Source organism: Zingiber officinale, chromosome 1B, assembly GCF_018446385.1.
Source record: "Zingiber officinale cultivar Zhangliang chromosome 1B, Zo_v1.1, whole genome shotgun sequence".
Taxonomy (NCBI): Eukaryota; Viridiplantae; Streptophyta; class Magnoliopsida; order Zingiberales; family Zingiberaceae; genus Zingiber; species Zingiber officinale.
In genome coordinates this window covers 4,859,947-4,930,860 of record NC_055986.1, presented here as the reverse complement: position 1 = coordinate 4,930,860, position 70,914 = coordinate 4,859,947, and the positions used below count along the sequence as shown (strand labels likewise).

The following is a 70,914-nucleotide window of genomic DNA, read 5'->3' as shown; positions in this document are numbered from 1 at the left end:
CTCCTGAAAAATGTAAAACACTTTAAGATAAACATCTAATAATATCCTAATAGAATAAATATATTTGACTTAATTAATTTCTAATAAACTATAAAAAAATCAAGTTATAGTGGAACATACCTCAAAAAAATCTAATCATCAGTAAGGTCTGATAGGTCTCGGGTCTCCTTTGACTGGGGCGGCTGTGATGGGTCCAATCTAGCAATAATTGTTTGCATCTGGGTCAATGCCTTCTCCTGAGCAGCCTACCTCTCCTCCCACCTCTGATCCATCGTAGTCATTTGAGACTTCAATTCTTGGTTTTCTTTTCTTAATGACTCCACCTCAGAAGAAGAAGAAGAGGAACTCGCACGACCCTTAGGAGTCCTCAAGCGATTAAATACCACCTTGGTATGGGATCCAAGGTCGTAGAGGGAGGAGTTCTTTGTCTTTCCACCCACAATATCATAATAAATTTCATTTATTTGCTGGGTGGATAGATCCTGTGACTCCCCTCCCTCTACCGGTGGCTGAGATGCCTGAGCAACCCTACTTGTCATTTACTCCTGTGTAGAAAAAATATACAATTTATATCTTATACACAATTATTAAAGCTAATTAATCATTATTAAAGATTAAATATAAATTGCATGTTAATAATTCAAACCCCAATGTTCTTGGATCGAAGATCAACATATGTGTCATCCTTTCTCTGGTGAGTCTTGAGAAAGATCTCCAGGCAAGTGAGTTGTCTTTCTAAAGAACGCTCCTACATGCACAAATAAGTTTGGCTAAAATTATACAAGTTTATTAATAAATAAAAATTTGATTTATATAACTTTAAATTAAAATCAACAGATCCATAGCGTGCTCAACAATGGATCGAGATCCTGATGTATGTCGAGCAGATCCGGTACTCGGGCCACCTGGCTCTGTATTCCTATTCACTCGAGCTTTTAGAGTCTTTGTCTGTCATCTATCTGCAGACCAAGTCGTCGTCCATGCACCCCAGATCTCGTCGGATACATAAGTTGGTCGTGTGCCATCCTTTCTCACATAGTATAATAGGTCTTTGTACAACTTGGCACAATAAATATTCCAAGTTGCTACAAATTCTGCCTCGTGCCCATCCTCCCACGTATATTTTTTCTATAATTAAAAATTAAAATTTTAGTATATTAAAGGATAAATATATTGTAGATATTCAATTTACTTACCACAAACTCTTGATAATAAAAATCTTTAGTTTCAGTATCTACATGTCTCCATGTAGTACCAGATATGCAGACTCTTTCCTTAAATTTCTGTGTAATATATGTCGATACTCGATGGCCGTCAGGAGTAAACCTACATATAAACAAAGAAAGAAGAAAGTTAAAGACAATAAGAATGAATAAGCAACCCGTTACACACCGATTTAGGTGGTTCGGAGATTAGGGCTCCTACTCAACGGTTGTCCGTAAGGTGGACAATTCCTATCTGTCGGTGGATTAGCCCTCGACAAACTCCGGCTATCTCAAATCTCCTTGTGGGTGGAGAAACCTCACCACTATTGGGGTTGTAAGGTTACAAACATAGTCCCACATTAAAAACACATGGAAAAAATCATGGGTTTATAAGAGAAAAGATATCTCCATTGATATTAGGCCTTTTGAGTAGAGCCCAAGAGCAAAACCATGAGGGCTTAGATCAAAAGTGAACAATATCATACCATTGTGGAGATATCTAAATTTTTTTTAATCCTACAATTGGTATCAGAGCCCGGACTGCCAGAAGGTTTAACCGCCGACTGTGCACAAGAGCTATGGTCTGATTGAGCCATGTGGGTATAATATTGACCTCAAACAAAAAAAGTGGGGGCTCCTATGTTCGGATCAAGAGGACCAGACACCAGACAAGAAGTCCTAGTTATGGCTAGGCAAGGAACTCCTAATAGGTCGGGTGGACCGAGGGGTGGGAAGACCTAGTGGGTCGAGGATCAGACGTGGAAAGCCTGTGGTCCTTTATTTGAGGGGGGATTGTTGGGGTTGCAATGTTGTAAACATAGTCCCACATTGAAAACACATGAAAAAGATCATGGTTTATAAGACAAAAGATATCTCCATTGGCATGAGGTCTTTTAAGTAGAGCCCAAGAGCAAAATCATGAGGGCTTAGGCCCAAAGTGGACAATATCATACCATTGTAGAGATATCTAAATTATTTTCGATCCTACAATCATAACTCTTACCAAGACCTCTTGGAACACAATGAGCACTTGAGACTTTGATGACTACTAACTAGGTTTTAACTAAGTCTAATTTCGTCACCTTGTCACTGATACAGTAATTGCTATAGTACCGTTGACTGCTACAGTAACCCCTAGAATTTTGCCCTATGTACAATCTCTCATGCACTCATACCCTTCACGACTCACTTGATCCTTTCTTGCAGCTTTGACCTCTTACCTTCAAGCCTTCTTCCTTTGGCTCTCGTCCCTCGAATGCATTCAAGCCCGCGGCTTGTCCCAATGTCATCCTTCGCGTATGTCTCAAAGTGTGTTTCCCTCGGTTCTTGTCCTTACTACCTTGTCCACGGTCCCACGGATGCTCCATCCTTCACCGGATCTGAAGTCATCAAGTTGAGTTATATGTGTATTCTACAAACCTGTACACTCACATACATATATCAAATAATAAGGATAAACCTAACTTAAATCCTTTGCCCAAACATCAAAACACATGGTCACACTGGACTATTGGGATTGTTCCAATAATCTCTTCCTTTTTAATATTTAGCAATATGTTTAAGTTAGGGAAAACAAATAGTAAATAACAATGCTAATAACAAATGGACTTACGTTGTCAAGGCTACACACTTGGACTTACACCGCTAAATGAACATACATTACCAAGGCTGCACACTTGAACTTACACCGCCAAATGTCAATATGCAATATGCATTGGAACCTATCACAAGGCTCCCCTTACGCTTAAGCTCCCCATTGAGCTAGGAATTTCATGCAAAGGTATTTAAGGTTTTCCCAACTAAACTTTACTTCTCCCCCTTTGCCTAACATTAAAAAACTTCCAACGATATCCTAATTGTCGAAAACTTGATTATCAAACTGCCCCTAAACTCATGTATTTATTCCCCATGGATCTCATACACCTATACGAGTTGACCTGGTCAAAATCAACACTGAAAAATAGTTTCAGGCTAGTATCAGTAAACTGCTATAAGCCCGAGTCAACTACCCTCATCAAAACGAGCTTACAAGGACATTCTGTACTCAAAAACACTGTTATCAGTTGACTGGTACCTTCATAAATGCACCAGAAATTTCACAGACCTCTAAAAATTTTCAAATTTTATGGAGAAGTCTATTTTATCAATGTCTACTTGGGATAATTATATAAAAATATATTTATCACAAATCCAAAAATTGACATAAAATCTAAAACTAGCTAAATGGTTCAATTGAACCTTGACCTAAAGTCCTAGCTAGTTTTGACTTCCTCTAATTTGCCCATACTAAACCTTAATGCTTCCCAAGCATTAGTTTATATGACATCTATACATCAAAAACTAATTATCATACAATATGACCCCAATGTCATATTTACAAGCTCGAACACAACTTAATTGTATCAAATCTCTAGGTTTGACACTCAAGTCCGTCTCCAAAATCCCTTGGCACATTCCATGACCCATCTAGAATCTCAAATAATACACACTTGCAATCCATTAGCCATGGATCCCAAATTGACTCTTTGAGCTCCCCTAGAGTTTTTAATCTTAGCCACTTCCGTAGGTAACTCATCTACTGTGGCTAAACCACAATGATGCTCCTTAGAAGATTTCCTTATTTTCTTGACCTTGGACACATCATCCTTGTCATAGTCATATACAACCCTAGCATATTTCTTCTTGACCTTGGATGACTCTCCCTTGCCATGATCATTTGCCACCCTAGCATATGATCTCTTTTTAGCCTTAAAGGGACTAGATCAGTATCCCAAACTTGATCTATTATTGTTGGATCCTTGACTACCCAACACCATACTTAATCCCTTAGATTCAATATTGAATCTCTTAAGGAATTTTTCTAACTTATCAAGTTTTTCCCTTAAAGCTTGATTCTCCTTTTCTAGGTTCCTAAACCTAGAGTCAACATGTCCACCGTGGACATTCCTAGACCTACCCATTCTTCTAGGCATATGTCTCCCCTTCTTGGGATTTTTGCCTAGGTTCTCCATCACCTTCTTCTCCTTAAGTAATGAGAATTTAACATGTCTTGGTTTATCATGAATTGGTCTCTTAGGGTTATGATCTATATTTACCCTATTTATATAATGATATTTAAAATCAAATTTTTAATTGTTACATAATGATTATCATTATGTTTTCTAGCATGCATGGGAACATAAGAATTTGAATTACATTTCAAGTTGGGGTATACCTCCCTTACCCGTGAAGCTCCACCTCGAATTGAGCTTTTCTTCTTCCTTTCCCATTTCTTTAAATGCTCCAACTTCTTGATTTCCCTCTTCTTAGGACATTTGGTGTGGTAGTGTCCCTTCTCTCCACATGTGAAGCATACAATGTGTATCTTCTTCTTTTGGGCTTCTTCATTCCTACAATCCTTATTAGTATTTAAAATAATTTGAATGGGTCTAAGAGTTACCTCTTTCTTATCCAATGGACACCTACTCTTGTAGTGCCCTTCTCATTGCACCCGAAGTAAGTGATGTGGTCCTTTGACTTCACTTTGATGGAGATACTCACTAGGTTGACCACTTCCAAGACCTCTTCTTCATCCGTATTGGCTTCTTCTTCAACCTTTGAGGATATTGATGATGTTTCATCATCTACACTTGCGGATGACATTTCTTCATCCTTCTCTTCCTTGGATGTTGAACAAGAGTCAACTTCCGGTTGCTCCTCCTCTACTTGAGCAATTTCATTATCCGATTCTTTGGATTTTTCTTCTTCTCGTGTAGGCATAAGTTCTTTCCCTAGAACCATCTTTATCTTGCTCCACAAATCATGGGCGTTCTCATATTCACCTATATGACTCATCACATCATTAGACAAAATATCAATTAAAATCGATATTACCTTATCATTTGCCTTTAAACATGATCGTTGCTCTTTCGTCCAATGTCATGATCGGAGTCTTTTTCCTTTCTTATCTTTTGGAACTTCAAATGGTTCCTCGATGACCATTATAGTGTCCCAATTTGTCTCGAAGAAGTTCTTCATTTTCACCATCCAAAAGGTTATATGCCATAAGCCTCCTCCTTCATACTTCGACGGATCTATCAAGTCAGTCATCTTTTGCTTCCTTGACGGTTAGTCCAACGGAGAATGTCCTCGCTCTGATACCAATTGTTGAGGATCTTGTGGTTAGCTAGAAGGGGGTTGGATAGATGATGCTCCCAAGTCGATTGCTTCTTTCTACAATGTTAGTGCGCAAGCGAAAATACAAACAAAACAAGTAGAAAGTTAAAGACAATAAGAAAGAATAAGCAAACTGTTACACGTCGATTTACGTGGTTCAGATATTAGGGCTCCTACTCAACGGTTATCCGTAAGGTGGACGATCCCTATCCGTCAATGGATTAGCCCCAGGCAAACTCCAGCTATCCCAAATCTCCTTGTGGGTGGAGAAACCTCACCACAACTCTTACCAAAACCTCTTGGAACATAATGAGCACTTAAGACTTTGGTGACTACTAATTAGGCTTTAACCAAGTCTAATTTGTCACCTTGGTCAGCCATCCCAAGCTCCATCTTATAGAGCCAGGGGAGAAATAGCCTTGCTGTTTACCATTACCAGTCGATTGGTCCTTACACTAGTCGACTGGTGCCAGTCCAACGATACTCCACAGAATCCGCGATTCTGCCAACGACTCTTTACCAGTCGACTGCTACAGTTCGCTAGTCGACTACTACAATATACCTGTCAACTGATAGAGTAATTGCTACAGTACTGTTGACTGATACAGTGCCCATTGATTGTTATAGTAACCTCCCGAAATTTTACCCTAGGTACAATCTCTCATGCACTCATACCCTTCATGACTCACTTGACCCTTCCTTGCATCTTTGACCTCTTGCCTTCAAGCCTTCTTCCTTTGTCTCTCATCCCTCGGATGCATTCAAGCCCGTGACTTATCCCAATGTCATCTTTCACATATGCCTCGAAGTGTGCTTCCCTCAACTCTTGTCCTTGATATCTTGTCCACGGTCCCTCAGAAGCTCCATCCTTCACCGGACTCGAAGCCATCAAACTGAGTCATATGTGTATCCTGCAAAGCTACACACTCACATACACATATCAAATAACAATGGTAAACCTAACTTAAACCCTTTGCCCAAACATCAAAATGCATGGTCACATCGGACCATTGGGATTGCTCCAATAGGTCCTTCCTGGTCTACAAATATTCTTCTTTTTCTTCTCCTTGTTGATCTTTGAGAGCTACAAAATTATATTTGATTATTAACAAAATTTTAAAATCAATTTTGAAAAATACCTCCATTCACTTTTTCTACATTGCGAACTCCCTATCGAATTTAGGCGGGTAGATGCTTAGTCCGACCATTGTCTCGTTGCTTCAGTTGGCGATTAGTCCTTCTAAGGCGGTTGAGCTCTGATACCAATTATATATCCCGGTAGGTCGGCTAGAGAGGAGTGAATAACTCTTTAAGTAAGTTAGAAAAAATCTCTTGATTTTACTTAGCATGGATGCACAATCAGATTAAGTAAATATACACAATTAACATTAAAGAAAATAACTTTCAAAAGAATAGGTAAAAAGGTCAGAGTTTATTTGGTTACAACTTAAATGATTGTTAATCTAAAATATTGAAAAGCTCACTAAAAACTCTTTCGTTAAAGGCGGAGAAGTCTTTTACATATGTTGACGGCTCAGGAAAGACTAGAAAAGTTAATACAAAAGTTGTTGTAAAATGAAGTGAATCAGGACTCTATTTATAGTCTGTTAGTAAATACATCCATTGGCTGACGTGACATCTCCAGGAGCTTGGAATAGCTCTGAGCACCTCTAGCGGTGCAACTTATCTCCTGCGCACAACCCCGGCCCTGAGGCAGGGCCATCCTGGGCGATTGCCCAGGGCCCCAACCTTAGGGGGGCCCATAAATATTAAATATTTATATAATATATATATATATATATATATAAATTATTTTAAAAATTAAGTTTTATAACTTTTTTGCACCTTGTCTTTCGCCGCCTGCACAAGCTCAAGGCTTGTTCTTGGAGGGGCCCACGACTTTTAACTTTTAAATGATTATATATATATATATATATATATATATATATATATATATATATATATATATATAGGTTTGATATTGTGCGCGACGTGCACAGTACGCGACTGTGCGCGTCGCGCACAATATCAACGTTTTTTTGTTTTTTTATTTTTTTTTTAAAATTGTAAATTAAAAAATTTCTTTACGATTTTATTTATAGGTTCAGGCTTTGGGTATAGTGTTAAAGCTATTTTTTTTTTAAGATTTTACCTATAGGGTTTAGGCTTTCCAATTAGGTTATATTGTTTGGTTTAAAAAAAAAATTAAAATAAAATTAATTTAAGTATTTTATTGAGTATTGTAGTGTGTTTAGGGGATATATTTATATATTAAATTTTAAATAAGGAAATATTGAATTTTTTAAATTCAAAAATTTTTTAAAAAATTAAAAAAAAACAAAAAATGCTGATATTGTGCGCGACGCTAATATATAAATTATTTTAAGAATTATGTTTTGTAAACTGTTCTCTGATTTTTGTTTGTTCTTTTTTCTACTGGCGACTCCACGAGACCGTGATGTCATCACAGCGAGGCTGGGACTTTGCCACTTCTCTACACAGCTGCACCAGCACCTTCGACACGTTGCTCTTGGAGGTTTTGAGCTTACGGTGCGGAGGTTTACGAGTTGCGACGGTTGCGGACTGTCATCTAATGATCTACTCATCTTTTAGATCATTTTTTTCATCCAGGTATAATTATTTTAATTGATTTAAATTATAGTTTTATTCAGTTTATTTAAATTATAGTTTTACGATTATTGTAATGAAAACATTTGGTGAAATGATAATATTTGATTTTTTGTTTGATTCGAAAACATTAAAATTATTAGATAATAATGAGTTGAGAAAATATTGTATTAACATCCACTTTTACGCATGAAAATTCATTAGATGCTGAGTTAGATGATTTGTTTACGGAATTAAAAATATTACAAGTAACTTTATCAAATGAGATAATGTCAGTAATTGATATTTTTAATTTTATGAAAAATATAGATTGCTATCCAAATATTGCAATTGCTTATAAAATATTGTTAATTATATCTGTTACCGTAGGATCAACTGAAAGGAGTTTCTTAAAATTAAAATTGTTAAAAATATACATGAGATCAATAATGTCACAAGAGAGATTGCATGAATTAACAATTTTATCTATTGAAAAAGAGATTTTAGAAAATCTTGAAATTAATAATATTTTAGATGATTTTGCATCTAGATAAACTAGAAGAAGTCATTATAAATAATTTTTACTTTATGGAAAAAAATTAAGGGTCTATTTTGATTGTTTCGCCCCGGGCCTCCTGATTGTTAGGACCGGGGCTGCCTGCGCAATGGCTATGTAATGGTGCAGGAATAAAATTTTATCCCCTCCTAAGTGTCTAGACTAGTCCGGACACCCGGACCATTGCTAACGTGGACCTAAATTTGATCCACGCTGAAACGGCCCGAAAGGGCTCTTGGCTGGTGCCAAGGCAGTCCGGGTGCCTAGACTAGGTCCAGGCGCTCGGAGGAGTCAGCTTCGTGCTGACTCGTCTAGATTCTTCTCCGATCGCTTAGGTGATTTTCTAAGCATCCAGAGTTAAGCTCATCCGAACTCAACTTCAGCCTTCTCCTATAGTAGACTTCTGCTCCGGCTGCTTGTCCCTCGAAAGCGCCGCGCGTGTCCTTCTCGCTCTATCGATGTACTCTTCCGTAGCTTCTCTTCCTTCGGATGTACCGAGTCTGTCAACTCACTTTTTGTGTCATCCTTTTCGTCCGTTGTATTTTTCACTTGACTTTTTGTATTCCTAAACTCATGCACACTTAGACCAAGAATTAAATTCAATATTATCTAAATTAATTCGATTGATCAGATTACTTACACATACGAAAAGAATGACGAATAGTGCTACACATTCATTGACTCAAAAAGTTTTTGATGCTTCCTCAAAGTTGGAATGACCGAATGGATCTTATCGTAGCTAGATTTTGCAAATTGTAGTTAATGATATGCTACTCTTTCATAACGAAGGAAGTACGTGGTTTTGTAAAAACAAGAACCTGTTTTTTATAAAAAATTATCAAATAAGTCTAGTACTACCATAATAGATTGTATCTATTATAACAGCCTATTAATTATGAAGATAACAAATCTAAATAATACTATATTTTCAAATTATAAAATTAATCGAGGGGATTGATAGGCCCCACCTATAGCTGTGATAATAAGATTATGATCTTATGTTAATTTTGATCAACTTAATACTATTTGAATATCATCCATTATATAACAATTAGCAAGTAGTTAATATAATATGTAAGTACATAAGTCAATTTATGTCACACTCTAAATTTTAAAATTCAATTTAAAAATATTTTTTTATCTATTAAATAATTTAATTTTAATTTAAATAGTTCATATTTGATAGGATATTGTCCTTTATTTGCTGACTTGTACAAATGAGGGTTGAGATGTCCATTTTTCCCGGAAAATTTTGTACGATAGCTATAATTAGTTAGGTGCGCCCAATCCATCGCACCCAGTGCATTTCCAATCATGAAGTGGGTGATAAAAACGGGTAATCAGTCAAACGGCAGAGGCATGATTGCTTGCTTCGCGTGACTCAACAACTGATTCCCAGCTTGGATACCAGTCAAATCATGACTCTAATCGCGACTGCAGACACGACAAGATCGGCGACGTCCATCGCGCCTCGTGGTAGTCTCGGCTCGCGATCGCAGGCACGAATGTAGAAACGAAAGCGGTGGAATGAGAAGATTCAGAAGAACATGGATCAACGCTACTTACTATCTCTTACTGGCCCCTCAACAAGGGACCCACGCGTTTTCTGACAGCGCACCCGGCGGGGCCCGTGTCGGCCGCCTCGGTGCGTGTAACACCGTAGAGAATTATAGAAGCTGCCTCCGAGGCGCGGGCCTACTTTCAAGCTCTCAAATGCCCTTACCCTTTACTATAATCACGAAACTGCCACTACCTTTGGATCCGCTTTTTTCCCTTAATTATATAAGGTGGCACGCGCATCGAGATTCGTTGCCTGTGCGATGAACGGTTCTGATCTTCCTTGGATTTCTCATTCGATGGTCTTTTATAATATTAATCCTCGTAATAAATTTTATTATATAAAGACCCTTACCCAGGGCCGAGTTGGGAAACTCGGTGAAGTTAGGCGAGCGTTTGAAAATCCCACGCGTGAAGTGAGGAATCGCCGATTCTTGATAAAATCGCGGCGAAGGAGAGAGAGAGAGAGGAAACGAAGGAACCTCGGAGACGATCGCCACAGAGATGGCAAGAGAGTAGCGGAGGAGCGCCATGGAACGCCAATTTTATACCTTTCCACCTTTCCGTTTCTGGAACTCGCCGTCCGATCGCCCTCTCGTGGGAGAAAACCACACTTCCGCCCGCTTCTGCTCCCGCTAGCCGCCCTCTGCCGTCGTTGATTTCTTTTAGGTTAGGGTTCGTGGTACAGTTCTTCTTTTGTTGAAAAGGTGAGCATAGATAGGGATTCTTTGATTTGTTTCATTATTTTCTGGCTATGGAGCCGGCGTTAAAGCCGAGCTCGGTGCGCAACCTCCTTCTACGTGCGCTCCTCTTCATCGTTTCTGTTTTTCTCCTACGGTTCGTGTACGTCATCACTGTCTATGGGGGCTCCTGCACCGCAAGCGATTACTGCCTCTTGTCATCGCAGGCAGAACCGCTCGCTGTCGCGGGAAACGCCAGAGGATCCGCGGCCTCGGTTTCCGTCGTTTCTGCCCATGTCGGTCTGGGGTCGTCCGCGACCTCAGCCCTCTGGACTAGCCGAGAGTGGCGGAAGGTCGTCGAATTCTATTCTGCCATGCTCCAGGACCTTGTGGTTGAAGGCTTCCTCTCCCCTGCCTTTAAGTGCTTGTGCGTCGGTAGCCCTTCGGGATATGAAGTGCTTGCGCTCAAGGAGATCGGAATTTCTGACGCGGTAGGCGTCGCTAGGAAGAGAGCTCCGCCGTTGGTGGTTGCTGGAGGCGATCCTCTTCGATTTCCATTCAAAAACGCCACCTTTGACTTTATTTTGGTGGGGCAAAGCCTGGATCACAGCAAACAACCGGTGGATATTGCGGCCGAGATCGAAAGGACGATGAGGCCCCATGGGTTCCTTGCAGTGCTAACTGCCTCCGCTGCAGATGTCTATAGTCTGCAGTCCCTCGCACAACTTTTCCCTGGCTTCATAAATGTTCGAGCAAGGGAGATCAACTATTCAGATTCTCCAATTTCTCTCCGGGAGGTAGTTTTCCGTAAGCAAGAAGGTGCAAACATTGTTAGTTCAAAGAGTAATTCTCATACTGAATGCCCAATCCATGAGAACAAGCTCCAGATTCTTCAGTCAGCAGAGCCTATAATTCAGGATGAGCCACTGAAGCCATGGATCGCCCTCAAGCGGAACATTCATAATGTGAAGTATTTGCCATCAATTGCTGATATAAGCTTCAAGCAAAGGTATATTTATGTCGATGTAGGTTCTCGGAGCTATGGCTCAAGCATCGGAAGCTGGTTCAGGAAACAATACCCCAAGCAGAATCACACTTTCATGATTTATGCAATTGAAGCCGATAAAGCATTTCACAAAGAGTATGCCACTAAGAAAGGTGTGACCTTGCTACCCTTTGCAGCATGGATACGCAATGAAACTCTAACCTTTGAGATTAATAATGATCCAAGTAACCATGATGTCGAGAAAGGACGAGGAATGGGCCGTATCAGGCCTATCGGGGGCTCTGGTAGTCATGTTTCTACAGGTTCAGTGAGTGCAATTCAAGGGTTTGATTTTGCTGCGTGGCTGAAGAGGACAGTAACTGAGAGGGACTATGTTGTGATGAAGATGGATGTTGAAGGGACTGAGTTTGATCTGATACCGAGGCTGTTTGAGACTGGGAGTATCTGCCTGATTGACGAGCTCTTTCTTGAGTGCCACTACAATAGATGGCAGAAGTGCTGCCCTGGACAAAGGAGCCCAAAGTACAAAAACACATATGGGGAATGCTTGAAGCTGTTCACTTCACTAAGGAATAGCGGAGTCCTTGTTCACCAATGGTGGTAATCGGGAACAGATTGTCTCATGGAATTTGTGTGGTACACAGCCAAAAACTTGTTAAATTCATGCTCAATTTCTCACTTTTCTGGTAAAGGAGTTCCATTTACATTTGATAGAATACAAAATAAGAAATGTGAACAATCACAGGTACCTATATGTCTTTCACAAATGAGGAAGCTAATTCTTTTGTGTGGCCATTTAATTCTTTGTCAGTATTAAGGCATCTTTGTCAATATGGCTCAAGTTTATCCCTATCATTAATTTCATTATCTCACTGCTACATTAAGCTTCTTTCTGATGTTTGTTTTCTCTGGATTATGATCATGTAAAATTTTGACTGGAAGGTACCTTTTTCTCTAGGAAACTGAAGCTTACTGGTGTCATCCTCACTTTGTATGATAACGGATGAAGTTTTAAAAGAATTAGACTACTCTCACACCCACCATTTACAGATACCTATTAGATCTGCTCTTGCAGTAGTATTTTTTTTTTTTTTCAAATTCAGTTTCTCTGTGAAACTCTATCAATGAACATTCATAGGCCTAAGTGGGATATAGGAAGATCAACACCTGCTAGTTTTAGATAAATATGATTTTGTCTTAGTTTTTTCAATTCTGCAATATTTTGTCAGCATCATACTTTGCAAGTTGTATTTTAATTCTTTATTCTAGGAAGGAGAGAAAGAACTTGAATATTAGGAACTGCTTTCGGTGAGACATGGTGGTCCATAGCTTCTGTTATTATATTAGAATTATGGATAAATGTAGTTCAACTGATTTACGTACCATTCTATGGGTCAGTGTTGACATTCTTAAGCTTTAGAATGTCAAGCCTCTGCTACTTTTGATAAGCTTTATATCTAATTAATGTAGAGTTATGTTTTCTGCCAACTTTGAGAGTATCACCTCGATTGAAAACTTGGTGTCTCCTAAGCTCACTTAAATATAATATGAGAGGAAAATTTATTGTACCAAATATAAGAAATAAAGAGAGCATACGACATAGGCCAACTTACAGGGACATTAGGTTAACACAATACACTTTATGATTCTTGTTCATAATATAGTTAGTAGCATAGTTTACAAAATCGCAATCAGGATAGTACGATCCTACGATTCAGAAATCCAAAATCAATCTAGGATCGTGCAGAATCGCCTTTTGCAGTAGGATCGCAGCAGGATCGGAACAGAATCGGTAGGATCGGTGAAAGCTTTGAGAGGTCATAACTTTTGACTCGGATTGAACCACGAAGCCTATAATAGGGATGTAAACGAGCCGAACCGAGCCGAACAGTATTAGGCTCGAGCTCGGCTCGTTTAAGTTATATTCGGGCTCAAGCTCGGCTCGAGCTCGAATCGAGCTTTTATCACAAGACTCGAGCTTAGCTCGTTTTAGAATTATCAAGCTCGCGAACAGTTCAAGCTCGGCTCGTTATTAGCTCGATTATCAAAGTTAACGAGCCTAACTCGTTAAGCGAGCTCGGGCTCGTTTTTGGGCTCGTTTAGAGCTCGTTTTTGGCTCGTTTTAGAGCTCATTTTTGGCTCATTTTAGAGCTCATTTTTTGGCTCATTTTAAAGCTCATTTTAAGGCTCATTTTAGAGCTCGTTATTTTGGCTTGTTTTCGTTTTTTTAGCTCTCGAGCCTATAAACGAATATGTTCGCGAGCTCACGAGCCGAATATTTTTAAGCTCGAGCTCGACTCGATAAAACTGTCGAGCTCGAATTCGAGCTCGAGCTCGGCTCGATAAGATAAACGAACGAACTCGAACGAATTTTTTATCGAATCGAGCTCCAAATAGCTCGCGAACCGTTTAGTTCATTTACATCCTTAGCCTATAATATATCAAATCAAAGCTCATTCAGATATCTTTAATAAATTTCAAAGTTTATCCTTAACCACCCTATTTCAAACCCAAAAAATATCACTTAAATCCTTTTCGGATGTCTAGAAGATTTTATTTTATTTTTATTATCTTTTTTCATCTTATTAGGGTTTTAAATTATTTAAACATATGTTTAATTGTTTTTGAGTTAGTTTTTTATTAATAATATTCTGTCATTTTTTTCTCAAAATAATGAATTTTTGGATGTCTATTGTCTAGTATTGTGTGGCATCAAACAGTCTTTAGAAGAGTATTTCTGGCGTTCATATTTGAATCAAATGATTCAATAGCTTCTGTTATATACGTTAGGTGGTTTGTTGGCCTTTAAATTGAATTATCTTATAAACAAGGAAATATTTTTGACATTGAATATGTTATTATTATTGTGTTAATAGAAATTTTATATTCTTTTATATTATGATATGAAAATATAAATATTATTATTATGCGAAAATGATAGTTGAATTATAAGTTAATTTAAATTTATACATATAGTAATGTAATTTGAAGTGTTGAGTGTAAATGATTGCATATAGATACAAAATTAGTTATTCATTTATATGTAAATGAGTTTTGTAGGTATTTTTTCTAATTATTAATCATGTATGATAAGATTTTAAAGATTTTTTATAGGATCGTATAATTTTACGATCCAATTTTAATCGATCCAATCCTAGTCCTAAATCGATTCTACATAGGATCGCTGATTCAACAAATTATGATCAATAGTACTAGCACTACTGGGAGTAGCGCTACTAGATCTTCTACAACTTTCTTCTTAAAACTGGAAACTAATGATGGGAAAACACACGACTTCTTCAAAACTTTCTTCCCTTCCCATAATTTCACTTATCTATCCCATTCTATGATCTGACTCCTGCGTGGAAGTAATGAACTAAGTGAGCTGCTGTTTGGAAGTCTCGGTCGAAAAACATCGGGCCTACAGAGCACTATTTGTTAGCTGCTTGTGGCAAATGCGCTGTCAATGAGTTGCTGATTAGCATGCCAACACTGTTCGAGCAACAGGGAAGATGGTGATCAAATTGTTACTTCCATAAACCCAACTTTCTATCTTGATGGTCCATGAAACTTTGTTTAGAAAAACAACTCAAGTATATTGCTACTATCAATGTTATTAAAATCGCGAGTTGACTCGTAAATTCGTATAATCATGAGTTTACTTATGAAAATCAAGTAAAATTGTAATAAAATTATGTATTAAAGTAAAATCAGATCAAAATCATAAAATCACATTTAAACTTGTAAAGAATATGATTTTTGAGATAATTTTATCAATTTTGTGTTATTAATAAAAAGGAATCATTTTGGATAAAACGATATCATTTTGGATGATTTTAGATTTACACTTGTCTATAGATGATTTATATTAATTTGTTATCTTATATTTTATTTATCTTTGGACTTAAACTTCATACTTGAATTTATATTTATGTTGTGTTTTCATAATAAATATTTGGTTGTTTAAAAGTTTAAAATTATAAGTAGTTTATGATTATATGAATTAAAATGTCCTATATATAGATTTATGTTATAATTTGATTAAAATATTTAATGATCAATTAAAAAGAATATATCATGTTTTTTTAAAATTAATTTAAAATATAATGTAAAATCATATCTTTTAAAATTGATTTAAAATATGATGTAAAATCTTATGATTTTATGATCCGATTTTATGACTACTCTAATTATTTTACCTAAACTCTTGATTTTGACTAGTTATTATCATTTGATTTAGTCAAGTATCTAACTTGTAAAATTCAAGTCCCGTCAGTTGATCATCATGAATGTCGTCGTATTCGAACATGTCCCTGACCACTTATACTAATGACTAGTATTTATCCATGATTTAACCCTCTTTATTGGTCTAGAGTTGGATTGTATGGAGCAAGTAAATCACCTTTTATTCTCTCATATCTTGACCATCTATATTAATAATTAATAATCATTTATGATTTATCTCCACCATATAATATAGGATGAATGCACTAACTTATCCTTCACCCAGCCCAACGAAAGGGATTTGCATTTGATAAAGAGGTCGTCTGTATTTAACAAATTAGAGTATGTTATATCGAATTTATGATGATTGATGGTTGATATGATTGACAATATTAGTAGAAAATGAATTAGCCAGAACGGATAAAGAATATTTCACACAAAAAAACACTTGATATATCATGGAACAGAAGACTACAAACTTATAATATATATCGGGGTAAACCATTAGTTTCAAAATCTAATGGGTAAAATGTCACAAATATACCTTATAAAAGAAAGGAAATCCTGGTATGCACAACGCCTATAAATAATCAATAGAACAAATACACGCTATTTAACATACTTTTTTTTAACAAGAATTCGCTCGTTTAATTTTGTTGAACAAAGAACCGTCATCTTTACCAGAATTTGATCACCTCTAATAATGATGGTTTGAAGGCAAGTCTGGATCGAACATTTCAAGCCCTGCATCGTTCTTCAGAGTGTCCTCTAATGAAGTCTCCCAATCATCTACCGTGGGAGCCATAAGATTATTGCTGAGGCCAACTTCCTGCAGGTTCGGGTGCAAACCCCATATCATGGCCGTAGCATCTGGATTTTGAGAATCGAATGCAGTATCTTCAGGCAAGACGCCTTGCCAATTTGAACTAGTGACATTGTCAACGTTTGCCATCTCATTAGCCATCATGTTCAACATCTCTTCCACAGAGAAATCTTCCTCCATGTTTGAATCTTGGACCACCATCTTCGAAGTGACGGCTGCAGACGATGAGACTGGTTCAACATGACACCCCAATTCATTTTTCTGATCTACCTGTGGAAATTTGGTTTCAGCCTGCTGGAGACGTGATGTACCGTTCACAGCCTCATAATATCCCACCTCGTCTGCCCTTTCCACCTTGAGAAGCTTGGTTCCAATTTCTGCGTGCTCAAGAACATGGTCCATGGCAGCTGCAGTGTCATTTACAGTTCTTGGAATCTCTATGCCAGCCTGGAGAGGCACAGACACATCTACATCCAGTTGTTGAGAATCTTGGCAGGAGACAGAGGCATCCACAGAATCTGAGTGATACGAGATTGTGGTTGATTCACATGAAGTGTCACAAGGCAAATTGACACGGGCACGAGCTCCATACATAGCCCTTGCGGCAGCATCATAAGCACGAGCAGCTTGGATATCATCAGGAAAGGTACCTAACCACAGTCGGCCTCCTCGATTTGGTTCTCGGATCTCTGCGACCCATTTGCCCCATGTTCGTTGTCTTACACCACGATATCTGCAATTGGCATTATCTGGGCCTCCTTTACCTCGCATGCACCCTTTCTTTGAGCCTTTTGCAGGTGGCTTTTGAACTTGCTTTTCACCGTTTGGGAACCCACAGAGCTGGTGATTGCGCTGGCGCCACCAGGCAAGGGTTTCAGATATAGAAGCAGAGCCATTACTCCCTCTGCGTGCTCTCCTTTTACTGAAACAAAGAGGTTTTTAATTGACAAAGTAAAAAACTTGGGAACACATACGGAACAAGTCACTGATAAGAATATCAACAAACGTGAAGGAAAACAAAATTGATAATCAAAAACACACAGCAAGCAAGAAAGCAACGCACACTGACACCCCCATATCAGCCAAAACAATATTTTGGCAAAAGAGCACACACAGCATGCATAACACAACAAGGGAAGACATCAAGCAACCCTCATCAAATCTTCAGGAATCTCGGACCAGAAAAACTTTGATATAAAAAGAGTACTAAAAATGTTCATTTGTAAATAAGCAAAATAAAAGTCAACTCGATGAAGGAACTCGGAATGAAACTGAAACACAGTAAATTCAGGAAGAGATGAATTTATCATACCTACATACCGCGTAGAAACACAGTTACCAAGCACCTGCCGCTCCAGAATTCTGATTCGGCAGAAATCACAAGAGAAGCACACAAAATAAGTAGAATGTGTTCATTAGAAAATCACAAGAACTAAAACTCAGTCAAATAAAACAATGATCTCAATGATTTATATAGATATATATTTTCCGAACATTGCTAAATCAATAGGACCAACTAATGAGAACAGCAAAAGTGAACATGAGAATGATACATGACCATTGCTACCAGCCCAGGAAACCAATTCAAACGCGCACAGATCAGATCTCACTAACCACCATAACAGAGGCCATTTGGGTTCAGAAAATCCATTAGATACCAACAGTCACATCAAATGTGTCGAGATCCAAAAAAAACAGCTTCAAGGTTCAGCACACAATGGAAGACTAGGAGTTGTCCACAATTTGATCGGTTGACATGGTAGGATTAGTTTAGTGAATAATGGGAATGGAATTGCTAGTAATTGATGTTCTCAATTTTGATGGTAAACAGAGGAGGATATTGCTAGTATGATACAACAAAATGAATGAAAATTTTATGAGACTGGCATGATCCACCATGCTTAGAGATGAGTAAGTTTGGTTGTTAGAAAGTAACACAAATAACAAGTTTCACTTATAGGGATCAGAAATAGGATAGGGTTTAGACATGTTCAAAGGTAATTGCTAACTTAGATTGTATTTACATGTTCAAAGGTAATTACTAACTTATAGTGAAATGTTAAGAATTGCTTAAGCTAGTTACACGAATGAAAGACCGAAAAAATCAACATCGACTATTACTGGTCGCTTTAACAAACACACTACTAATTGGAGAAAACATTTTAGAACAAAAAATTCAACCAATCTTAATTCTTCGTTGCACCAAAATTTATGCTCTCAGTTGGTAAATATAGTTTACACGCAGAAAAAAAAAATTTATCCAACCCATAATAAAATCATTACCAATGAGCTCGGGAGGCTCTGATATATAAACACATATAACAAGTAGTAAGAAGCATCACTTACGGCCGCATCAAAATGATCGAACTAATTCGATAAGTATTAGCAACACCAATACCACAAAGAAAACATACGAGATCGTATCTATCCACTACCTTTCACTGTAAAAGGACAAAAAAAAAAAATCCAAATCTCATTGAAGGCACCCTAACTACTGCATAAAACAAGCAATAATCAAACAGAGGGAATAAAATGACGCGAAGAGCAAAACTACGGAAAGCAAAAAAAAAAAAAAAATCATCGCCTAAAAAACCTAGTTCCTAGGGAAGGAAATAAAACGAAACAATGGATCAAACTGGAGAATATACATCTAATCGGAGCAAAGCTTCCTCTCTCACCTATCCGTCTCTGTCATCTCCTGCGGTTCCTTTTTCTTCTCCGTTTAGGGCTCAATCCACCTCGCGGTTTCGACTTTTCCGCTTTTCGAACGTACGTTGCTTGGGCTCGAAGGAAACTTTAAGACGGCTCCCCGCGCTATTTATATAGTAATAAGGACCTCACGTGGGAGCCGTCGTGTCCGATGCTCAACGCCACCGTGGTCACGTGGCGGTCGGATCCCGTTCCTTATCCCCTAAGCCTTCGCTTTTTCATCTAGCCGTACACGTGTGTCGCAACGTGGTCGCAGTGGCGATCCGGAGTTTGCTTCCTAAGACGCCCACGGCACGGCTTCCCGTTCGACGAATTAGAACCGCTTGATGGCAAATGAATGCTCAGGATTTATGAACATTCCAAGGATAAGACGCATGGTACGTTAGTAATGACGGGTTTCATTTAGGTCATGGATTAGGTTTGCATGAGTTGGTTGAATCATTGCCACGTAGACCCGGTCAAGCATAATCGACTTTGCAGATATTCAGCAATCTTCAATTCCACCGGAGAAGTTTTATTTGATTCAGAACGAGGAGTCTGGGCTTGTGTTATATTTGATTCAAGATATTGATCAATATAACCGTTTTGAAAAAAAAGTTCCAAGCATATCTAAAAATTTTATAATAAATTCCAGAATGCCTTCGGTCATCTCAATCGAAGAAGAAACAGATTAAGTAAATTCTAGCGAACAACAAAAGGATATAATCAAATTCCAGAATGCATTCTTTTCATCTAGATCAAAGAAAAAACAAATTAAGTAAAATATTGTAACAAACAAGATGAGCATAGAATCAAATTTCAGAATGTTTTTTTTCGTCTTAATAGGAGAAGAAAAAGAAGGTTTGGTGAATTCTCATTGACACCAAATCAAGGAGAACTGAGCAATGAACATAAGCTATCAAAGATAAGATTTTTTTTTTCCCCCTTTCGGCTGGGTGTACTGCTCTAACCTCTCAGCCGCCTCAGGCGATCCAGCCACTGGTCTTCCGGCACTTGATTCGCCCATTCCGGAGGGATTCCAGGGAACGCTACTCCCCTCATCGCATCCACGACCATCGCTGTATTCTCTGGAGTCAACGGAGCGCTCCTCCGCCTCTCGTCCTCGCTGAACGCCCTCGAGATCGACGCCTCCAGCTGCCTCACCCTCTCCTCTTCCTCCTCGGCCTCTTCATCCGCCGCCTCTGCCTCCGCGCCTCCACCAGCGCCGTCAACGGGAGGTCCATTCAGATCCAGAGCCGATAGGACTCCCTCGGCGTCGAGAAAGAAGACGCCAGGGCTAGGGTTCTGGATATGGAACACGCCGCCGTTGGATCGGATTGGGGAGGGGACAGCGGCCGCGTGTTCGTCGGAATCGGAGCTGGGTGCAGATCCGTCGTCTTCTAAGGCGGATATGGGCTGGTAGTGAGCGTCGTCGTGGTCGTCGTCATCGTCGGTGGCGTCGTCGTCTGTGCAAAATGGAGATCGAGAAGGCGATCAGAGTGTAAGACTGGCAGAGATCGGAGATTACCTCGGTGGCGGTGGTGGAGACCGTTGGAGATGGACATCGTCTCGCCGACAGCACGTTGCCAAACACGCCTGCAGATCCGTCGGAGAGGAAGAGGAGAAAAGGGCTGGTGCTCCAACCACACCGCTCTTTATCGGGAAATTCTCAATTTACCCCTACAAACTTTAGCTTCATCTCCATTTTTAACTTTATTGGGATAGTCAAAAATTTCTCGAGCTCCGCAAGTTCTTCATCAAGCCATCAATCCAATAAATAGTAGTCGAGTTCTTCAAATTCCATTCGATCCATTTTCTAGAATGGCAACTTCAATTTGAAAGGCGACAAGACTCCCATTTCTCCATAGTTATGCACTCTCGCTTCTCGCTTCGAGGTCTCGACGGAGCAATTTCATTACTTGTGGATAGACCATTCATTGATTATACTCATTTTGTATATCTTTGATCACCTTTTATACTCATTCGACTACAGATAGAATCAGAGAATTCAGCTGCATTTTCGTAATCTTCTTGAGCTCCCCTTGCAGCTTCTTGCACTCCCCACTAATGATTATCAATCTCCTCATCCTTCTACTTCAACACCTTATCTTGTCACCAATCTACTGTCTTCTCCTCTGAAATTGGGGCCACTTCTGCTTTAACTTCTCGATGTAGTGATCTGATATCTCCTCTAAAATTGGGCAACTCACCAAAAGTCTTCGCAGGAAGGGATCGCCAGGGGAGGCTCATTGTTGTAGTCGACCATCCACTCTTTGTCAACAATTGATCACTGCCGGTTAGCATATGAAGAGCATATTATTTTCTTAAAGAACATTATGACTATATCAAGGAGTTCATTACCTTCAACAACATATAACGAAACAATAAAAAAACAATGTCGAAGGCAAACTCAGCTTAACTTGAAGGTTATAGGGGAAAAAATGAAAGAAAGAAAGAAAGTGTACAAGTCACAACTGCATCAAAGACGAGAGCCATTGCTTGGTTACTCCAAAAGTTTGTTTTCTCTCTTTCAGTGTGTAATAGCAAAAGGACTCGCCATGATGGAGTAAAGCAAACAGAATCTGATGAACCAGGCCCCAAGTTAGTTCACAGGAGCATAAGAACCTCGGTTGTCCCTACTATATCCGCTTAACCGTCGTGCAAAATTACCTAGCATATTCTGCAAGGGAGATACGCAGTCATTGTAGCTGCATCAATTGTAATTTCAATAAAAAGCTGACGAGTAGAAAATCTCAAATTTTAGGATTAAACTTGCTGCGAGCTTGGCATAGTATAATTTTCATCAAGATAAATAACTGTATACACAAACATACCTTTGCTCTGTGCGGCAAGCTGAGCCAAAAATCTAAGTTTGGAATAGCCTGGCAAATTGCAATATTAGCCATTAAGGTTTACACTGGATATTTATGGGTAAAGTTGCTTCAAACAACACTAGAGAAGATATTTGCCTAAAGTTGTTTCTTGGATCACTAGAGAAGAAAACAGTTTTTGCATATTCAGGTTCAAAATAATCAACATAACAGTATAAAATAGCTATCAGATGAAACTGGATTCACATTCAAGCAGTAACAAAAGGCTTGTTCAAAGGGCAGCCCGGTGCACGAAGCTCCCGTCATACGGGGTCTTAGGGAGTCTTACCCTGCTTTTTACAAGAGGTTGTTTCCAGAATTCGAACCCGTGACCTTTTGGTCACATGGCAACAACTTTACCGTTACGCCAAGACTCCCCTTCGTCCAAAGGCTATCATTAATTGTTAGGTCAGGTACTATGAAAACTTACAAGTATTCTGCTTGTTTTTTTTTTCTTTGACAATTTTCTGCAAATCATACTCATCAAGATTCCACCTGCATAGGTGAAAATCTAAGCAGAAGGTTCAGTGGTTGTCAAAAATCAACCAATATCAATGCAGATGACCCGAGTTGGACTGATATTGGCAAAGATTGATTTGGTGTTTTCAGAGAAATTGGTCAGTTTATGAAGATTGATGGTCAAATTTAAAAAGATTAGGGTTCAAGAAGTTGCTAGAAGAAGGCTCTGCAGTTGTCAAAAATCAACCAATATCAATGCAGATAACCCGAGTTGGATTGATATTGGCAAAGGCTGATTTGGTGCTTTCAGAGAAATTGGTCATTTTATGAAGATTGATGGTCAAATTTAAAAAGATTAGGGTTCAAGAAGTTGCTAGAAATCAGCAAGATTTTACAAGAAAAAGGATGAAATTGATTGCAATTTCATCAAATTAAGAGGAAATTCATTGTGTTGATTGCAATTTGGTTAAGTTTGGCTAATTCTGGAAATTCAACTGATCTAGATGATTTTTCACCCATCCAATTTTGAATTCTAATGAATTCACATGTGAGAAAAAAGTCTTCATTGCTTGCTTAAATCCCATGATTCATCATAACTCCTTGTTGTCCTCATTATTTTTTTTTCTTTTTTCCTATTGATTTAGATTTCACAAGTTCCAGTGATCCAATACAACCAGTACTAAGATTTTTTTGAATCGACGCCGATATTAATTTTGACAACCATGAAAGGTCACATATCCATAGAAAAAGAGGTTATGGCATGTTGAGCATGCGTAGGATCTGGAATTTGGGAGGATCTATGCACCCAACTAAACCAATTGACAGAATTCTAATTTCTAAGTGCAAGAATAGATGGGTAAGACTTGCATATCTTTTCTTGCAAACTCTTATACTACATCAAACTCACTCAAAGATTATTAACTTTTCATCAATCTTGTCTTTAACCCAAATTCGTCCTTCTCGTGGGAAATGGTGTTCAAACTCAATCTAACCTTTAGGACTAATTAGGCAAATTCAACTTCAAATATCATCCTGTACTCAATTACTCGGCAACCATCACATGGATAATCCACATATCTTGTATCGCAAGTGAAATCAAATCATGGCGTTCATGATTTTTGGTTTCCATATTCAGATCTTTTGATATTTCAAGTTGCACCCAGTAAAAGTATGTGTGATATAATGAAATCAAAACAGCATGAAACTAAAATTTTTTACTTATTTTGGCTTCAGCACCACATGAAACATAGCAGATCAAATGCTTGAACACAGACCAGCACAAGTTATAGAAGCTAAAAAAAAACTAGAAGAAATCTTACTTCTGCACCATGAATCCCCTGGAAAAAGAACCTATAGACTGTGCCTATAAGGATGTAGCCCACTAAGAAGCACAAAATGCTGCAAGAACAAGACAGGAACAGTTACCTTAGCATTATAGAATTTTTATTTATACAGAGAAGCATGGAACTAATCAAAGCACAACAAACCAAAGTGGAGCTATGACTTAAGGTGAAACACACATCATAATTACTGTTCCAAACAAGCCCCATCCTCTTCCATTTACATAAATAACTTTTGCACACCCAGATGGATGCCTAAGTGCCACGGCCTGCAGAGTTCAGTTCAATGATGTCTGTTATCCTTTAATCACTTTATATGAAAAGTTAACCCTACATTAAAGATCAGTCATATAACTGCAGGAGAAAAGGATTTAAGTTTAAAGCTAATAGCATTCACTGTCAGTAAATCATCAACAAACATCTAGTGATCCTTCAGCTAGAAGAAAAAGATCAATCAGAGATTATAAGATCATTATATGCTTCCCAGTAAATAGGTTGAGCAATTCCGTAAGTATCTAATTAGAAGCAAATGATAATAAAATGAGAGTACTGGAACAAAATTCTAAATTCCCAATAAAGGAATCAGAAACGACCATATCTTGAACAGATCTTAGTATGATAACTTGCAGGAAGTGCAATCAAGATTGATTTTAGAGAAGGAGAATCAATTAAAACTGGTGGTGCAAGGAGGGCAGCAGTTACTAAGAATTTTACTCATAAAGAATAAATAAATGTACTGCTCCAACTTGAGTAGATATTACTTTTGATAGAGCTGGAAAATTGAAGATGCAGCAAATGACAAGATTGCAAGAAACTATTGGTATATATACTATCAAAGACTAGCAACTCCTAGTTAGTTCATTCTTCAGGTATCCACTAACTTAATTATCATCATTGTGGATGTTAAACAGAGCGAAAAGGAGTTTGATTACTGTTTCCTTCTCATAGTTGTCATAACATCTTTTTCTTGCATAAATGAGAACTGCATGAAACCTGGATGTTCTCTTTTTTATTCAATTCTAGAGAGAGAAAGGAAGTAAAGATTTTTGCACTCACATAGTCACATTTTCCTGTAATGTTCAGAGAATTTGGAACCTGTGAGTAAAATTACCAGTAAAATTTTAGGAAGGACAAAATCAAATAGATAACCATAAAATCCAAGCATGCATGTATTGGTGTAAAAAATGGAATGGCATACTTGGACTTCATTTGAATCACAGAAGATGGAAACAGAAAGCGAGCAATTATCCTGGGTTCCGAATGAGGATGACTTAACAAGAACACCTTTCAGAGGATACTTCTGATCTGTTCTACAATCAGTATTAAGTAATATCAGTTTTATTATTAACAAATAGCAATGAACAACTTTCTAGGAAACTCAACATGTGAAAAAATGTCACAGAAAAATCCTAAAATTGTGCAAGCACTTCAAGCTGATCCAGAACAATGGACCATATACTTGACATGGATAATCAATCTGTAAAGTGCCGTGTTTTCAGTATTCACAACAGGTTTCATTCAAAGAGCTCGAGGCTGTACCTTGCCTTATCAGAATACAATCAACTATTACCTAAGACTTTGTGTGTGCGCCTGTGTGCTGCTGCGGCCAATTAGCAAAAAAATTCAAGATTTGAAGCAGTAATTTACCATTAGTTCAACTTAAAAGTTTAGGTTCCAGTTTGCATGAGCAAGTAAGATAAACAGAGAAATAATGCGGTTTCCTACTCCAACATAAGGATCAAGCATGTTCTGAGATACAATACCAATATCTAGGATTTTAGTAACATGGTTGAGCAATAGATTGTACAGGGCATTGTTGTAGATGTAGCTTGATCTAATAAAAATTAAGAAATGCACAAATAAATATGCTATCCGCCTATCCCACGTAAAATTGTAGGTTAATAATGACAAATGATAAGTCAATAACTATCAGAATTGATAGCATAGTAATATAACACATTATAGCAAGAAAGTCATAAGATGCATGAGCAAAACAGAGATGCAATTAGTAAGGACACAGGAGAAAAAATATTCTGGTTCAAGAAAGAAACAAGTTAACTCTAGATGTGAAAACAAGGTCAGGAAGAACAGAATTACAAAATTAGAAATGATGAGAACTGAGAAGGATAATGGATCCCTCTGAGGATATGCTATTACTAAGGAAGTAACAGAAACATCATTGTAGCCACCCAAATATATCAAGGCCAACTAAAATTCATAATTGGTCATAGTAATAACCACCAAAGGACTTTAATAACCTCCCAAAGCCAACACAAAGGAGCTCAACAGAACTTAAAAAGGATCCAAGTTAAATTAATAAGATTGATAATGGATAAAGTTGTCATGATGACGAACTCAAATGCACGCATGTGACCTGCCTATAAGTTTGATTAATGAAAATCAATACAAATAAAAAGTAAGCCTTACCTATAAGAGCAATGTATAAATCTGAAGACCTTCCAATAGTTGTGCAAACAGGATATCCTGCATATGCAACTAATATTAGTACAATTAGAACTACCACACAAATGTAGTAGGAATCAAGGTTCAAAATTTCGAACTCTGCTGAAGTTTCACATTTTGTGTGGAACAATACTATTTCGATACTATACTGATGTTTCAACATATAGTGCCGGCAGAAAATTGAAAGGGGAAGGAGAAGGAAATGAAAGGGAAAAAAGAAAAAACAATTATATAGCTAACATTGGAGTTTGTCTCAATAGCAATGATACAATTTTGAGATTCTATTGTCTGCTACAAACAACAAAATAATAACAAACATCATTTCAAGTGTTTTGTAGCTTGCCAAAAGGTGTCGAATGTTAGTATGACATGATACCCATTGACATAATTAACATGACACAAATTGATTATTGGATTGAGTAATATCGAAATGATATGTTTTGACCATGTTGTTGCTTAACACCATACGAGATTTCAAACCATGTAGGATACTATTGGCCCTGAAGAATATTGATCGTCATGACAAATTGATGATGGCAAAATATTGTCTTGTGCTATTATTTTTAAACTCAAATAGTGAGACATTATCAAAACACTCGATTAAATACACAAAAAAATAGCATGGACAATTATTTGCAAAGGCAAGGCATCCAAAGGGCTAAATGAGTTCAATACTGCTTTGAAGATTGAAGTTAGATTTTTTTTATTTTTTTTTATTTTTGGTTATACATGGCCTCACCACTCATATCCCAGATAGCCCTTCTTGGTGTATATTATTTGTCCATTAGACTCGCTAGTAGATGAGTGTAAATAGATTTAATTTAAATCCTTAATTGTGAAGAAAAATCTTCAGAAACTAAACGTTAGTAGAATTAAGATTGAATCTATGATACGTAATTTAGTATGTTAATATAAGATCCATTGGTAACGATGCAAGTAAATGCTCTGTGATGTTGAAGATAATCCTCCATGATTGATGTAAGAAATAGGGCTGCCGAGTAAATGCTCTGTTGCATAATTTAGTTAACTTGTACTTCAATGATTTCCTTCAGTGATACACTCCCGACATTAAACATAGACAGGACAAATCAGACATAGGAAAAATCTTAATTTATTCCCTTTTTAGGCACTGATAAAGTATATACTTTGAGTAAAAAGATACCACAAACAAGAGAATGTGTTACCTCCTACGTTGCTTGCCACAAGTGCACTGCATGCCGTACCACAGTGAAGTGGACCACCACAATCCTATTTACACAAATCAAAGGAAAAGTCAGCAAGAGAAAACCAAATCTTCATGCTTCCATGATGGATAAAAATTGGACAATTACATAACAGTCATCTGAAAAGCAAGTTGGCCAAGCACTGCTCCTACGTCTACTACTTTCAAATTTTCAGATAATTCTATCATCAATATGCAACAGTATCACCTATCATTATGTAAAAGCAATCTATCACAATATTATCTTTCAAGTATAATACAGCTATAGTACCATGGCAAATTTTTTTGGAGAAAAATCAGTTAGCTAAGACTAAAGCACTACTTAAAAAATTCTGATGCAACTACAAATGCAAAAGAAAATGAAACAGCATATATTAAAAGATGAAACATAACAAAATCAGTTACCTGACAGCCAAAACATCTTGGTGGATCATGGTTGAATATCATTTGATCACAGAGCTGTTCAGATTGCGATTGAATCAGTTAGATAGAATAGCATAAAATAAACAAGATTGCACACAAAAAAAGGTGAAACTTTTTCTAAAGAAAAAAATAAACATTTAAGCACAGTGTATCTCGAGCTGAACCTCACAATTGAAATATATGTCTGGATATTTATAATGCGATGCAATTAGGCACATATGTTCTATTGTTGGACATGCAGAGTGAGACAAGAAAAAGGTAGATAGGTTCTTAAATGTTAGATTCTCCAATACATCTCTTGCACCTATGTCCGTATGGTTAGTCCTTTTGTGGTGGGTAGGCCTCCAGCATTACAAGGTGGCACATGTTACTCTTACTGAGCAACTCATGCAACTACAGAACATATGGAGCATAAAGGTAATGTAAATCAAATATCACCCTCATAGTAACATGGTGCAAAGTGCAAACATGAGGGTTAGATCAAACAGAACACAGATGGATCTGTTGGCTCGAAATCCCATAGTGGTGGTAGTGCATTTAAAAAAAAAAAAGGCAGCCCGGTGCACGAAGCTCCCGCCATGCGGGGTCCCGGGGAAAGATCCATTGTACGCAACCTTAACCTGTTTTTTTTTGCAAGAGGTTGTTTCCAGGATTCAAACCCGTGACCTTTTGGTCACATGGCAACAACTTTACCCTTTTGGTAGTGCATTTGTTCTAAGAAATTTTGATGTCGTTTCATTGATCATCAGATGCAGGTTTGTTAACAGAAATCAGCTCCAGAATGTGAAATGCAGCAAACCTTGGAGCACAGAGACTACATTTGAGGGTGTAGAACCAGATAGTGGTTCCATGCTTAACTCAGAAGAGGGACCTGCATGACTATATTTAATGTAGTACAAAACTATATCATCACCAAGTAATGTTGGTTTCAACTATATGAGATCAAATCCATGATCTTATGCCTATATTGAACTCTATGAAAAACTGTATCATTAGTATATTCCTATCATTATTATCAATATTTATTACATTAGCTAGAGTTTTTTATTCTCCCTGCACTCCTTACACAACTTGCATAACGGTTTTGACACCATGAAAATATTTCATCTGACCAGAGGAGGAACAGAGCAGCAACTGATTGTCCTGCTTATTTTGTTTGACAATGTTATATGCCACCCCAGCCACAGAATCATTTGTCCTTGAATTTAAGAGGAAAGTTATCAACTCGCTGAAGTTGTTAATATCTTTAGGTTTCTTGTGTTTTATAAAAGATTAATGAATTTTACTGCCATCAAGCTTGAGGATTTATGAAATTTGCCTGCAACAAGCTAACTACATGACACAATAGATTAAGAAATAGGTTTATTGTCATATGTAAGAGTTCAAACCATGTTTGCGTCCACAAAATCTTCAAGGCTAACAATATCAGAATAGCATCTAGTTAATTATAGGAAGAGTAGAATATGCAATGACATATTATTTTGTTAGTAATCAGCCATTGCCATCCTCTATCCAGAGATTGGGGAATACCAGATAAACAAGTTATGTTATAGTCATTGATATCAATTTTAAAGAAGGTAACCTGATGAAGCCAACCTGAAACCAGAGTGAAGTGTCATTTACAACCACTTTGTAAAACCTACAAGAAAGAGGAATTGCTCAATGATCAATATAAGACTTTCAGATAACTTCAAAAAAACTACGATCCATAGATCCAATAATGGGAGGAGGAAAGAAATAGAAAGAAGATGAAAACTCAAAAACTGGTTATCAAAGAAGAATATAGTAGTAGCTTATGCAAAGCCAAATAGCCAGTTTTCTCCTGTAATGGAGTCAGACATATTAATAGCTCACTACTAAAGAAGATTAGTAATGAACAAAAATTCAATGGAAGAAAATCCAGATAATACAGATGGAATAGAATAATCTTGCTGTGCACAGGTTTATCAATTGTATATCAGTTGCAACATCAACTGTCTATCTATTACCCATGAAATTGTTCTAGATGTGTTTCCACCTTCCTATAAATTGGATCAGCCAATAGAAGCATGACATATTAGTGGGTTATATCCAATATGATAGCAAGTATGTGCCATTAGAGAATTTAAATACAAGGCATAGCTCTTGAAGTTTTTTTAGTGGCTGTAGAATAATTTTGAAGGCTATCTTACGAAACCTAGACATATTGAAGGTTATAAGACATCTAAATTCAATGTCTACGATCATAATGCAGAAGCCATAGATGATAGATCACAGCATATATGGGAAAAGTAGGAATTAAACAACAACAACAATAACAACCAAGTCTTATCCCATTAGATGGGGTCTGTTTATACAAATTCTTCTATGTCATTCGGCTCTATCCCTATTATATCATCATTTATATTTAAATAATTTTATTGTTGCTAACCAAGTCTTTTTGGTCTTTATTCCTCGTTTGAGATGGACATTTGTCATAGTTCCAGGCAACCCCGCCAAAGCCGGTCCCAAGTCCGGTTGAAAAAGGGCAAGGGTTGCACATTAGGTTGCTAGCCAACATGGACTTTCATGCAAATGTTCAATGAAAAGTAGGAATTAAACACTAACCTAAAATGTTTTTGACCAATCTAATAGATGTTACAGTGTAATATAAATAAGATATCTTTGTCGAATTTCAAATTTAGCTTAGTTCGGAAACATCCTTACTCATCTGTACTTGAAGCCCATCCAGATCTCCATTATGAGCAGTCATTTCCTTTTGGATCACTTAATAACCCTATGATTAGGTCCATACTGTTACCATTTCCCATAATCATCATCTAGTTTAAAATAGAATTGAAAGACAGCAGTCTATGGATGATTCTTTGAATGCAAAATTATAGAGATGGTGTATGGTAATGCAGGTTCCCGTCTTCTAGAGTTGCAACAAATATATTTCGTTACCACAAGCAGAGCAGACATAAAATAACAAGTTTAGAAGCTCAAGAGGATAACGAATTTGTGATGGAAGATTCTGATATTGTGCTCTCGCCAGAACCCAAATCAAATTAAATAATTGAACCATTAACTTGAGTGGCGTGCATGACATGGCCACATTAATTCTAAATCTAAAATACGAAGTACACTGATCCAGATTATATCAACCAACAGAATGTCAACTAAATTGGAGCGATACCCAGAGAACCGTAAACTTCACGCACTCCTAACGAGAAGCCATATCGGGTAATAATAAATAATCTAGCACTGATCTTCTTTGAACAATACAAGAAGACGAAGGAGAAGAAGAAATTTACGAGCTAAAGCTTGCAGGCGAGAGTTGGAGGGTAGAAAAGCAATTGTTAAAAGGAGGAGTACCCGTCTTCGCTGAGAACGCCGTGAGGGTATTTGGAGGTGGGCGACGCCAAGCTGTAGTTGTAGATGACGCCCTGGCGGCGGACGCTGAGCTCGCAAACTCCGTCGCCTCCGAGTGAGAGTTGCGGCTCCAAGGAGAGGAGGAGGAGGAGACGAGGGAGGAGAAGGGCGAGGGCGATACCATGGCCACGGAACGGCCGCATCGTCATCTCGAGAGGCCGCCGCTCCTTCAACCAGATGCCACGCTGAACCCCGGCTGGAAGGAGACGGATCAGATCGATGGGCTCCAAATTCGCATCTGACGATCTGAGTCATGGAGTAGTCGATGCTTTTAGTTATTTATTTAGACTTAGTTAGTTAGTTTTTATTTATTTACATTCATCCATTCAAATAAGAAAAAGGAGAAAATAAAGGGCGTTTTTTTTTTTTTTGAATCGTCCAGATGATACCTATTTTGATTTTTTTTAACCAAAACTCATTTCATTTAAAATTTACCCATCTATCGTCCAGCACTATACAATAGCAATAATAATTTATTTATGGGATTTGAATCTCGATAAAGTCGAGATAAATATCTTTCATATGTGTTAATCATTATTCTAAAAGTTAGTAGCCGTCCGTGATTTACCTTTTCTGTGTTGATCTTGGGACGGATCGACGGGATGTTGGGAGCGAACGTATTTACCTTTTTAACCAATAGTAACTTATTCATATTATTATCTATCTCTTATTTTTTTCCATCTAAATTAATAGATATTGATATAACCGTTACAAAATTATAATTGTTATAACTATGTAGCAATTACAATGGTATAATAATTATAACTATTATATAGTTATAATAACTACGATTTTACAATTATTACAATTGAATTGTAACTACGTTGTTCCGTAACTATTATAAAATTGTGGTAGCTATGAGTACAATATATAAAAAACTAAAATTAAAATTGTTCGCAATCTCCAAAAAAATAATAATAATAATAATAATAATTAAATGATATTTTTTTATTTGAAATCTTGACGTTATAAATGATTTTTTTTATCTGAAATCTTGATGTTATAGATTTTATCTGTAATTAGTTATAAATTATTTGATATATTATACGTCGTATATTTTAATCCGACTTAAAAATTTTGATCTCTTGAAATTTAAGATTTAACATCAGTAACAATTACGCGCTGCTACGTGTAGCAAACAGAAAGCTACTGATTTTGCAAGCGAAAAAAAAAAAACATCCAACCATTTAGTCAACACGGCATGGAGCTAATTACCTTGTTTATTCATCCATAAACTATAGTTGATTTTATAAATATTTATTAAAATCTCTCTCCAAATCTATTTTTTTATCATTTAATTATTAGCATCGTCAAATTACGAGATAATTACATAACAAACACTTAGCCCCATTTATAGTTGTCTGCATCGTAACTATCAGGTAATAGAATTTCGTTACTACGAATTTTCAAATTTTAGAAACACACATTTTAATAATCTTGTAGTGGTAAGAGCATTTTGAGAAGACAAATTGGTAACGAATTGAAGAACTTTAAAAATTATTATCATATAATTAAAATATCATGAGTTCAAATTCTGAAAATAATCTCTTATCAAAAATAAGATAAAACTGCATACGATGAATTCTTCCCGAAGATCCCGCATAATAAGAACTTTGTACATCGGACTATCCCTTTTTTAAAAAAATTGGTAACAAATTAATTCGGTATAATCATTTAATTAAATAGACGAGGTGAACTGTGTTGTGTCATACTATTCAACATGGCTCGTATAAAATTCAGAAACATACCAAGACACATCTAACTGCGCAAAGGAATTGATATTTCACATTGATTAAGATACACCACTCTGTTGCCAGTCAATACCAAAGTGGCAACTATAATGCTGAGCAAGCCCCGATATGATTTAATCTTCAAGAGTCAAATCCAGATAAGGAGATTCAGCAAGCTTTTGGCATGTTCCATCAAGGCCACGTACTTGAATGATAAACCTGAGGGTTGTGACTCCAATATAAACACTAAGATCTGAAACGTAAAATGCTTCAGCTCTAGAAAGACCCAGGTACTGCAGGCCTGAGCCACTTTGAGCGTAGATGTTATATCTCTGAAATGATGTCGTGGATCCTTCATTGAGCTTCCAAGTTAGTTTCAGGTTGAGCATTTTGTTTCCAAGAGAATCTGAGATGCACAGAATATTCTGAGCTCGAGTGACCCATAAATCTGCTGGTGGATATTCCGTGCCATCCTCTTTGTTTCGAATGCTGATGTGACCTAGTGATGCATAGTAGAGTGAAGATCCAGAGGTTTCTGGTAAGGTACCTTCTTGAGATGAACTTTTGTTGTTTTGTATGGTAATCAGGCCACGACTTTTCAAGGTACATACCATATAAATGCCAGCTAATGTATAGTCACCCAGTGTCAAGACAGCTTCATGTATAAACCAAGGTGGGTAAGCCAATGCATCCTCCACCTTACTTTTTATTTGGGGCTTGATGATTATATTGTACTCTAGGCCTGCATTGGTGAAAGATTCAGAATCACTTGCGATAAGGGCACACGTCCTTCCGTTGGTTTCTGATAACAATTCAAGATGTAATCCAAAGAGAGAATTTTCATCTACTTTTACCTGCATGAAAAATCAAATAATTCAACACCTGAAAATTAGTAAAACTCTGTTGAGGAGATTCCAACAACTAGGAAAACAATTACTATGGGAGAAGATGCAGCTTACAGAATATGATATGTACACGGGTTGATCATCCAATAGAAGTTGTCCATGGAAGAGCTTTGCAGAGAAAAAAGAGTTATCCATTAGACTTCCTTTAGCAGTAATATTTCCTCCTCCAGAATAAGATGCATCCTTGAAACTAATAATAACAGATCAAAATAATAACAAGACATGTTGCATGTTGAATATTTTTAGCAAAATAAAAGAATAAGAATTGCAAAATTAGGTTGAGAAAGGACAAAAAACGTAGAAAAGGATGAGAATTTGAAATGACATTTATATGCTACTAGCACATAAATGCTTCTTTTTTTTAAGAAAAAAAGAAGAAGTAAATTTACAAAAAGTATAGGCAGAAGAAAATTGCTTTTCCTACACATTTCTACAATAGAAATTACGAGTCAAGAACGTTACCATGAAAGATCTTGAATGTCTTTTGCTATAAATGTATGAATTTGAGTTCCTCTATTTTGAAACTAATGGAAACTCTCCTATTTGTTTTGATGGGCCGGTAGTTTTATTAATCAATAGATTATTAGGGTTATAGTCTTGGTGACTAGCTAAGTTTCTTTGATTTCGGTCCACTTGGGTCTGACCTCGTGAGTTTGCAGCATAGTAGTGATGATGTTTGCCAAAAGATTCCAAAAGTTTTGACTATAACTTGAGTCACAAAACTTGACTATAACTCGAATTGCTATGATTACACAGTTCTGGAAAGGCTCTGTGGAACATATTAAGCGCTCCTCCACCTAAATGCAACATGCTAACAGCAGCAGCACAATAATAAATGTATGTAAAAATGGATCATGTTGATTAAAATGTGCAAATATACAGTTATAATCACAACACTGAAGTAGCTGAACAAATGAACTTTTTTTGCTTTAAAAATACATAAAACTTACTTGATAAAAGCTTCAATGGTACTGGAGCTATTATGGTTAACAGGATTACCAAGAATAGGCTGTTTTAAGAAATATACAAATTTGCCTTAGTAATTGTAGACAGTGCTTGATAGACGTAATACAAGGATACAAAATCGGTTTCAACCTCCACAATAGCTAGCTACTACAATTAATTGGAATATACTTTCTAAAGGAATAGGAAAACAATAGCATATGTTGAATTGAATTAAATCAAGTTTAGAAGCTTCTTATTTATATAATTAACAAGATGTAGGCAAAGCATCTTTTGAGTGAGTCAACAAGAGCAATAGGATAAAAAAATCAATAACAACAAGGTAACTATAAGAAGAGAAAAATTATAAAATAACCAAGATGTTGAATAATACGGATCCAATATTACACAGCTATGAGATTGGATTATAATATGATTCAGCAAAACAGTTAAAATAACTGAGCAGCACACGTGATTTACTTGGGATTAATTTGGCATAACTTTGGCAACATGAAAAAGGCAATAGTGCTAAAACAACAATAAATGGAAAAGTTAATTATGTATTTGGTAAAACTGTGGTGGCATGATTTTGATAGTGAAGAGACCCGCACGAAGAATGCCAATGGCAAAAGAGGACGAGATCTAACATTCTAGTTGATCAAATTAAATTGTTATAGTAATGATTTTAATTATTAAATTAATGTTTTGTATTACTTTATTTATATTGTTATAATGTAATTAATTAATATTACTGTAATAAGTTATTAATATTCCTCGACTTCATGGCTTCTCTATTTATAGAACTTCTCGGAATCAAGGAATAAATTCTCTCGAGAAGAATGACCAGAATATAAATCCAAATATGAAATAGAATATAAATGTAAAATACATCATAAAAACAATGTCCTGAGTTGAATTAAATTAAAAATGTGTTCAAAGAGTTGCCATGCTTGAAGAAAGATTACATAAAAACAAAGGAAATTCCAATATTTCTTTAAAGTGGAATGGTAAATTGTATTGTAATTAGATAAAAGAAATAGATATTGTTCAGAATAATTTTTGCCACTCAATTTCCCACAACAGTTATAGGAAAGATTTTCATGGTTTAAAAATTGTGATGAAAAGGTGTCATTTTAACCAATAGTAATCTTATGCCAAATATGGGCTTATGTTGTCTCAGGCCTCATGTAACGATTTCTAATCAATAGTGAACCTTTTCTAAGAAGCCATAGCTTATTTATATTTCTTATCATGTTTTATGATAGTAGCACAAAAAAAAGGTGTTCGAAAAAAAATACAACATATATAAATATAACATGACAGAATCTGAAAAAGCTTGGAGACCTAAGAAATAAACTAAGAAAACATAATGAATCAGGCATACAAGCAATTTTATGGAGCATGTTAGGATCATAAATAATACCTGAAAGCCTTGTGAAGATATGTTATTCCATGGATCTTTAGCTACCTGAAAACCTTCAATGGAGAAATGATAGCCATGACCCTAGAATCAAAAGATATCAGACAAATGAAATAAAGAAGAATTTGACGCACATACAGAACAATAACAAAAGATTCGATGATAAATCTGAATACTTGCTAATAACAAAGAGTATTTCAATAAACTTAATACGTCGGTCAAAAAGATAAAAACTACTCAACGCATTGCCACTTGAGATGATGAAACTGAAAAGCAAAAGCATATAAAACATGCTAACTGAATCCTTCAATAGTAATCATCATGAAACAACTTTTCAAGAATAAGAACGTGATTACATAATCCTATCATAGATGGTGTGTGATAGACCCTTAAGAAAATATGTTAACATTTCAATCCTACACTAGTGGCCATATTTATTTTTTTTCCAAAATAGAGATATCTGACACATTGTTTGCTATTATCATAATTCATATACATTGTATAATCAAGCAGAATGCATACAAAGGCAAGTGCAGCCTATGATGATCTCAACCAAAAAAAGAACATGAGGCTACAGAGAAATAGCAAGTTGGATCTTAAAAATCCATTTTTGAGTCGTTAAGATGAAAAAACAAAAAACAAAATTTGCCAAAGTAGATTGATATGTTTAGATAACTAAATCTTTGTCATATAAAGATGGAGTTGGATGAGTATAGGCATATGCATACATCATAAAATAAAGATCCATGTTCATATTTTCGTATATGAAACCTCCAGCTTCTCAAAAACTTACTGAATCTATTCTATGAAAAAAAATATTTGAACATTGATATTAAAAAAGGTTTAGTTTTACCAAAAATAGACAAACTGTAAGATTCCTAAGCCCAAATCAATAATCATTCTGGGTAAGAAAACTTAAAACTGGTATTTACTCTAGCACCCCAAGTCATTTTACAGGCAGACAAGTAGAGGGTTGCATTTGCCACCAGTGATCTCTCTCACTCATGGTCAATCATATTCCATATCTATATTTGGCACAGTCTTCCTTACTTCTCTGTGGTGCTTTCTCACACTTAAAATTGTCACCTAGTAGGTGATATAAGACACTTTCCAGATGGGTTTTTCTCTATCATTTGTACTGTTGTGGGGCATTGTACATTTTGATGCTTTATCTTTGTACTTGCCTTACCCCTTTACATGATAAGCTAGTAAAAAAATACGATTATAAATTGCATTAAGAGCCTTGTTGTGAAGTAATCACTTGACATTTTTGTTTGAAATTTTCGACCACTACTTCCTTATTTTAAATTTTTTTAGATACTGTTTTTTTTTGTGCAGGTGTTACTGCTCATAATGTGTCTGATGTCTAAATTACATGTACAACACAAAAATAGCATGTCATAACAAGAAAAAAATATCAGTACAAATCATATCCTCTATAATGGTAAATGCCTTGCAAAAGTCATTTCAGATTGCTACAAAATAGCCAACTATCATAGCTTCCCAAGCTCAAAATCATGTTCCTTGATAAATCAGATTCCAGCATAAAATTTTAGCTATATTGTTTTGTTGCCGAAGTTAATTAGAGCATCTTGTAAATTTTCATGTTCTACTTGTAACAAAGGATGGGAAACATTTAATAAGTAAGTTCAAGTATAAAACTTAATATGCTAGTCAATTTGAGAGCTTTGAACTACGTAAAAACAAATAAATCGATGCCCACCTGATCAAAGTCCGAAAAGAAGGGCAACTCTTTTGGGTAGTGCTGAAGGATCCCCCATGACTGCTCAACAAGGCCCCACCAGCTGCACAATTCAAGGACCCATGTAAACTTCAACTTAAGGGTTGCCCGATGCACAAAGTTCCCGCTAATGTGGGGTCCCGGGGAAGCGTCAAACCATATTGAGTCTATTGTATACAGTCTTATCCTGCCTTGCAAGAGATTGTTTCTGCGACTCGAACCTGTGACCTTCAAGACTCCTCCTAAAACTACAACTTAAGGAAAACGAATAAATTGAATGTGAAAATTTTAATTCATTTTATTAATGTCATATCTGACCTCTCCTAAGCTAGAGTATGAAGCACAGTGATAACTGATGTGTTAGAGCTAGTGGTTATATACTTTTAGTTAGGTTAATTGTTTAATCCCATGTTGGCTATTGGTCATTAAGTGTTATACTAGAATCTTTCATGTAGATGTTCAAAGGAAACAAGAACAAGATGATCCATGTGTTTTCCTTTGAGGGGGAAACCATAGGCTTGGCATAGTTGTATAGCCTTCCTTCCCTGCTCTCCTACTCTGCCCCACCACACTCTCCATTCCTCTTTCTTTGACAAGATAATCCCTTATCAACCCCACATAGAGGCAAATCCTTAGGCAACAATATAAGAAATCCTATATGATTCTGAAATGGCTTCTTGTGTTTGCCTTTAGCAGCATCAATCATTCTCTTTCTGACAACCTCATGTTACATAAAGCTTGGTGTCCTCTCTCCAACATCCACTCCAGGCAAACATGTCAAGAGCCTAAGGCCTTATCATCTTCAACAAGTTCAATAGCGACTCCCTCGCCTTTGACGTGTCCCTTGGCTAAACCTACTTAAGGTGACACCTGTCTACTTTTGATCATCAAACCAGGTGGTACAATCATCTGCAACAAGTTGCAATGCTCATCTATATTTCCTCCTCTTTCCAAGAGACTTCCTCATCCATGCCATCACTACCTCTGTCACTTGCACCTTATTCCTCCTCCAATGGTGACTCCCACAAACTTTATCTGTCTCCAAATCAAGTAGCAGCAGCAACATTATCTCAATCTCTAGTCTACTTTGGTTTCCTTCTTGCCTACCTCAATATGAGGATGCTCTTCCATCTCATTGTTTTTTTGCTATTGGTTCCTATAATTGTTCTTAGCTTCAGTGAATGTTGCTTCTCATCAAATACGGCACAGACTCATGTCAAGACCCTTCCATGATCATCTCATCATGGATCATCAACCCACCACTCGTCAACTTCTTCCTGAAGTATCAAGATCACTTAACAATTTTATTGAAACAACATGAGTGCCTAAAAATCACTGATCTTTTGGAAGACTTCATACCTATCAGATGTAGATCCTTGTCATAATGGTCTTTGTATTCTTCCCATTTATCTTCCCACTCCCTCTGCTCTACCCAAAGAATTGAAAAAATAATATGAAGCATAAATTGAAAATAATTCAATAAAGCTTGCTGCATGCACACTAAGACATTTCAATTTTCTAAAGGTTTTAGTTTATCAAGACGTTTCTTCCAACGTCAGGGTTGTATCTGCTTTCATTTATTCAAGCCAAGTCAGTAATTCATATACAACAATGTGGGAAGCCTTCTTGAATCACCATTATTCGATATGTTAACAGCAATGGAATTGAAAGGGGAAAACCATGGGGAACAGATATACCATCTTCCTTACCAGTTAAGTTAAAATTCTAAAACTTTTCACATGAAAATGTATATTTACGAAGCAATGAACTATACAATTAAAGTGGGAAGTTTATACCAATTATGTGCAGTTTGAAAGTCAGGTTTTTGATTAGTTTCATATACCCATGCGGGAGCAAATATTGCAGCTGAAACATCATCCTTCTTTAGAGCATCAAGGGCTACGTTTGACTGTCATGGTAAAGGAAAAAAAATTTTAGATTTTATCTTGATAATTGTACTGCTATTAATAATGCAGGAACACATTTATGTGCATATAAATGATGTGCAAAATTAAGAAATATGTCAATATAGAAAGCAATGACCTTTTCTGATCCAATAACCCTAACGGTGTGTGAAGGCTTTATCAAGCAATTCCAAAGTGGCTCGGCTGGGAGTGCATGTGAGCTTTCTAAATGACTCCCAAATCCAACTCCAAATCCAAGTCTATTATCTAACTGCAGTGAATCACAGAGCCCTCTAAAGCAATTAAAACTTGCTAGTGCATCTCACATGAAGTACATTCTTAGTCTCTGGCAGCCCTTAGAACTAAAAATGAATTGTTACAGCCATGCAGCTATGCATTTCCTCTATATTTCTGCTCTGTTCATCATGACTAAGGTGACTACCGCAGGCATGATCCCACAAGGCAAGACACTTAACTCAGCCAAATAAGGTGCTACAACGTTTAGTTAAAAAAATATGCGAAATATAATCATCAGCATGCATTCATTTCCTTTTACTCCTCTAACTCTAATCATACAAGTGTAGAAGCCAGTCCACTGTCCAAAGCAGCACGTTTAGCATGTCTAATGAGAAAAAACTTGATTTTGTCTTCCAGAAGATTTATATAAGGACTTTGCAAGGCCATCAGAAAGAAGAATCCAGGGCAATTGGAGGCTTCATACACCAACAATCAAGAGAAATTGTTTGAGGATTTCAGTAGGCCAAAATTTTGGAGGCATGCTAAGGAATGATAGCAAAATCCTCATTGGGATTCCATCTTCAAGATTGAAGACAATGATGTGGTTTTAGATTAGGTATTTTTATAGTTCTACACTGGTAGTCTAGTTCATATATATGAGAGAAAAAAAATTTGCACTCTCCCATTATAGGTGGAATATTTTTCACCCGTGGTTTTTTCACTCTTTCATTTTTCAACGGATTTTTCCACTAAATTGTTTATGCACTTCGTCTTTGGTTGTTATTGATGTAGTGATACTATTGGTGATGATCACCATATCTAAATCCTAGTGAACTGTTAAAAAGTGGTACTAGGTTCTGTAACAATAAGTACAGCTTCATGACTTAGTAAAGTGAACCTATACATGCTGTAGAAAGAAACTACCTAGAACCATGACAATAAAAACTGATTAACCTAAGAAAAAAGAGCCGATACTGAAAACAAATTGTCAAAGTGGCAGGCATAAGTTAAATATGTTCAAATTAATATTACACCTACAAATTGTGTTAAGGAAATTCTTTTATCTGCAATAATGGAAAATTTTAAAGAAAATGATTTTTGGCAAGGTGTTGTTACATACATTCCACTCTCCACCACCAAAGGTGTTTCTGCCAAAAACATCAATGCCCATGTAAACATCCAACCTTCTGTTGCCTGCATTGACAGCTGAAACTTTGGGGTAACCTTCCTGCAGGATTGGGGGATCTAAGTTCAAGGTAAAAGAGTATGAAGAAGTTCACTTGTTTAACATTGAATAAAATTCTACCTGCCAAGTATAGTTGACAAAAATACCATCGCATAAATCAAAAAATGGCTTGTTGGCATCATTCAGTTTGTTTTGCCAGGCAAGTTTACCATCAATAGTTACAGCGTCATACCTGCATTTTACAAATCATTCTGACCACTAATACAGTTCACTAAGAAAGTGTAATGAGGAGTTGTATTATCAGAGAATTTAAAATTTAGTGAGTGAAATGACCATATGACTAAAGACCCGGGAACTGAAGAATGCATAGTACACGATAGATGATGGACAAACTCCTTCAAGTTATTAACTTGCTTCTTGTCCAGATTGACTTCTATATTGACCTGAAAAGTCTTACTATCATGTATCATTTTTATATGGGTCAATACACAAAACCAAACTTACAAATCAACATCGAATTCAACTCCTAGAAAAGCAATTCTTGGAGAAGATACAAAGCCAAAAAATCAAGAACTCCAAACTAAAGAAAAACCTATTTGGAAACAAAGATTCTGCAGACATGCGCACAAAAAAAAAAAAAGGGGAGCAAGGGAAGAGAAGGGAAGATGAGACTAACCAGCCAACCATCAAATCCCAAAGCACTAGCTAGTTCTGTAAGTCGTTCAGCATACATTTGGGAAGACTCCTTTGACGAAAGCAAGGTATCACAAATTACTCTACCTTCATCCCATTCAACCAAGAAAGTTCCTAAGACCTTCATATCCGTTAAATCATGCAACAAAGCAAAGAGAATAAGTTAATTTTTCACAGAATAGAAAGCAGCATCATGTGAATCAAGCTGACTGAATGAACTTAGGTAAGATAAACTTCCACACTTTGATAAATGAAAGGTTAATAAGCAAACAGAGGTTAGGAAAGTTTAAAAAAAAGACTGGATGAAGGAAAAATGAATCTCAGAGACATAGAAACGTATGTGTTTTGAGCAAAATTAAATAGAATGTCGCTGATCAGTCAACCACTGTTTTATCTGCAGCGAAAACATGAATAAAATAGTAAGGTATAGCTCATAAAGAAAATCATCACCGTAATTATCAAGACTAGTGGAGCTGGAGCATTTTAGACCAAACAACAACATAAAGGGGATGAGGAGCATCGGGAGAGAATACCTTGACGCCATGGGTGTGGGCGGCGTTGGTCCAGCACGGCGGCGGCAGCGTGACCAGGTCATGCGAGAAGTAGACGAAGACATCCATGAGGTACCAATGCCAAATCGCGTATGCTCCGGGGTTGCCGCTCCCCTGCACTCGCAGGTCGTCGACGTACCCGCCCTTCATGTCGTGGCAAACGAGGATCCTACGGCGGGGGGGAAGAAAGGCGGCGGAGGACGGGAGCGGGACGGAGGCGCGGTTGAAGGGGAAATGATAAGAGCGGAGGTAGGAGCGGGAGGCGAGGGCTTCGAGGCTGGTGATGGGATAGGAGATCGGGGGAGAGGGCTGCGACGGGTCGAAGGGAGGATCCCATGGCTTGGGGTCGCGCTTCGGAAGGCGGTCGCGACGGCAGAGGAGGAAGTCGACTAGGGTTTTGAGGAACTTGCAGATCTCGCGCAAGTGCTCCATTTGGCGGAGGATCAGTTTTCGGAATGGTCGCAGTGTTCGCCATCCACGGCAACCGTTTCGTAGTCAATGGCTCATAAACAAAGAGTTTTAAAATTTATTTTATAGTAACAAAAAAACATTAAAATTCAACCCTACTTATTCCAGTCTTTTTTAAATTAAAAAATAAAATTTATTCCTAAAATATTAAAATATTATTTTCCTCAATTTCTCACTTTCCAATTTACATGTTTATTATTTCACAGATAATAAAAAAATAAAGATTATTCTTCGTGAAAAGGCACATATATTTTTTAAAAAATATTCTTTGGAGTAATACTTTTGTGGATTTTAAATTCTTTAAGATTATTAATTTTTATATTTATATTTATTTTTATATTTATATTGATAGTGTCTAAGGTGGAAAGTTGGAGATATAATTGTTATATTGTCTAGATAGATAGCATCCTTCTCTGCGAAATGAATAACGTCATTATTAAGCTAGGGAAAGGGTCCCAGCGTTGACCCTCTGACGTTCAAATCAGTCATTGGAACTGTAGAGGAAAGTAGTGCAACAGTAACGCAAGCGCAAATAGTGAATAATGCGTACCTCCGTCGATGATTTGACACCCCCCTTATATAAAGTTTTACTTGGCAACGTGCACACTCCTTTAGGTGTGGACACGTTCTCCAATGCATCCCATGAAAGGACTTGTCAGAAAGTACTTCTGATATCATATTTTAACAGGGCATGTAAAATCTTCCATTGTACGATTCACCTGTTGGTCATATCTCGTATCAACGACGCTATTTTCCAAAAGAATATCGAGAGATATGATACTGATCCCGCTGCTTGGCCAAGCGGGATAGTCGCTCAGTTGGGACTCCCCCCGCTCTGTCGGCCTCAGCTACTCTTTATTGCGATGACTAGGTGTAGTAACTTGTCCCTCCAAATCGGATAAACTCTTCGGTCTCCTCAGTGTCCTGTCGTCCTGCACTGAATGACTGGCAATCTTATTGTATTATTCAAGCTAGACGATTGGTCCGCTCGGACACTGATTTTTCGATCGATCGTTGTAATCTCTTATCGATCGGACAAGCTCTTCGGTCTCCTAGCGTCTTGTCGTCTCGCCCTGAGTGTTTGATGATCTTATTGTATTATCCAAGTTAGACGGTTGGTCCACTCGGACACTAATTCCTCGATTGACTATTTTAGTCGATCTCAATTCAGATATTGTAGATGAGCCTTTTGACACCCTGATATTGACAATCATGACTTTAACCTCCATCTCGATAATTGACCCGCACCCGATGGGCTCCCCTTATCATCCCATCATATATTTTATAGCTGTCGAAATTAGAATGAGATATGCTTTAAAAAATGATGCAATTATGCTCGGTAACTTGATTTTTGAAAAAACTAATTATGCTCGGCAAAAATAAAAAGGCTGCCCTAATTATTATTTTAATTAGTGGTAAGGTTATAATAAATTTGTTCAAATTTTATTAAAATTATGGTAGATAGCGTACTATTATCTAAAAAAAATATCAATTTTGTTAAAAATATTTAAAATGTATCAAAATTATTTTAAAATTATTATATCAAATTTTATTTTAGTGATGTTGTAGTACCTCCCTATAATTGTTATGATATAATAGTTATTATATAATTATATATCTGCTACATTTTTTAACAACTATATAATAGTTGTTATAATAGTGTAAGTCATTATTAATAATTTTAAAGAGATCCGAATCAATTTAAATATTTTTAATAAAAATGATAAATAATATTTAAATATAAAAATACTTTTATGTGTAATAAGTTTAACTAAATTAAAATAAAAATATATCTTACTATTTTATTAAAAATCTCCCCCCTTTACTAACTAACTTTTGGTGAAGCCTAAAATGAATTTACGTTAATATCCTTTTTTCTATTCACATTAAAAATAATTTCAAGATTTATTAGTAAATCTACAAGCGAAACAATCAGTAATCTAGAGTTCGAGACTCAGCTGCGGTATATTATTATGAATTTTTCTCATCATTAATTTTCTCTGGTTGTTTTATATAAAAAAATATAATTCTTTTTAGTCCCACATCTTAAAATTGACAACACTATGATCAAAGAAATTTCTATAAATATGTTAGACTTAAAAAAATATACTTTTCTTAGTTTTTTTTACTAAGATAAGTATAATATTAAATTAAATTAATTTTTTTCATAGGGAAGTCGTAAGGGTGACACTCGAAAATTCAAATAATTCAGATTTTCAAAGACCCAAATAATTCAAATTTAATTTTCAAAAGTTAAGTACTTTACCCTAATGACTCTAATAATGACTCTACTTTAGTATTTTTAATGCTAAAATACTTTAATTAATATAATTTTATTATAAATCGTCAATGTGATTTTAATGTATTATATTACACATGCGACGCGTGTGCACGATCACTAGTATATATTAAGCAACTGGTATATGAAAAAAATATACTAGAGGATTATTTTATTTTTTAAAAAATATTCAAATAATAATAATAATAAACTCCCTTTTGATTTTTACTACCCTCATTCATAATTTTGTATGGATTTTATCAAACATTGAAATAAAAAACAAATTAAACTAATCTTTTAAAAAAAGTTAATTTTAGTGGAATAAAGGAGAGCAGAGTTTTATTTATCATAGAAAAAAAATTACTATAGTGGTTCAATTTTATTCAATTTCTTAATTAAAATTATTATTATTATTATTAAAGGAAACTTGTGTGACTAAATGCGTGCAGGTTGGAATGGACTACAGTGATTGAATAAGAAGCGCAGTAAATGCCGCGATGTTAAAATTTTGTCTTTTCTCCTCACCTTCCGCATTCTTCCACCTATCAACGTTCTAATAACCACTCTATTCCTATACCCTACCAAGCGCCTAGTGCCCTTGTTTATTGGGGGGAAGGGGCGGGCCCCTACTTCAATAATTCTCCAGCACGGTCATCAAAATTGACCCACACCGACTCCAACTTTTATTGACGATAGATTTAGTCGAGGATTAAAGACCGTTTTGGAATCTAATGACATCTTCAATTGCTAAATGAGGTTTTTTTTATTTTCTAATATGTCACATTAATAACATATTAAAAATACAAATCTATTATTTTCTTAAAAAAAAAATCCTATAATTTTTTTTAATGAATTCTACGTTATAAATCATATAACTCTTTATATTACAAATTACAAATCAAAATGTAAGACTATTTTATCATTAATCACAAGTTCCATCTTTAAAAGAAATATATATATATATTTGAGTTTTCAAGATATCTTTAATGTAAGGTTTGTGAAAGCTTTGTAGAATTAAAAAAATTAAATAAAAAGGTTTGAACTATTGTAGAGGTGAAGTTTAAGGTTTATAATTTAAGAATGGTAGTAAAAATTTAAACCTGTTATTTTTTTTTTCAAAATCTATGTAATATGTATGAATTCATGCAATTATATGTTATAAATTGGACAAAAAAAAACTCATTTAAAACTCTAAATATTAGAGAAGTTTTAATAAAATTTTATAATGGAGACGATCTCAATACTACTCTTGAATATAAACTTCAAGCTTCATCTCTACAATAGTTAAATTTTTTTATTGAGATTTTTTGATTCTACAAATCTCTCACAAAATTTACATTGGAAATGCCCTAAGCATACTTAAGAACTAAATATTACATGACATTTAGATACTAATAATAACGAACAAACACTATAATTATAGCATTGTAATAAAAGATGATTTCATTTTTTTTCATAATCCGTCTTCAGATTAGATGGAAAGTACATTACAAGGTCAATTTATAATCATTAATTAATAATTAGAAAATGGGAGGAGTTTTTTAAAATAAATACTATAATGACATATAGTATAATAGAGTTTGACTAGGACAATTAAAAAGAGACTTTGAAAAGAATAATAGAGGGTTTAAGGAGTCAATGGAAGATGAATTAGGAAGAGCTCACAATCAAGAACAAAAAGGGTGGAGGGTTCACAAATAGAAGGAGACGTGCCTTTTACTCATTCCAAAATGCCTACATATTTTTTTTCTTTTACATGTAAAAAATAATTATTATTGGCTATTTTCAGCAAGACATCAAAAAGCAAAAGGGTGGAAAAACAAAAAGAGAGTAAATTTCTCTTTTTTTTTATGGAAAATAAGTTACTTGATTAATTAATCTATCCTGTTTTTAAATCGAACTACTCCCTCCTCTTCTAGTTCAGCAATCATCATCATCTCAACAATCAACTAATCAATCTCTCTAATATCATAATTTTTATTCAACAAAACTTTTAAACAACCATAAATTGTTCGAAGAAGATATATTGAGCGTCGAGGCTGTGCCAAGCACAGCACCTCCCTGACCACATGGACGCTACCGGCCCATCCGAACCGACCGGCCGAGCCGGCCCGCCGGCCGCCACCTTCGCCCCTCCGCCGCCGTCGCGGTACGAGTCCCAGAAGCGGCGCGACTGGAACACGTTCCTGCAGTACCTGCGGACCCACCAGCCGCCGGTGAGCCTGCCTCAATGCGGCGGCGCCCACGTGATCGAGTTCCTGAGGTACCTCGACCGGTTCGGGAAGACGAAGGTGCACGAACCGGGCTGCGCTCACTTCGGCCGGCCCGAGTCGCCGGATCCGCCCTGCCCTTGCCCGCTCAACCAGGCCTGGGGCTCCCTCGACGCTCTGGTCGGCCGCCTCCGCGCTGCCCACGACGAGCGTCGTACCTCCGGCGAGGTCGAGAACCCCTTCGCCGACCGCGCCGTCGGCGTCTACCTCCGGGAAGTCAAGGAGCGGCAGGGCAAGGCGCGCGGCGTCGCGTACAGGAAGAGGTGGAAGCGCAAACGCGTCGCCTCGACCGCCGCCGGAAGCTCGGCCGGTGCTGATAAACGTGGCGGCAGCAGTAGTAGTAGCACGGCGGCGGGCGACAGTAGGAGTTCGTCGCCGGCGGCTTCTTGATTGTTTAGTTTAATCGATCTTCGTTTAAGTTTAACTGCCTCGCTTATTATTAATTATTACGATCATTTTAGCTATATAAATAATTTAACAGAATTAAACTTCTGGTTTATTTAAAAAAAAAGGGTAAAAAATAATCATGACATTGGATCAATTTTGAATTTCAAAAATTTAGCGTCGCGTCACAAAATATTCCGGTTGACTTTTTTTATCGGTTTAAAAATTTATCATTAAAATATTAAATGGGCCCACAGTGACACCTAATTGGGCTGTTGTCCAGCCTGGCCCCCAACGAGAACTTTCTCTTTCATTTCCATCTCTCGTTTCGTCCAAGACCTCGCTTGCCTGCCTCCGTTCCTCGCCTGCGCCTCCTCTTCCCATCTCGTAGAGGCCCCTCTCCTTCGCCGGGGACGAGGAGACAGAAGCGAGCTCCAAATTCGTTCGATGTTCCCGATTCCTGCAATCATTTTTTTCCATTGGGGTTTTTGTTGTTATCCTCCATGAAAAAGGTGGCAATTTGACGCAGATTTGATAGGGCAAGCTTAATTTTTCTGTTGGATCCGCGAGGGCAGCGGATCTGGAGGTAGGTTGATTGAGAGAGGAGGAAAGATGGGGGATTTCAACCTGGCTCTTGTGATCGTGGCGGTAGTGGTGTGCGTGCTGGTTCTTCTTGTCAATCTCTACCTCCTCGTCAATTATCAGCACCCCGACGATGCCAACCAGGCTTACTTTCCCAAGATGGTAGTGGTTTTGGGCCTCTCCGTCGCCGCCATCTCCATTCTCATGCTCCCGGCGGACGTCGCCAATCGCCATGCCTGTCAGCATGCTATATATAATGGTGCTTGTAGTCTCACCCTCCCAATGAAGAGTCTTTGGCTGACCGTCTACATTGTGGATGCTGTTCTTGTATTCTTGGTCATACCGTTCGCTATGTTCTACTACGAGGGCGATCAAGACAAGTACAGATTATGTCTTTCTCAAAGGGGAAACCCTACTTTCATTTTATATATATTTATGTTTTTGTATTTGTCAGTTCTGAAGCGAGGATGTAACGATTCTTGATGCAGGACTGTCGGGAAGAGGTTGAAGAGTGCTCTCCTGTGGGTTGTGACATCAGCAGTTGTCTGTGGGCTTGTGCTAGGAATTCTTTACGGTTAGAATCTTGCAAGTTTTATTGTTTCTTATGGTGTTGCTAATACAGATTAAAGGTTTGTGGTTTTGTTTTAAAGTAAAAAAAATTCTATAATAGGACTAAACGTTGTAAATATGGGGTTTCCTTGTTTTGAAGACTCACAAAATAGACAAGATTGAGTCATTTGCGTATAGAAGATTAAACAGCTAAAGTAGCTTGTATTATATCAAAATAAGTTTTTTTAGATGGATGAGGCTTTCTATTATTCATTCCTCGATTACATTTATATTTACTTTTGGATTGCTATGTCTAAGCTTCTAAGTTTTATCTCTCATGGTGTCTAGCTCTGGTCGGGAAAGTAGACTTCACAGTTAGGCACCTCTCTTCCACCGCAACTACCTTCCCTAGTTCTTGGTCAACTTTCTCAAGTTCTCAACCTTGCATAGGCTCAACAAATCATCTGGTGAGATTTGTGTTCTTTTCTAGCTTTACCAATATCTTATATAATTTATGTGTCTTTTAACTGTTTCAACCTCTGGATTATCTTTGTAGGAATATACATGATATGTGTTAGTTGTATTTCATAGCAAATCAAAGTGGGTATGTTCACATGTCCCATGATAAGAAAAGACATTGAAGTTTCTTTGTGCATATTCCATATGTTTTATTATTTCTAGTTCCTAGCAAATTTAGTTTGAACGCGTCAATGTAAGGCCAAATAGAAGCCCCTATTATTGTTTTGATTATCTAATTAATATTCAAGTCTCTAATACTCTCCTCTTCTGCGACATTTGTCACTGAGGAATGCAGTCCTGTGATCACCAGTTGTGAGACACACAAATGTTGCTCGTGCTCCATCACCCAGCCAACATATCATTTCATTGTTCATGTTATAGGATGTGGATGAATTGAAAAGTTTAAGCATGAAAGTTCCACAGAAATGGGGATGGAGAAAATTATAGGATCTTTTGCCTACTCCTGCCACTATGCATGTATCTTGGCCTAATAATGATATTCTGAGGTCTTTATCTTGCTACATTTATTGTTTTTACCATGAGAATGGAGAATAGGATAGTATCTCCATATCCATTCCACACTACCTCAAAGATAGGGTAGGCATGGGACATTAAATCATTGCCCTGCCATGTCCTCTTGCACACATCCACCCCCACATTCAAGAACTGGGCCCTCGTTTACCTGTTCATCTGACATTCAAGAACTTCCATACATCTTGTTAAAACTAACAAATGTTTCTAAAGGTTTTCTCAATCCACATTCAAGTCTAAAGTTAGAATATTGGTACAGGTTTATTAACTATGCCAAATGGGTAAGAAAAAATTGAAAGCTATCGTAAGGTAGTTATCTTTAACCAGTAAAATGCAGTATTATTCTGGTTATCACTGGGGAAAATGGGTGCATCTCTTAATAAATCTCGATATATATGGATAAATACCTCCCCTTGGTATATCTAGTGATTATCTATCCAACCAACAAAAATTGTGATCTAAATTTTGTTTGATATTCATTTTATGGAAATCAAATTCTCATAAACCTGCTTTTCTGAAACAACTTAACAAAATGAAACAAAACTATATTTTCACTTTGAGTGAAGATGAATAATCTGTTATGGAAATATTTAGATTTTGTGCTAGGCCATGGAATCTGTCAAGTAAATAGCAATGTGCTACAAAATCAACATAGAAAAATAGTGACATCTTGTATAGGCTAAGAAAATCCTGTATGCAGTGTACAAATGATGTCCTTTTCACATCTACACGTGGGTGCATTGGAGAAGATGAATTGTCTTTTTTTGGATAACTTTTGCAATATATGACATTATCCAATTATTCAGCAGATTGTGTTTTGGATTCTGTGTTTTTAGATTAGCACAGGTGGTTTAATGCTTTTTGTTGTATTCTCATTCTCATCCATTATTTTCTCCAGTGTGATGCATATGGAGCACCTGCTTCGTCAGAAACAATTTGGACCATGCGAACCAGCTTTCCAGAATATGTGGTTGCTCTTGCAACAATTGTTGGATCAGTACTTTTCACTGTATGTTCATGGTCAATCCTCCCAATTTTTAAAATTGGTTTATTTTGTTTGACTCTAGTCAATGAGTATACAAAAAATGTAGTAGTGTGTATGATACAATTCATACTAATTCACTGCTAATATAATTTACTGTATGGTCAATGGTGGAGCCTGACCTACTTGGGCTGATCTCAGAGTAACCTACCCGGACTGATAGAAATTAAAGCCCCCGGGCTGCCATCTACGTGATTAAGTTTTTTTTCTTCCTCAATCTCTCACATTCTTCATTTTTCCTCTTTTCAAGGTCGTGGGGCCCCTGGGCTAAAGCCTGGGTAGATCAACCCTTGGCTCTTCCCATGTGTATGGTTGAAGTCACAATAGGGATGTTTTATATGTAATTTATCCCTCTTAGTGAATCACTTATATTTTGCATTTTGTGGTAGATATTTGGTGGTGTTGGGATTGCATGCCTTCCACTGAGCCTCATATTTTCATTCATAAGGCGCCCCAAGGCTGTGATAACTCGTTCTCAGTATATCAAGGTTTTATTCTATTCTAATTATATATCGTGCAAGATCATCGAATCCATACATTGGTGTTTGAACATTTACTGGCCTTGTTGCTTTGCACACATATCTTGATGGGCGATTTGCTCGAAATTTGGTAGGAGGCAACTGAACTGGCAAAAAAAGCTAAAGAACTAAAGAAAGCTATCCAAGCTCTTCATCAGGATGAGAGAAGTGGTGCTAAGGGGAGGAAGTGGCGCAAAAATGTGAAGGCTGTTGAGAAGGTGCACTTGCTTTAGTGTATCAAAACCAATCAGTTGTATGACTTAGGTTTTGAATTTACTTATAGTTTGTGACACTACTCTTTTTCATTGTCACAATAATATAACATTCAATTTCAAACATGGTACACATATATCTCATGATCAGTGTGAACTGTGGAAGATGTAGAGGTAAGTTTTAACTAAGTCTACTTTTAAACCTTTTATTCCTTTTTAACTGGTTAAAAGCATTTCTACAGTAATGCATATGGTTCCGTTGCCATTTACCTAAACTTGATTGGGCATCATGACCCCTTCTGTACTCTTGATGTTTGTTTTGACCATTTCAAATTCTGTTGCATAATTCCATGAGAATTTGTATTGGGACAATTTGACTAAAAGACAATTTCTAATACACCATTCCTCTGTAATGAGGTAGGTAACTACTAACTACTGCCAACACACAATATGCCCACATGAAAGTCATTTTGTACAGGGTATTGTCATTTGGATATTTCATATTGCAGTTTGGCTAAGATAGTTCTCTTCTTTGCAGATTTATGGTCTGTATCTTTGGTACAGGCTTCTCATCTGATGTTTGTTTAATTTTCAGGAATTGTTTCTTTTGGAAGAGGATATGCAAGCTTTGGAAGAAATGTATCCTCAAGGAGAGCAGGTGAGGATACTTGAAAAGAAGTTCTATTTGATCATGCCAATTCTCCTTGGTAATTATTTCCATTTTGTTCTTTACAGGCAGAGACCCTTTGGGCTCTTACAGTTCTTGGTTACATTGGAAAACTTGTATCAGGTATCCTAGGGTAAGTACTCTTCGTTTTAGTTATCTTAATTGGACTAATTAATTGTTGGAATTTGCTGTAGGGAAGAAGTAGGAATACAACAACCAAGCCTTTTCCCACTAGGTGGGGTCGGCTGGAAGAAGTAGGAATGCATTAGATAATTGCATCCTTTTGATTTTCATCATGATTTGCTAGCTAGCTTTCAAATATTGGCCGTGTTGTCTATTTGATGTATGGTGCAAGCAAACTAGCTTAGCTCTTTGATAGATTAAGGATTTTCTAGACCATGTTCATTTATGCATATACTTTGCCGTAGTTCTGCTCTGTAATATGTTTTTTTTGTTGTTGCAGTAATCAACTATTTTTGAAAATCACTAGAGAACGGTAGCTTGATTGTGGTTGTCTATCAATCCTAGATAAATTATTATGTGATTTTCATACTGCTTAAATTATTGGATTAAGTACTCATGAACATAATTGTAGTGTGTTAAGATTCTATGAAGTACGTGGTTGAATAAGTTGTGAAAACTAAGAGGTCTACATATTGGATAGTTGAGAATCCAAATTATTAGAGTCAAACAACTAGATTTGCCCTCAAATTGGAGCAAAGTTGGATTCATGGTTAGTACTTGAGATGTTATGCTTAGCTCTTCATGTGCAAGATGTGACGAGGTCCCTTTGGCCTAATACCTGAGCAGTGCAGAACAGAAACAATGAGATCCTAACTATTTATTGTTTGCACCTCAGTATGCATTCAAAATAGAAATTTGATATTTAGTTGTACGAGTAATAATCAAAATTAGGAGTGGTGGCATGGTTGGGAGCTTAAACTGTGATAGTGGTTTGATATAAGTTCAGATCAGTAATGGTGTAACTCTTTATCTAAGTGGAAATAAAGAGGGAAATTATTTTTTGGTATCTTGTCCTTTGTCACGGTTTAAATTTATGGCAATAGCTCAAGATATTTGTTCCTTTTTTCACTCTCTTGCTGCATCCGGTTACTAGAATTGCAAGTTTTATGTTCAGGTAGCTACATATATGTCACCTTAGTCTATTGGTTGCTATATTGTCTACCTTTGCAATTGTTTTCAGGTTAATTGTTTCAGTGGCCTGGGTTGCACATATTGTACTATATTTGCTGATCAACCCACCTCTTTCTCCGTTTTTGAATGAAGTTTTTATCAAGCTGGATAGTGTGTGGGGTAGGTGGTGTCAATTAGTAGTAACACTTTATTTCACTATTTTACTCCTGCATTGTGAAACATTTTTCTTTTATACCAGGCCTGCTAGGTACTGCAGCATTTGCTTTTTTCTGCTTCTACCTACTCCTTGCGGTCATTGCTGGGGAGACGATACTTGGACTAAAATTGGTTTTTATCACTATCCATCCAATGAAGTAATTAACTATATTCCCAATTTCCCAGTTTGTCCCCCATCTTCAGCCTTCTGCACTGTTTGTTCAGATTCCCAAAATTGTTGTTTGTTCAGGTGGGGAGCGACTTTGATGAACTCCTTTCTCTTTAATGTTGGCCTCATTCTACTTTGCTCCATCAGGTTTGCATCTTAGGATTTGGCGAAGCCAATCATAATTCCCTCTTTTTCCACCTTTATTAATAGGGATTTTGTGCATTGCTTGAATTCCTATTGTATGCATATGTTTTTGGTTTTTAACTTTGGATGATTACTTTTGCAGTGTGATTCAGTTCTGTGCCACGGCGTTCGCTTACTATTCGCAAGCTACTGCTGCTCAAGAAATTTTTGGACACACATTGCAATCTTTACGGGGAATCAAGTACCTATACAAGTGAGTCTGACATTTGATTTCATAAAGGCTACTGACCATACATGAATCTATAGAACTAGACGCTCCTCTTGGACATTATAGAACTTAATCTCATGTGATGCAGGTACAACGTGTTCCAGTATGGTTTTGTGATCCTGGCAATTATCACACTCTTTGCCTATGCCGCATTCGTAAGTTATCCTGTTACACTCACTACATGTAGAAAGATCTTGAATCCTAAATGCTATAGGTTTGATTGCTTTGTTTTGGTTTCTGTCAGGGGTGGAAAAAGAGGAAACCAAGCGGCCGATTCCAACTTTCGAGTTGACATGTTTTTGGCTGAGGCCTTTGTATAGGCCTATCAATCTGCAAAACTGCCTGCCTTTTGTCAAAGTATATGAGCTTGATGCTGGATGTATATTGGCTCACAGGAGGCGACCCACCGGTGTTGTAAAATAGCTGGAGAAGGTTTTGAATGGTGTTGTGATTAATTAATTGCCTTTTCAGTGTTCTCGTGATCATTTTATATCCTTTGATACGGACACACATTCTTGTGCCTTTTGTTCTCCTCGATGACTTGAGTTAATGTGCATGTTCGAAGCGAGGCCATGGTTTGTTAATCTTATAGATTATTGTTCAAGTTATGGTCATTTAATCTCTCTGATCTAGACAACACATGGCTTATTATTATAATTAACTGTACTCGAAACGGTGTTTGTCATAGGGCCTTAACCATTTTACATTTTTGTTTAGATAAACACTAACTGTTTTCTTTGAGTTATAAGTAATTTATTTCGGTGAAAAAAATTATTTTAGATTGCAAATTTAAGTGACTAGCACTTCTCACTCTTGGAAAGGATTAAAGATTGAATCTGTTTGTCTAAAATTTGAGCATGTCCTTTGTTGTATCCTCAATGAAACTGCCTATTCTATAAGGTAAATGCTGCATGATTGTTGTTTATAAGTTCAATGCTTGCTAACGAGGTATCAAATAAACCAACAAATTGCATCAATTACTTTTCTTTTCAGTAAGAAAATACAGGATGAACAATTGCAATATTATTATTAATCTAGGACTGAAACGTAGAGAAAAATTTTGTTTCTTGCAAGGAAATAAGATAATTCATACTCCTCACCTTTATTGCAAAAGAATAGCTCGAGTGTATCTTAGACATAATGGTCATTGTCAACGACCACTTGTATAACAAGTGCTTTTGAAGTTGCTCCTTCAAGTCCCCTATTAAGTCACTGGTGCTTTTGTTTCAAGAGCAGTTCGGGACACAAGTTTTCATTAATACACGAAACTCCTGACAATGTAAGGTATCTCTACACAGTCTTACTCTTGTTATTTTTACGACTCAAATCCGTGATCACACAAAGTCACACGCATCACATTGATGCTTTTGTTTTCTATGCTAAATAAAAAAACTAATAATTGAGACTAATGCACTGCAACAAAACTAACCAGGATTCTAGATCAGTGCTTTCTACTTGCTAATCAATTCAGTTGTTATTTAAAAAGAAAAATATGACTGTTTCATGGCAAATCTGTTGAACAAACAGATTTGCAGCTGGATTAAGTCAGTCTGGCCAACCTAATTGAACTTAGTTTTTTCTCTTTTTAAAAAAAAATGGATTGAGGAAAAAATCCAAATTCTTCCATAAAACTTGCAATTCAAATCAAGAGAATGCAGAATTATATTAATAATCATGAGTAGATGTGACAACAAATGGTACACGCCAAAGATCAAATCGCTGTGCCAACACCACCAGCAACAACTCTGAAACAAATTACAGCCATTGCAGCGACAGCAAGAAACAGAGCATCTCTGTTGTCTGTTCTCCTCTTCCCCCTCCTCTGCCTCTGCACCCCTTACCAGCTCCCATCCTGCAGGCCACCAACTCAAATCTCCTCCACCGGATGCCAATTCTCTCAATCTTTCCCTTGCGCCGGCGATTATCTCACCGCCTTCCTCTTCGTGATTGTGCGCGATGCTTTCAAATTCTTTGATGGCGTCGTCGTCGTCGTTGTTGGTCCACTCGAGAACGCCTCTCGGCGATGGCTCTGTTTCCGTGCTCTGTTTCGCTAAGAAAGGATGACTTAGTAACTGCTCCGCCGTCCACCGCTCTCTCGCGTCTCTGTTTAAACATTTGGCTATGAAATCACGGCCAACTTCCGACAGTTGCGCCGGCAATTCCGGCGTTCCCTCGCCGTAGCCGATCCGGAGCATCGCTCCGACGGCGTCTTCGCCGGCTAAATCTGGCCACGGGGACGCTCCCCCCGTAGCCATCTCTATGACTGTGCACCCGAGAGACCATACGTCGGCCGCCGGCGTCGGGCGCTCCCCCCTCGCCACCTCCGGCGCCATCCACAACGGCGTCCCGCCGCGCACCCAACCGCCGGAAGCGGCGGCGAGTCTCACCGCCACGCCGAAGTCCGCGAGCTTGGCCACCGGGCCGCCTCCGCCTTCGTGCAGCAGCACATTCCTTCCCTTGACGTCGCAGTGCACCACGCCGGCGACGTCGTGGAGGTACCGCAGCGCGTGCGCCACGCACCGGGCGTACGCGCGCACGCGGAGCTCGTCGCCCATGGCCGCGTCCGCCGCCGTGCCGCTAGGCATGAACTCGAGGTGGAGGTCGCGGCGCCCCCCGACGGTGTCGTCGCCGAGGTAGGAGACGACGTAAGGAGAGCGGAGGGACTTGAGGATTTGAATCTCGTTCTCGAGAGAGAGGAGGGAGGCAAGGGGGGAGGAGGTTAAGCCGACGGACTTGACAGCGAAGACATGGCCAGTGGAGTTATCGACGGCGAGGTGTACGACGGCGTGGGCGCCGATCCCAAGTCGCCGCCCTCTAACCCAGCTCGTGGCGGCGCTTTCCATTCGAGAATTGAAAGCGCGTCGCTGCGGTCTTCCTCCAATTGAGCCGATGAGGAACTATTTATAGTTAGTTTGGAGTAAATTTTAATTAGCAAAGCAAAATTGAAATACTATTTATTTATCTATTTACTTTGATATTTATACGTAAAATAAATAATAAAAAAATTAAAATTTATTTAAGTATAGATGATGATGTAGTAGAAGATAAAATTTAATGACATGAAAGAATCTATACAGTCAACTCTATCTAATGAGATAAAATTTGGTTGTTGGTTGATCCTCTTCGAAAGCATGAAGTTGGAAAATTGGGGAGGCGACGGGTTCGTTGACCGGCTATGGACCTCGTTTCGCCTTGCAATACAAATAACGTCAGTGTCGAGTCAGGGAAGGGGTCCTCGGCGTTGGTCTCCGATGCTCAAGTCAGTCACCAGAAAATGAGAAGAAGCGGAGCAATGGTAGCACTATGCGTAAACAGTAGACCACTCATACCTCTGTCGATGATGGACCCTCCTTTATATAGAGTCCTGGTGGGCATAGTGCGTGCTTCTCGAGGCATGGGCACGCTCTCCCAGATGTCCCATAAAAGGACCTTATCAGGAAAGTACCTCTGACATCATACCTTAACAGAGCATGCATATCCCTAACGCGACAGTAGAAGTTTCCATCATACGATCCGCCTGTCGACCATGCCTCGTGTCAATGACACTATCTCCCAAAAGGATGTCGAGAGATACTACAGTGGTCCCGTTGCTGGATCGAGCAGGACATCGTCGAGACTCCACTCTGCCCACGGCCAGGTCCCGCTGCTTGACCGAGCGGGGTAGCCGCTTGATCGGGACCACTCCGTTCTGTCGACCTTAGTTCCTCCTTCGTGCGGTGGTTGTGTAGTAACATGTCATCCTCAGTTCGGACGAGCCATCCGACCTCCCTCAGCATCTTGCTGCTTCGCATTGAGCGACGACTGTTTTACATGTCATTCCGAGCTAGACTGGTGGTCTGCTCGGACATGTCTCCCGTCGGTCGGGACCTGACCACCTGATTGGCCATTAACACTGTCCCCCGTTCGACCATTTAACATCTAGATATTGACCATCTTGACTTTAACCCTCATCTTGATAGTTGACCCCGTATCAAGTAGATCTTCTTCTATCACCGCATCATTGGTATAATACTTTAATTAACCAATTGAGCCAGAGGTGTAAAACATCTTGTTCAAGCAAATTTATAATTTGCTATATATCTAAAATAATTCATCTTATCTCTTAAGTGTGTCAAACTAACTTAAACATGTGCAATTCAATTTTGGTCGAACAATGGAGATCGAATTTGACTCGCACACGACTAGTTTAACAGATCGAGCCATGGCTCAATCTGACATCATCGAATTAGATTGATTGCTCCACGAATGTAGCAAGTGCTGGTCGTCTAGCAGCAGCTTGGCAGCATGCAAAGCTGAAGAGTCAATTCATGCCAAGCCTGATAGCACTACACTTTGTCTTCATGCAGCCAAGTTGGCCACCGAACTAGGCTCCATAGATTTCCTCTTCTGGCAGGCGAAGCCCTACACTTTGCAAACACGCAGGTCCACCAGCCCCAGAGGACTACACGCAAGAAAGGATTAGCTTTCCAGTGCATCTATCATTCATCAAGATATCTTGTCTTAAATGTGCTCGTATACGTTTGCAATGCACATCTAAATTCCGAGCAAAGCCAGACAAAGCAGTGGGCGAAGCAGAACGTAGTGGCTGCCTGGATTTGATATGACTAAAGATGCATGGCAAAAATCTGTGCACATCCTTTCTGCGGCCACGGTTGGATGCCACAATTCGATCCAGGAGACAAACTCCATGAGATGAGGAGGGAAGTAAACTGGATACTGAACAAGTCGAACAGCTAAAACCTCCTCAGCTTTGGTTTCTGCTGAGTCGTGCATTTCCGCAAACACTTCACATGCTCGAATGAGTCGGGGCGGGCAATTTGCCGAGCACCACACAGGCCGATAAGTGTGCTGGTCGTTGTCACTGCGGTCGATTCCGCGCCATCGATGACTTTGAACGATTAGGTTTTAGAGAGATTTTATCAAAATTTGGATTGCTCGAATTGTGGAAGATGGGGCTGGGAGGAGATAAGACCCCTTTCAATGTTTCTGTTGGTCATTTGGGCAGCACGCACTCGGCAGCAGCATGATTAAAGAACATGGAGCCACCTTGTAGACAAAAAAGGGAACCAGGGTGGCATTTGGTCCAGTCCACATCTCTGACAACATTCCAGATTTCAAGCACTTCTGCTCCCACAGATTCTAAAATCTATTCGCAATTAATATTTTGCAGATAAATCTGAAAAGATGGGGAATATCTTTACTAAGATAGTCTTTGGTGATTCAAAATGACTGCCTCAATGCAAATCTATTCATAAAACCAAAAAAAAAAAAAGGCATGGCATGTGGACGAAGGGAATGGAATCTCATCTTGCTTCCAGCAAGCACCATCACCAGCAGTACCCAACATGTGAGTTTCAGTGTTGGACATGAGAAACAATGGAAAGTACACACCCTCCTTGGTGTTCCAAGGTTGAAGATGGTGACTACTTATGGATCCCATGCTGTGAAGATATCTGTTGCATTGCTGCCTGCAGCTGCAACATGTTTTCCTGCCAGGAAGACAATGACAAGTTGGTCTGAATCCACTCGAGATTTTTCATTTAATTATTAGTTCATGAATCAGGATAAATGTTGGGATGCATGAAACTGAGAGATTTGCCCAAATTCACAAGGTCATACTATTTTCTGGATTGAAGATCTTCTGCAAAGAACTTAAGCATGTTGTAGTGGGTGCATCTCTCTTCTTGCTAAACTTTCAGGATAAGCATCCATAATGTATGTTATCCGACTTGCTTTTAAAAAGAGAAGAACATACCGACCAGTCATGGCCAAGAAATCTTAGCAAACCTCCGTTCGTTACTCGGTCGGCAACCTTTCCAAAGTACAAGCAGTCCCTCTTCGGCATATACAGTCCTGATTGCATGGATCATACCCTTGTATTTTGCATTGCCTGATCTACTTTGTGCCATCAACCTTATCTTGACAACATCAAACGGACCAGTGCAGACAGGGCCAGCAGTCCCAGCCAGGAATCCTGAAATCATTTACTGACAGGGATGAAGAACTTTTGCATCTCTTTCATGCTTATTCCAGAGAATGATATCACATGCATTCTTCTTAGCTGTGAACATGGCAGATTGGCTTTGTTTTATTTCGCATGACAGTTGGTGCTGCTCCAGCCCAGCGTCCCAAAATTCCTTCTTCGCGAACTATTGTCCTTGTGCAGTGTATAGGACCCTTTTACTTCAGGAGGTCAGGACTCAATGCTTTCGGTTGTTGCAATCTGATTTTCACTACCTAAATCCATAAGCCAGGAGATTGTATTTATGAGAAAATAACAGAAACTGTAATTGAAAGAATAGAGGGAGACAAGATGAATTGACTAGAATCGGAAATCAGAGTGCAAGGTTATGATATAATAGCCTTGCAAGGTTATACATTTCTTTCAGTACTAATAATCTGCATTATTATGTATGATCAAATTGTTAGAATGAATTTTCTATAAACCATATTACTGCTGAGACTAATTAAGTGGAGTATTTCTTGGAATGATACTCATAATCACAGGATAACAACTATAGCACATCACAAATTGTGCTTCTCCGTTTGAAACAAGGGAAAATGTTGTTAAATCCTTGATAATATTTGCTACATCTTCCAGGTTTTTGGACCAAGGGAAGTGAAGTCAATTACCAGAAAAAATATTCCACGCATTATTAAAATATTTAACCAACATATATATACAACTTTGTCCATTAAGGCTCCATTTGGTATGCATGATAGGATAGAATTGGATTGATTAGGAAAAGATTAAAGGTACGATAAATAATCTCTCTTGAGGCCAGGTATTATGAATTCTACCCCTAATCATCCATAATCCTACCCCTAATTAACTCTACCAAACGCTTGATTAAATACTTTTTGAAAATATAATCCTATCCTATCATGCATACATGCATACCAAACGGAGCCTAAAAGAAAATAGAAAAAGATTAGGCACTACGCCCTTAAGCTGAAATGTGAATATTTGTCATTTGTAGCTTGTTTACCATATTCTCAAATATTATGTTTTGAAGATTTTTTTGTTAAGATCTCTATAGTTTGTTCTTTAGTTGGAATGTATATAGTACAAATAATCCCATTATCAATTTTTTCCTTGATGAATTGACGATCCACTTCAATGTACTTTGTTCGATCATGATGAACTGGATTATGAGCAATGTTAACAACTGCTTGATTATCATAGTAGAAGATCATAGGAGAGTCATTAGAAAACTTCAATTCTTCCAACAATCTCCGAAGCCATATCTCCTCACATATGCCATGTGCAAGTGCTCGAAAAAGTACTTCTGCACTACTTCAAGCCATTACTAGATGTCTTTTACTTCTCTATGTCACTAAGTTACCCCAAACATATGTACAATATCCTAAGGTTGATTTTCTATTTGTTGAGGAGCCTGCCCAATAAGCACTAGTATAAACTTCTATCATTCTGTGATCTCTTTTCTTAAAAAATAAACCCTCTCCAGGAGTGCCTTTGAGATATCTTAAACTTTTGTAGACTATCTCAAGATGTCTTTTCTTAGGAACATGCAGAAATTAACTAACAATACTTATTGCAAAGGTTATATCATGATATGTATGTGATAGATAAATAAGCTTGCCAACAAGTCCTTGATATTATTCTCGATTAACCTCCTTTCCGACTTCAAGCCCAAGTTTAACATTAGGCTCCATAGGTGTCTCCTTGTACCCCAACATACATGTCTCTCTTAAAAGATCAAGTATATATTTTCTTGGAGAAATAACAATTCCTACATTACTTCAAGCAACTTCCATATCTAAGAAGTATTTGAGAACACCTAAATTTTTTAATTCAAATTCACTTGCCAAATGCCTTTTCAATGATTCTATCTCGGTATGATCATCTCCCGTAATAATTATATCATCCACATATACTATAAGAATAGTTCTTCTCCCATTCTTAGAGTGTTTGTAAAATAACTTGTGATCTGATTGTGCTCGGAGAAATCCTCGATCTTTTACTACTCAAGTAATTTTTTCAAACTATTCTCTTAGTGATTGCTACAAGCCATAAAGTGATTTTCTCATTTTACATACTAAATTGATTTTCTCAATTTACATACTAAATTATCCTCTTTTTCAAAACCTGGAAGAGGATCCATATACATTTCTTCATGCAAATTTCCATTTAAAAATGCATTTTTTTTATCTAACTGTTGCAGAGGCCAATCAAGATTTACTACTAGTGATAAGAGAACTCTAATTGAATTGAGTTTAGCTACGAGAGAAAATGTTTCCTTGTAGTCTAAACCATATGTTTGGTGAAACCTGTAGCAACCAATCTTGCTTGGATCAGTTAATACTACCATCAACATTGAATTTGAACGTGAATACCCGCTTGCATCTCATTGTTTTCTTTCCATTAGGTAGTTCTAGAACTTCCCATGTACCATTCTTCTCCAAGGCTTCCATTTCTTCTCGAACAGCTAACCTCGACATTGGATTTAGCAGAGCCTCCTTAATATCTTTTGGTATCTCAATTTTATTCAAAGTAGTAGTGAAAGCTGAAAACTTAGTCGATAATTTCCCATATGAAATAAATTTTGAGATGGGATGTTGAGTGCACGACCTTGTACCCTTTCTGAAAGCAATGGGTATGTCTAAATTAGACCCCAAAGCTTCATTGACTTTACTACCAGAGGGTTCAATACTCAAGGGAGGAATCAAATCGGATTCTTGACTTTGTTGGGTATAAGGTTTGTCACTATCTTGAGAATAATTCTCCCACGGATGAGCAAGTAGCTTAGGAACTTAAGGATTTTCTTCTGATATTTCCAATCCTTGTTCTAATTGTGACAACATAGGTTCGTCTATATTGGTTAAGGAAGGTAGTGACAAGGTTAATGATTGAGGTTTAAGTTCTTCCCAAGACTCATCTAATTCTAGCTAACATTTCCCCCTGATGATGGGGTTTTGGAAAAAATGGTTCGTATTCATGAAACGTGCATCCATCGACACAAACACTTGACGGAGTGAAGGTGAGTAATATTCATAACCCTTTTGGGTGGGAGAATACCAGTGAAAACACAGTTGATTGATTGTGGATCAAGTTTTGAACGGTTTTGGGCATGGACATGAACAAATGTTGTACTCCCAAAAATTTTAAGGGGATAGAGGAAAATCGAAATGATGGATAGGTTTGAAGGAGAATAAACATTGGAGTTTTGAATTTGAGAACTTTTGAAAGCATACGATTTATAAGATGTGATGCAGTTAAGATAACTTCGCTCTAAAAATATTTAGGAACATACATAATGAACATAAGGGCTCTAGTAACCTTATGTAGGGGACGATTTTTTATGCCATTAGTTGCTAGATATTCTCCTACGACAGAATTAAAAAATTCTTTTCCATTATCTGTTCTTAGTACTTTGATTGAGTTTTGAAATTGATTTTTTATCATAGAGCAATAAATTTTTACAACCACTGTTTTTTCTTTGAAAAGATAAATCAAATATACTCGAGTGTGATCATCAATGAATGTAATGAGCCATCTAGTACTTGTGATATTTTGTACTCGAAAAAGTCCCCAAATGTCACTATGAATTAGAGAAAATGGAAGAGACTCTTTGTATGGTTTGGACGGAAATGATGTTCGTGTGTGTTTAGCTAATTGACAAGAGTCACATGTAAACAAACTAGGATTCTTATTGATAAATAAATGTAAAAATAAGCGTTTAAGGTAATGAAAATTAGGGTGGCCTAACCTACGATGCCACATTATTACATCCTTGTTGGAAACATAAGAAGAATTATTCTAGCTTTCCTTTCCATACTATCATCATTCTCAAAGTAGTGCAGTCCACCATCCTCTTTAGCAATGCCAATCATCCTCTCTATTCCCTGCTCCTGTATTTGACAAGATTTGGCAGAAAACTTAGCAGTGCAGTTAAGATCATAAGTTAGCTTGCTAATCGACACCAAATTGTACGCTATCTTGGGAACATAAAGTATAGAATGCAGAATAAGAGAATCTGATAAATGGGCAGACCATTTTCCAACAATAGGAGAGATAGTTCCATCTTCTATTTTTACCCGAGAGATTTTATCACATGGTGTAGTGTAAAATAGAGATGGATTACCTATCATATGATCGGATGCACCAGAATCAAATATCCAATGATTTTGTTTTTGTATACTAAGAGCAGTACCTTGATGAGCAAAATTGCTTGCTACAGTATTGGAATTACGTATATTTTAATGATTTAATAGTTTACACAGCTGCTCAAATCGATCCTTCTTTAAGAAAACCCCTGAGTTGGTTGATTCGTCATACTCCTTTTCTATAGTTGTTTGGAAGACTTTGGATTGACTCTGTTTCAATTGTTTTGCATTTATAGGTTTCCATAGAGATCCCAACACATTTCTTGGGTATGACTAAGTTTATTGCAGTGAGAACATTACAAATTGGATTTCTGATCTCCAATGAATCGGCTAACATTTTTTTTTTTACAACAAATCCATCGTTGTCTATGGATCTATCAGGGATAGGACTTTCATATGAGCCCTTTTTAACACCAAGCTTGACTTGACGCCTACTTGCTTCACGTCGCACTTCTGCAAATGCTTGGTCAATTGGAGGGAGAGGTCTTCAACCATGAATTCGTCCACAAACCTCTTCAAGTTCTTTATTGAGTCCATCTAGAAACTCATACAAGCATTCTTTTTCTAGATGCTTTTTAAACTTCTTGTTATCTTCAAAATCACCCCAATCTGCCACATAGTGCATATCTAACTCTTGCCAAAGTGTATGCAATGCATTATAATATTCAGTGATATCCAGATTACCTTGTTGAATATCCTTGAGTTTATTCTTTATCTCGAAGACTTGTGATGAGTTTTCGAGATTTGAATAATTCTCCTTCACAACCACAAATTTCTTTGGCAGTTCGTAAGAATAAATAGGTACGACTAATATGTGGCTCCATTGAGTTGATCAACCATGCCATAACAAGTGAGTTATTGAGTTCCCCACTTGGGAACTTGGGTCCTCTATGCTTGAACATTGAATCTCACTAGTGATGTAGCCAAGTTTCCGCCTTCCTTTGATCACCAATAAGACAAATTGAGACCATTGAAGAAAGTTCTTGCAATCCAACTTATGGCTTGTGATCTTCAACAATGATCCTTCTCCAAAAGGTTGAGTGATCACAGACGAATTCACTTGTTTGGATATGCTAGATGAAGACACATTCTTATCCATGCTAGTCTCCGAACTCATTATTATAAGAGAAACGAAGAGAAAGAAAGAAACACAGAGGAATTTTTTTTATGGCTCAGATACCATGAAGTCAATTACCATAAAAATATTCCACACATTATTCAAATAGTTAACCAACATATATATACAACTTTGTCCATTAAAAGAAAATGGAAAAAGATTAGGGTTTAGGGTACGCAAGCCATAATATTTACTTACTAGAAAATGATAAAGAATAAAGGAAAGAATTAATTAATAAGGAATAAAAAAAGAACAAGTTTATCTTCTTCCAAAAATAGAATGATTTACTAACAAGAAGCAAGTTTACTTTCTTCCTGATAGTAGTTACCCTTCCTCTAAAACAAGCAGAAAAATAATTAACAAACTTGGCACGCCACAAAACAGATATATCTGCAAGCAAGTACTCTCGCATTCTCATCATTGTCCTATATTCGACGACAACCAAGATACACATTCATGTCTACCTTATGATTTTGGTGTTCATAAAAAGTTTATTGTGCCGTGCCAAGAACCAAAAGCTTATGAGCTAGAGCTAGAGCAATCTCCGAGTTTGCAGTTTATGCTAAGCAGGTATGGCAAGTGTTCATACCCTAAACTTTCTTAACAAGAACTGTAAAAGTGAAAAGTGTCATCTTTCATTTCAACGAAAACGAAGCATCATATTATAGGGCTAAAGCAAGGTCATGATAAATTATCATCAGTTATTTCTTCATATCCATTTTATTGCGAAAACAACACCAAAGAGAAACAATGGTTCACAGATTCCAACAAGTCCCTCAAAATCATAGTGTGTTTTTGCGGTAGCCCTTGTGCCACATGCATACCACATGTGTTATAAATACGATAATCTTTTTGTCCATTTGATGAATTCACATACAATAATTGTTCAGATCAGAATCATCATTATTCGGAGTGCAGCCAACAATTTATACTTGATTTTGATAAAACATAGCCTGATGAATTTTAACAAGACAACCAAAAAAGTAGACATTTTTGTGAGGTGACCCTTATGCACATACAACATCATCGTTTATACAAACACAATGACTTTTGTGTTTATCTGAACAATGCAATTGTTCAATCATTGTTTAGATAAGAATAATCCTTCATTCTATAAGCACAACTATCGCTTATGAGAATTGAGACAGGTTTTGGGTATAAGGAGAAAAGTATTGTGCATCGCATAAGTGGTTGATCTGGATTGAGGACAACAAAGGAGTGGTAAAATTCCTCCCACCGAGGGCAGTGTGGCACTTTACCATAGTTGATTCGCTTACAATTTGACGATTTATAAAAGAAATTTCTGTCAATTCGTAGATCTTTATGAACACCAGATGAATTTGACTTGTCATTTAATATAGATTCAACTAAAAACAAGCGGATTTTTCATGTCGCGATGAATTGGGAATAAGCAATTACAATGGTTGACATCATGGTGATCCATATCATTTGCCAGGAAGGTGGAAACAACAAATTAGATGGGGACGAATGCATACCTCGAAGGGGGTGACGATGAGGAGGGATCGAGTACTCCCGCACCAAAGCCTGCGGGATCCTTGAAGAGCGTACTTGAGGATTAGGATGCCCTCGGTCCTCGCCACCGTCACGCTTAATCGGACGATGCCGCAGGCCCGCAGTACACCCCACGAGAGCTCTCTGCAGTAAGGATCATGTAGTTCGTAAATTGTGGACTAAGGCTACGTTTGGTTGGGTGTAATGTAATCTAGCTTGTAATATAATCAAATTTGTAATGTAATGTAATGTAATGTTGATTACATTACTATGTTTGGAAATGTAATGTATGTAATATTTGATTACAAGGATAATTACATTCTTTTGTTTGGTATCTATTATTTTTTATTAGGAATGTAATTTGTATTTTTACAAAATGACAAAAATATCCTACGACCTCTACTGACGGTCGCCGCACTTCTGCCGGAACTTGCGGCAGCTACCGGCCGGCGGCGGCGGTCGGCGGCTAGCGGTCGGCGGCCGGCGGCGGTCGGCGGTGGGGGGCAGGGGCCGACGGTGGACTAAGGGTATATTCGGTATTTAAATTTTGGTAGGACGGTGACCTCGTAATGTAATCGGATTACATAGCATTTGTTTTGTAATCCAGATTACAAAACTTCACTACATTTTGTAATCCAGATTACATTACATTACAAGTTTAAAAGTGAAACAAACAAAATAATCTGCCTTGTAATGTAATCAGGATTACATTATAAGGCAAATTACGCCCTACCAAACGCAGCCTAAAGGATGGTCTAATAAAGATCTTGATTTGGATGAACTTTATTTATTTAAAAATGAGGTCCATCTAAATCAAGGGTCCTCATGTAATTTATGGACCAGAGGATTTGTTCTCCCCCACGTCGCGTCTGACATACACCGCCCCGTTCCACCTTCTCTCTATCAAATGACGCATCTACCCTCCTCTTCTTTTTTTTTTTTTTTTTTTTTAATTTCATTTAATTTTTATTTAGTTTTATTTTTTTAATTAATTTTATTTAAAAATAGCTCTCATACTTGTATATTTTTAATTTTATTTAGTTTTATTTTTTTAATTAATTTAATTCATTATTTTTTATCAATACTTTATTTTTTCAATTTTATATACATTTTATTTAATTTTTATTTTTTAATTAATTTAATTTATTATTTTTTCATAATACTGGTATTTTTTCCAATTTATTTTTTTTAAGTTTTGTTTTTGATTGATTTTTTTTTGTTAATCAATTTTTTTATCAATTTTATTTTTTTAATATTTTTTTATATGTTAATAATCTTTATTTATTTTTAGTTTATATTTAAAACTAACAAAAATACTAACAATTAATAGTGAACACATTCATAATTTAGGAACAAACATTTTTTTTTTTCAAATGAAGAGTATATGTAATAATACAAAAAATATGAAAATATATAAAAATAGAATCTTAATCAATATTACCTCCAAATTCTGCTCCCGATGCGTTTGGTGGTGGTGTACCTATTACTTCGTACCAAAATTGAATATGTGTCGTATAACGAGTGACTCATCCTTTAGCTTCATACGATGAATGTTGTCACCGCCAAGTTAGAATGAGTGGTATAGGATAATGAGGATGTAAGAAAACTTGTACGAAGTGATTGCCAACATGAGCAATAGCTATTTCTCGACGCTCTTGGTTTGGAACTGGAGGAGTTCTTAATGGCAACTGAGTAAAACAACTCATAATATTCTCACCAAATGTATGAAGTATAAGATTATACCTTGATGCGATGACAATTCCCAAAGGCATAGAGTCCATCCAATACATTTCTAGTGCCCACTGCTCGAACCAATTCAATGAGAATAATAGATTGGTTACCAAATTTGGATCTGGATAAAGTTGATCATATAGATCCTTATTTTGTTGAATCTCTTCTATAAGCTTGAATCATACTTGAAACCAACCTTCTTCACCATACCTAATTAGTGTAGCTATTGCCCTGAATCCACAATGACCATCAGGTTGAACATCAACAGTGTGAGAAATATAACGCTGCAGAGGCACGGGTAATTTCTCAATATAAGTATCATAGATGGATGAAATTGGAGAGTGATCATGGGTCGTTTGTGTTGGAACCCCAAGGTTGTTTTGGTGTGTTCAACAAGTTGAGTTAGGTCCTGCGTTGTTTCTAACATTGTGTCTAAGTGTGCAGGAGCTTAGGAGCACAGGTACTCGAGCGGAAGACGCAGCTAGCGAGAAGGACGGCACGCTGTGCGTCCGAGGGACGAGGTGCTGCGGAAGAGTACACCGGCGGACGAGAAGGAAGTGCGCGCGGTGGTTCCGAGGTACGAAAGCCGGAGCGGAAGATTGCTCCGGGAGCAAGAGACGCAGCTAGCGCGAAGGTCGGCACGGGGTGCGACCGAGGGACGAAGTCTGCGGATGAGTACCCTGGTGGACGAGAAGGAACACGCGGCAATTCCGAGGGACGAGAAGCCGGAGGGAAGCACGCTCGAGAAGACCGGAAGATGGGTTCGGGTGAGCCCTATTCCGGAAGGCTGAGATCACCCAAGCTAGCGGAGCCGGAGCGAACAGACCCGGACCAAGACGAGCCGAACTGAGACAAGTTGAACCGGAGTCTAAAAGTCAACTTATGTTGACCTTAGGGCTCCGGGCGCCCAGAACCATTCCGGGCGCCCGGAATCGACTTTTCAACAGGATCGAGTTTTGACTCGATCCAACCGTTGGGGGATAAAATTTATCCCCCCCAGGGCGCCCGGAACCCTTCCAGGCGCCCCGACCAAGGCTATAAATATAGTCTTGGTCCAGAAGCTTTTCAACAATTCAGAACTCACGCTTTTCTTTCAAACACTTGTACGTTTTCTGTAGTTAGCTTCTATTGTGCGCTTCAACTTTGTAAGAGGCTTCTCCGCCTGAAGGAGAAATTCTAGTGCGATAATCTTTCTTGGATTAACAACCTTCCCGGTTGTAACCAAGTCAAAACCTGGTGTCTCGTTTTCTGTTCTAATCTTAGTTTATTGCTTTGATTATTTTTACAAGTGTCAGTTTAAGAGTTCGAGAAAGGTTGGTTTGTGTTTTGATTTCTGCAGGGCTATTCAACCCCCCCCCCCCTTCTAGCCGGCCCAACGGTCCTACAAGTGGTATCAGAGCCGAGACGCTTCAGGAGGACTAACCGCCGAACGAAACAACGCGATGGCCGGACCAAGCATCCACCCGCTGAAATATGAAGGGGACTTCGCTACCTGGAA

General features: G+C 37.5%; 8 protein-coding genes and 1 pseudogene across 11 annotated transcripts in view; 4 read left to right on the top strand and 5 right to left on the bottom strand.

Moving 5' to 3' along the window:
* Positions 1–10,482: 10,482 nt before the first annotated feature.
* Positions 10,483–12,566, top strand: LOC122047740. Of its 2 annotated transcripts, XM_042609211.1 has the most exons (2): positions 10,485–10,787; positions 10,988–12,566. In XM_042609211.1, the coding sequence occupies exon 2, from the start codon at positions 11,135–11,137 to the stop codon at positions 12,368–12,370; it is 1,236 nt and encodes a 411-aa protein (XP_042465145.1). In that variant the 5' UTR covers positions 10,485–10,787; positions 10,988–11,134; the 3' UTR covers positions 12,371–12,566. The 2 variants fall into 2 exon arrangements, with proteins under 2 accessions (XP_042465135.1, XP_042465145.1); XM_042609201.1 differs by having other exon boundaries at positions 10,483–12,566.
* A 3,896-nt stretch (positions 12,567–16,462) lies between these two features.
* LOC122047716 (dehydration-responsive element-binding protein 2B-like) lies at positions 16,463–19,692 on the bottom strand. Of its 2 annotated transcripts, none has more exons than XM_042609169.1 (2): positions 18,126–19,692; positions 16,463–17,735 (listed from the first exon to the last, which is right to left on the bottom strand). In XM_042609169.1, the coding sequence occupies exon 2, from the start codon at positions 17,582–17,584 to the stop codon at positions 16,688–16,690; it is 897 nt and encodes a 298-aa protein (XP_042465103.1). In that variant the 5' UTR covers positions 17,585–17,735; positions 18,126–19,692; the 3' UTR covers positions 16,463–16,687. The 2 variants fall into 2 exon arrangements, with proteins under 2 accessions (XP_042465103.1, XP_042465094.1); XM_042609160.1 differs by having other exon boundaries at positions 19,492–19,624.
* A 156-nt stretch (positions 19,693–19,848) lies between these two features.
* LOC122052193 lies at positions 19,849–21,217 on the top strand (annotated as a pseudogene).
* On the bottom strand, positions 20,624–31,921 carry LOC122047726. Of its 2 annotated transcripts, XM_042609188.1 has the most exons (14): positions 31,612–31,921; positions 29,875–29,917; positions 28,261–28,314; positions 27,818–27,881; positions 26,598–26,654; positions 25,369–25,475; positions 25,227–25,265; positions 24,351–24,439; positions 24,150–24,228; positions 22,336–22,383; positions 22,172–22,181; positions 21,967–22,083; positions 21,030–21,791; positions 20,624–20,967 (listed from the first exon to the last, which is right to left on the bottom strand). In XM_042609188.1, exons 1-13 carry the CDS (start codon positions 31,815–31,817, stop codon positions 21,778–21,780), a joined length of 927 nt encoding a protein of 308 aa, XP_042465122.1. In that variant the 5' UTR covers positions 31,818–31,921; the 3' UTR covers positions 20,624–20,967; positions 21,030–21,777. The 2 variants fall into 2 exon arrangements, with proteins under 2 accessions (XP_042465122.1, XP_042465115.1); XM_042609181.1 differs by having other exon boundaries at positions 21,030–22,083.
* Positions 31,922–33,278: 1,357 nt separating this feature from the next.
* Positions 33,279–43,476, bottom strand: LOC122047707 (cytosolic endo-beta-N-acetylglucosaminidase 1-like). Its single transcript, XM_042609147.1, has 11 exons — positions 42,960–43,476; positions 42,410–42,547; positions 42,067–42,176; positions 41,854–41,965; positions 41,668–41,775; positions 40,203–40,315; positions 38,389–38,470; positions 36,669–36,749; positions 35,254–35,312; positions 34,358–34,493; positions 33,279–34,252 (listed from the first exon to the last, which is right to left on the bottom strand). Exons 1-11 carry the CDS (start codon positions 43,407–43,409, stop codon positions 33,533–33,535), a joined length of 2,109 nt encoding a protein of 702 aa, XP_042465081.1. The 5' UTR covers positions 43,410–43,476; the 3' UTR covers positions 33,279–33,532.
* A 4,301-nt stretch (positions 43,477–47,777) lies between these two features.
* Positions 47,778–48,420, top strand: LOC122018957 (protein G1-like7). The gene has a single exon (XM_042576737.1). The coding sequence runs from the start codon at positions 47,793–47,795 to the stop codon at positions 48,381–48,383; it is 591 nt and encodes a 196-aa protein (XP_042432671.1). The 5' UTR covers positions 47,778–47,792; the 3' UTR covers positions 48,384–48,420.
* Positions 48,421–48,687: 267 nt separating this feature from the next.
* On the top strand, positions 48,688–55,565 carry LOC122047697 (LIMR family protein Os06g0128200-like). The gene is made up of 15 exons (XM_042609135.1): positions 48,688–48,826; positions 48,907–49,339; positions 49,448–49,533; positions 49,857–49,975; positions 51,457–51,567; positions 51,990–52,088; positions 52,214–52,336; positions 52,926–52,988; positions 53,066–53,130; positions 54,202–54,311; positions 54,391–54,505; positions 54,598–54,663; positions 54,803–54,913; positions 55,017–55,083; positions 55,173–55,565. Exons 2-15 carry the CDS (start codon positions 48,990–48,992, stop codon positions 55,218–55,220), a joined length of 1,533 nt encoding a protein of 510 aa, XP_042465069.1. The 5' UTR covers positions 48,688–48,826; positions 48,907–48,989; the 3' UTR covers positions 55,221–55,565.
* Positions 55,566–56,429: 864 nt separating this feature from the next.
* LOC122051234 (mitogen-activated protein kinase kinase kinase 18-like) lies at positions 56,430–57,801 on the bottom strand. The gene is made up of 2 exons (XM_042612287.1): positions 56,565–57,801; positions 56,430–56,440 (listed from the first exon to the last, which is right to left on the bottom strand). The coding sequence occupies exons 1-2, from the start codon at positions 57,769–57,771 to the stop codon at positions 56,430–56,432; spliced, it is 1,218 nt and encodes a 405-aa protein (XP_042468221.1). The 5' UTR covers positions 57,772–57,801.
* A 6,779-nt stretch (positions 57,802–64,580) lies between these two features.
* Positions 64,581–70,914, bottom strand: part of LOC122050012 — a 25,058-nt gene continuing 18,724 nt past the window's right edge. Inside the window, exons 2-3 of the mRNA XM_042611096.1 lie at positions 67,670–67,864; positions 64,581–64,801 (exon numbers count right to left, since the gene is read on the bottom strand). Of these exons, the coding sequence (XP_042467030.1) occupies positions 64,676–64,801; positions 67,670–67,864 (321 nt within the window). The 3' untranslated portion in view covers positions 64,581–64,675. The remainder of the gene's footprint in view (positions 64,802–67,669; positions 67,865–70,914) is intronic.

Excerpts from the sequence above, each read along its gene's own strand:
- LOC122047740 (XM_042609201.1), top strand. The coding sequence starts at position 10,835 with ATGGAGCCGGCGTTAAAGCCGAGCTCGGTGCGCAACCTCCTTCTACGT.
- LOC122047726 (XM_042609181.1), bottom strand. The coding sequence starts at position 31,817 with ATGACGATGCGGCCGTTCCGTGGCCATGGTATCGCCCTCGCCCTTCTC. Across the intron at positions 24,440-25,226 it reads TTACAGGAAAATGTGACTAT|GCCGTGGCACTTAGGCATCC; the intron begins GTGAGTGCAAAA and ends TGAACTCTGCAG. Across the intron at positions 24,229-24,350 it reads TTTGGAACAGTAATTATGAT|CATTTTGTGCTTCTTAGTGG; the intron begins GTGTGTTTCACC and ends TTGTTCTTGCAG.
- LOC122047707 (XM_042609147.1), bottom strand. The coding sequence starts at position 43,409 with ATGGAGCACTTGCGCGAGATCTGCAAGTTCCTCAAAACCCTAGTCGAC. Across the intron at positions 41,776-41,853 it reads TTGTCAACTATACTTGGCAG|GAAGGTTACCCCAAAGTTTC; the intron begins GTAGAATTTTAT and ends CCAATCCTGCAG. Across the intron at positions 35,313-36,668 it reads TATCTTCACAAGGCTTTCAG|CCTATTCTTGGTAATCCTGT; the intron begins GTATTATTTATG and ends TTCTTAAAACAG.
- LOC122018957 (XM_042576737.1), top strand. The coding sequence starts at position 47,793 with ATGGACGCTACCGGCCCATCCGAACCGACCGGCCGAGCCGGCCCGCCG.
- LOC122047697 (XM_042609135.1), top strand. The coding sequence starts at position 48,990 with ATGGGGGATTTCAACCTGGCTCTTGTGATCGTGGCGGTAGTGGTGTGC. Across the intron at positions 49,340-49,447 it reads TACGAGGGCGATCAAGACAA|GACTGTCGGGAAGAGGTTGA; the intron begins GTACAGATTATG and ends TTCTTGATGCAG. Across the intron at positions 54,506-54,597 it reads ATCACTATCCATCCAATGAA|GTGGGGAGCGACTTTGATGA; the intron begins GTAATTAACTAT and ends TTGTTTGTTCAG.
- LOC122051234 (XM_042612287.1), bottom strand. The coding sequence starts at position 57,771 with ATGGAAAGCGCCGCCACGAGCTGGGTTAGAGGGCGGCGACTTGGGATC.